At 55.3% G+C, this 68,257-nt stretch overlaps 3 protein-coding genes and 1 long non-coding RNA gene across 12 annotated transcripts in view; 3 read left to right on the top strand and 1 right to left on the bottom strand.

Moving 5' to 3' along the window:
* Positions 1 to 13,529, top strand: part of UBE3B (ubiquitin protein ligase E3B) — a 53,153-nt gene extending 39,624 nt beyond the window's left edge. For all 8 annotated transcript variants that reach the window (XM_040619802.1, XM_040619805.1, XM_040619804.1 and 5 more), the window contains 7 exons: positions 1,790 to 1,927; positions 2,248 to 2,313; positions 4,048 to 4,106; positions 6,498 to 6,680; positions 7,153 to 7,264; positions 10,256 to 10,348; positions 11,306 to 13,529. In XM_040619802.1, the coding sequence (XP_040475736.1) occupies positions 1,790 to 1,927; positions 2,248 to 2,313; positions 4,048 to 4,106; positions 6,498 to 6,680; positions 7,153 to 7,264; positions 10,256 to 10,348; positions 11,306 to 11,497 (843 nt within the window). In that variant the 3' untranslated portion in view covers positions 11,498 to 13,529. The remainder of the gene's footprint in view (positions 1 to 1,789; positions 1,928 to 2,247; positions 2,314 to 4,047; positions 4,107 to 6,497; positions 6,681 to 7,152; positions 7,265 to 10,255; positions 10,349 to 11,305) is intronic.
* Positions 13,530 to 16,986: 3,457 nt separating this feature from the next.
* LOC103678294 lies at positions 16,987 to 21,964 on the top strand. 2 transcript variants are annotated; one of them, XR_572646.2, is made up of 3 exons: positions 16,987 to 17,762; positions 19,335 to 19,495; positions 19,830 to 21,964. It is a non-coding gene; the product is annotated as an uncharacterized LOC103678294 (long non-coding RNA). The 2 variants fall into 2 exon arrangements; XR_005831695.1 differs by lacking the exon at positions 16,987 to 17,762 and having other exon boundaries at positions 17,903 to 19,495.
* A 4,840-nt stretch (positions 21,965 to 26,804) lies between these two features.
* On the bottom strand, positions 26,805 to 39,356 carry MMAB (metabolism of cobalamin associated B). The gene is made up of 9 exons (XM_008707626.2): positions 39,174 to 39,356; positions 37,969 to 38,030; positions 35,137 to 35,230; positions 33,214 to 33,271; positions 31,096 to 31,168; positions 30,756 to 30,853; positions 30,331 to 30,395; positions 28,573 to 28,632; positions 26,805 to 27,151 (listed from the first exon to the last, which is right to left on the bottom strand). The coding sequence occupies exons 1-9, from the start codon at positions 39,287 to 39,289 to the stop codon at positions 27,058 to 27,060; spliced, it is 720 nt and encodes a 239-aa protein (XP_008705848.1). The 5' UTR covers positions 39,290 to 39,356; the 3' UTR covers positions 26,805 to 27,057.
* A 176-nt stretch (positions 39,357 to 39,532) lies between these two features.
* MVK (mevalonate kinase) lies at positions 39,533 to 59,810 on the top strand. Its single transcript, XM_008707623.2, has 11 exons — positions 39,533 to 39,654; positions 40,558 to 40,649; positions 41,512 to 41,659; positions 44,571 to 44,715; positions 46,144 to 46,299; positions 50,058 to 50,161; positions 50,763 to 50,808; positions 54,316 to 54,406; positions 54,801 to 54,917; positions 58,234 to 58,387; positions 59,509 to 59,810. The coding sequence occupies exons 2-11, from the start codon at positions 40,572 to 40,574 to the stop codon at positions 59,658 to 59,660; spliced, it is 1,191 nt and encodes a 396-aa protein (XP_008705845.2). The 5' UTR covers positions 39,533 to 39,654; positions 40,558 to 40,571; the 3' UTR covers positions 59,661 to 59,810.
* Positions 59,811 to 68,257: the final 8,447 nt, after the last annotated feature.

The following is a 68,257-nucleotide window of genomic DNA, read 5'->3' as shown; positions in this document are numbered from 1 at the left end:
AGCAAGCCACCGGCGTCCCGGTGTTGCCTGCAAACCAGAACAGGACAGCAGGACAGAGCCCACAGCTCCTGGTCGAGACTGGTCTTCCCCAGCTAGCCGTATGACCATGCAAGCACTTTTCCTTCTGTAGGCCCTCATTCTTGTCAGAGAAGGGGGGGATAATAAAAGCCACGTTACTGGGTCACTGTAGATAGTAATTGAGCTAATACGGGTAAGACCCTTCGTGGTGCCTGGCTCGTCGGTCCCGTGGAGTCAGGGCGGCTAGACTTGTGCAGGTTCCCGGTGAGGCCCACACGGCTCCCAAACCTTGTCCGCTGCGAGCCGGGCTGGGAGAATTCCCTCCCGGTGGCACTTGGTCCCCACCCTAAGGGTCCTGCTCCACAGGCAGGAAGTAAAGCTGCAGCAGGAGCTTGTGGCCATCACAGTGGGCCCCAAAACTGCCTGAGCAGCCCTCACCTCTCACCCGGCACAAGCCCTAGGGAAGACAGGGTGCCCTCCGAAGGCAGAGCCGGTGGCTGGGGCAGATGGAGGGAGGGCGGGAGAGAGACCATGTGGGCGCGACCATAATTCTCTCTGTGTCTGTGGCCTCCGTCCCCGACCAGGGTGCGGTCAGATGCCCCATCTGCGTCCCTGCCCAGGCTCCCTCAGGCTGGCCTCTGCCCTAGACTGGTTGGGGGTCCTGGGCTCCTTTTCTGTTTTCCATATCTGCAAAATGGAGACTGTTTCTCAGTTGATTCCCATTTAGAAAAGAGATCCCATGAGGACGTACCTGGCCATATGCTACATTTCTCTTTTTAGCATGTAGCTGTGATAGGCCCAAAAGAGTTGGGCCAGCCAAGAAGCATGACTTTGTGGCTTCTGTGAATATGCTCCCCCGTTCCCTGGGCCCAGTGTCTGTCTCCTCCCTCTCCAGCAGTAACGACGCGGAGAGAAAGTAGGACATGCTGGGCCCCGTGTGAGGAGCTGAGTGCATTAACTCATGTAACCCTTGCAATCCTCCGACACAGGCCATCATCCAGTCTGAGCCCCTGTCCCTTCCAAATCTCTCTGACTTGCGTACTTCTCTCCACCTAGAACAATCTGTTCTCCCCAGTGTTCTGCAGTGGTTTCCTTGCTGTATCCCTGCCTCCTGTCTTCCTTCTCTGGTCCGTTCCCCATGTCAAGTACAAACCTGGCACTTCTCTGCCTAGAGCCCTCCTGGGGCTCCCTGCAGCCCTCCAGTAGAGTTCAGACTCCAGGAGACTCCTCCTGACCTGGCCCCGATCCCTCGCCTCCGCTCCTTTGCACACTGTGCTATGGCCAGAGAGCTCTGTGATCCGTCCCCGGGGCACGCCTGTGGGGCTCGTACGAGAGACCTTGTGCTCCTTTGGTCTAGCTTAGATGGGTCTTTCCCCGGGAGGCTTCCCCTGCCTTGTCTCCAAGTGAGAGCCAATGCTTTGCATTCCTCTCTGCCCTGCTCGTTTAAACCGTAGAACTGGGAGGCTGTGCTGGTCCCCATTTACAGATGAGAGAGCCGACGTCCTGCAGCCAGGCAGCAGAGCAGCTGGGGTTGGATCCCTGAGCTGTGCAGCTCCGAAGCCTGTGCCCTTAACTGCTGTGCTGTGACGTCCCCAGGAGGCTCTGGATGGTGTTGAAGGGTCGGGGGGTACTGGTCTCCACGTGGAAAGTTTAGGAAGCACCTAGCAATGTCCTCGGCGACCTGGGAGCACCTCTGCAATGCCACCCCAACAAGGTCACTGAGATGGGATCCTGAATGGCAGACGGCAAGCTTCTGTCTCTCCTTTCGCAGGGCATTGTGGTGGATGTGCCCTTCGCGTCCTTCTTCCTGAGCCAGCTGCTCGGGCACCACCACAGTATCTTCTACAGCTCTGTGGACGAGCTTCCTTCGCTGGACTCAGAGTTCTATAAAAACCTCACTTCCATTAAGGTCAGTGTGGCATGGCAGAGGGCGTAGCTGCAGCCTGGTGTAAACTCAGTGAAGTGAAGGCCTCAGGGTTTTCGTGTGGTGGGAGGCAATTGCCTGCTCTGGTACAGGGGCCAGTCTGTAGCCACAACGGGCCCCCATATCCCCTTGTGGGCACTTCTACCTCCTTCCTCACTGTGATGAGTAGCCTTTCCCTTTGCTTCAGGCTGGGTGGCAGCCATAGTGGTCCTTCCCACGTAGCACCGTGCAGGAGGGGAAGTGTTAAAGCTTTTAAGGATATGGCCTTCCTGGTCCCAACTCTTGCCCCTTCTCTGTTACATTAGCGTTACGATGGGGACATCGCTGACCTGGGCCTGACTCTGTCGTATGATGAGGACGTCATGGGTCAGGTAGGTTGGCCGAGCAATTCTTTGCCGCCCTCTGCTGGCTTCCTGGGACCTGCCCCACTCTTGGTGTTTTCCCCAGGAGAAGGTCTACAAACCGAGGCTGGCTGTCCTCTGGTGTCTGGCTCCCTCGCCCATCCCCCTACTCCAGCCTCGCCAGCAAGGGGGGCGTTCCCCCTTCCATTCCCAGGTGACCTGGCCTTTGCCTGCTTGGCCCTCGGAGAGCTCCCCACAGAGACCCTGCTTTGCTTAGACCGCACTGTGGGTCATTCCTGATGGAGGCTCTAATTCCCCATTTGTAACATTGCTTTTCGTTGCCATGGTGATGATTAGTTGTCACACACGGAGGCTTCTGACTTGCGAGGGGAAGAAGCCACCCGAGAAGTGCCTTGAACAGAATGCAGTCCTTGCTCTTGCTTGTCATAAAGAGCAGAGCAGGAAGAAAAGACCCTTGACACTGTGGCAGCAGAGGAGTCTCCTCCCGGAGTTTTCTTTTTGGCTTTTCCCCGAAGTGCCCTCCGCGCCGTCCAGTGATGTCCCAGCAGACACCTGCGTGAGTGAGCCTCGGTGCACCTGTGTTCTGAGGGCTGCGGGAGAAACCGGACCTAGGGCTTCGTAGTGCAGAGCTGGCTCTTGGAGCCAAGACTGCATCGCCTCCGAGAGGTCACTCCGTCTCCCCGAGCCCCGCTTCTCTTATCTCACAAAAGTACCTTTCGTGAATGTGAGTCCCGGCTGGGGCCAGCGGGACGCCGTGAACACCTGAGGAGCCTGTGAGGGAGGGTCCTCCTCCTTCTCACAGAGCTGTTCTCCGAGGTTCTCCAAGTAGTAGCGCATGGACGAGGCGCTCCCTGGAGCCCTTTCTGGGAAACACCAGGCTGGGGGCTTGCCAAAGGCCCTTCCAGCTCAAGTCCTCCCAGTTGCCTTCAAGGTGTGGTCAGCGGTGGGACTAGAGGCCACAGTCGCTCCTTTCTTCATCATCAGAGACCCAGGATATTCTGTTAGTAGAATTTCTGCTAAAATTAGCTTTAAAATTATGCATTCTTTGATTTTTAGGTGACCCCCCCCCAAAATGCCTGAAGTTGAGGAAAATACTTGATTCTATGGTTTTCAAATCCAAAGTCAGATTTTGGAGCCTTCCTCCTGAGAATTTTCTCTTCTCATGATAAAAATAATGCAAACCGCTCACCACAGATTCTGCTGTAAGATGAGCACAGGACATGAAAAACCTGGTTACAGTGCCACTGCCAGGAGAGCGCCACTATTAATGTGTCGTCCGTGTTTTCAGACTTTTCTCCCTGGGCGCCTATATAACTGATTTTTTTCCAGAAATGGTACCATACCATGCGTGTTATTATGTAATCTTGTTTTCTCATCTTCTCAACAAATACACATTTTCATCTTATATTTTTAATAGCCACACGATATTCCAGGGTAGGGTTGTACCAACATTTATTTAACTGTGCTCATAGTGCAAACACGGTCCTCTCTATGACGTCTTGACACCTTAGTACAAATGTCTGCATGAGGATCGGGTGAGAAGAAACCTTCCATATTGATTGTGCGGGGTCTGCTTGTTGATCTTTAAGCCCCCTGGCTTCTTGTGAAAATGATTATTCCCAAACACGTCCCATCTTACTGTGTCATTATTATGGATGTCAGTGTCGGGCCCTTTCATCTTCAGGAAGCCTTATTTCCCCATTAGAATTCTCTCGAGTAATTGCACCCCATCTTCTCCCCCAGCTCGTTTGCCATGAACTGATTCCTGGAGGGAAGACCATTCCTGTTACAAATGAAAATAAGTGAGTATAGCAATTAGATTTTTAAGGTCAGCACTTGAAAAGACTTCATTCTGGCTCTCCAGTCTTACTTTGAGAATTTATTAAGATAGATTGAAGTAGAAAGAGGCCATAAATATCATAATGGAATTTACTGGTTACAGTTCATAGGCCAAAATTGTATTAAATTCGATTTGCAAAATAAGAATTGACAATTTATTTTTTGCAGTAGCACATCTAAGGTCAGAGGCACCCAGGCCACGGTGTTCCTAGGAATTTAATGACGGCTTGAGATGCAGACAAATGGATCCTGAGCCGCTCCGGCACGTAGTCCTGAACCCAGAGGGCACGGAGGCGGAAAGACACCTTGGAGGGGCAGATCATTTTGGAATGATAGCATGTGGCAGTTGTATAAACGCTGTTCTTGAGAACACACAGTGATGAATTCAAATGCCACAGACAGGCCCTTAGACGTGGGGGGCTCGGAGGCCCGGCAGCTATTGTCACAGATAACAGGCTTTTAGAAATCTATCATAAATGTCACCCTCTTTGGTCCCTAGAAGCAAAACTCCTCAGTGCACTGTCTCCACCCGCACTGTTCTCACCTAATTAAAACAGTAGAACTTGGCATGAGGAGTAGATACTGGCCCCTCTGTCAATCTATCAATCTTCTCCTGCCGCCAGGCTCAGCTGAGCAGCTGAACTGTTAATCTGAGCCTCACTCTCCCAGTGACAAGGGAGAGCTCAGTCCCACCTGGTGAGTCATTTGGATCAGAGGCGCGTTGCGGCCCGAGCAGCCTGGCCCTCTCGGGTCAGGTGGTGGGGTCAGTCTGCATGCTTGTGGAGCTTTTGTTTAGACTGTCAGTGTGGGCAGAAGAACAGGCCTGATTCTCCTCATGATTGAAAGACCCCAGTTTTGACTCCTGGCCACGGGGCATTAGTTGGACAACTGACAAAAGAGCCGGGAGCTCAGGTTGGGAGGCGCTGCCCGGGGGTGTGAGAGAGCAGGGGCGCATCCTGTTGCTTCCTGCCGTGGGCCTCTAACCATCCCTTCAGGGGGCTTCTGTGAGCTCACGCGTGTAAGATACCTTTCAGGACGTCTGGCTCAAAGGGGGGGCCTCCAAAAATGAGAGCAGTGAACATGACCAGTGTCAGCGATGTGACATGCCCCGTAGAGCCCACCACCCCCAGATCGGCCGTGTTTCGCCGGGCCTGGCACGGGGGTGATGGTGGGAGCGGCATGGATCACAGCCAGAGGCAGTGGGCCGACGCAGCCTGTGCTGGAGTGAGACTCCTGTGCTGCCTGGACCTATGTGGAAAGCCGCTTCACAAACTCTTACACGTTCTCAGCAAAAAAGCTCAGCATAAGGGCAAGGGGATTCGGTTCGGCAGACAATCTTAAAAGGCCTGGAAACGCCAGTTCTGCCCTCCTTAGGGGTGATATTTGGTTTTGCACTTTCTGGTGGGCGTTAAATGGAGAAGTCCTCCAAAGTGCCCCTCTCTCTTTTGGTAAAATAGAACAATATCAGCAACCTGCTTCAAAGCGTGCACGAAAGGGTTATCGATAATGGAAAAAGTCGTACTTAAGTGTCTCGATGTGCAAGTCTGCTGCTGGATAATTTTTTTAAATAGGCATATTTTCAAAGTCAGAAATTCAGGTCTGAGCACTGTGGGGTAAAATTTTTATTTGGACTGTGCTTATTTGGGATTTGGGGAGTTGTACCTGGGCTGGGCTCAGGTTCTTTGCTAAGAAATCAGTCATGCTAGCAAGCCTGGATTTAACCTGTTCGGAAGGTTTGCATTGTATTACACAGTCGTATATGAGGTCATTGTGCTCAGAAAAGCAGGCCCAGAAGACCATCTGCTTGGAGCTGTTGTTAGTGCTCTGACCTCCCCGATGAACCTAAGCGCAAGCCAGCTGCATTTGGTCACAACGTTCTGCAGGCTTACTTTTCATGGCTTAGAGTCTTGGTCCAGATTAGCAAGGCTTTGATGGAGGTTTCATCATGAATCCATTTTTTCTCCATTTTAAAGCTAACTGGAGGACGGAATTCTCTCTTAATCAGATGAAATTAAATAAAAGTCCAAAAAGCACCCTCTGTACTGAGCAGGGCCCTCTCCTTACCTGGAAAATGTCTCACTTGGGTTCTTGGTAGGGTGGGAGTTCCCCGATGTCTGACCCACTGGTTTTGGGGGAGGAGTGAATGAGGTAGCGCCCTTGAACGCATACACAGTGGCACGTAGCACGCCGTTCAAGAGGGCCAGCATCACCGTCGTCATCATTCTGGTGAAACGCCCTGGTACCATCGGTGTGTTTGTGAAGTGGTCCAGAAACGACTGGACTCCTCTTTCAGCGCACTGGTAGCAGCCCAGCCTGGCCCGTTAATTCCCGTTGTTTTCTCCCGTCGGCAACAGGATTAGCTACATCCATCTGATGGCGCACTTTCGGATGCACACGCAGATCAAAAACCAGACGGCCGCCCTCATTAGCGGATTCCGCTCCATTATCAAGCCCGAGTGGACCCGGATGTTCTCCACCCCTGAGCTACAGCGTCTCATCTCCGGTGACAATGCTGAGATTGATCTGGAAGATTTAAAGTAAGGAGCGAGTGGGGGAGGTGAAATCTTCCGGCCTCCTGAAGAGCGAGCTGCCCCCTTGCTGGGCTCCTTCTGTTTCAGGAGCCCACCTGCAAGTGTGCTCCTCCCTGATCACTGGGTGATTCGCTCTGGAACAAAAGCTCCCCCACTTGTCTGCCTAGAGACTAGGAAGTGGAAGTAGAGACTAGGCAGGTGTCAGGACTGCTGGGCTCCCCAGAGTTCTGGGAAATGGCAGTGCAGGATCTCCCGTTAGCTCCTGCTCGGGAGTCACAGGGCCAGCTCTTAAGCTCCCCACCTGTTCAGCTTCCAGGGACATGGGTTATGAAGGCATGAACTTCTGCCTTTAAGAGAAGTCAGGGGCACCCAGGCCTGCCAGAGTTTGCTGTGCCACTTGGCTAAATCCCGTCCCTGCCTGGGTCTGTAAGCACCCATTGGAATGTGTGGCTGAGCCCATTTTCTGCATTGTTTTCAGGAAGCACACGGTGTACTACGGTGGCTTTCATGGAAGTCACAGGGTCATCATCTGGCTCTGGGATATTCTGGCCTCCGACTTCACACCCGACGAGAGAGCCATGTTTCTGAAGGTATTTTATATGTTACGTAGATGCGTGTTCATAGATATTCTCATAAACCTAGAGGCCACTTGATGTAATAATTTATACTGAGAAAAAATGATCAAGAGGACCTCCTATCATCAGCATATCCTTCCCGTAGGCCCCCTACATGGTAGGTCATGCAGTAACCAAACAGACTCGAGGCAGGGCCGAGTCACGTGGGCCCAGGAGCTGCTGTGTACCCCTCTGCAGAGACAGGCCTGTGTGGGCTTGAGCTCATTGGGCTCAGCATTCTGTCTTCCCCTTCGCTGGTGCTGGCCTTGCTCACATCTCATTTCTTCCTTCCTTGTAGAAGTAAATGGTGTTTATTACCTTAAAATACAGACAAGCAATTTTTTTTTTTAGTTTTTTTTATTTTTAAGTAATTTCTACACCCAAAGTAGGGCTCCAACTTATAGCCCCAAGATCAGGAGTCACATGCTCCGCCACTGAGCCAGCCAGGTGGCCCAGATAAGCAAACATTTGATCAGTCTCATTCCTACTCTCCAGGGACTGCCTCTGTGTACCCTTTTTCTCAGTAGTGTGAAACAGGCAGTACCACACATACAGTGTCCCAATAAAACACACGTGCTTGAGTAGGCTGCTAACAATGTGTATTTTTGCAAACAGAGTGGCTGACATTAACCGGTTCCCTTATATTGATGTCTTTAAAGTTGTAAATGTTCAAAACATTCCCCCCGATGCCACCATGTTGTTTCCTGTTACTGACACTGGCAAAGCGTTTTATAGGACACTGGATGACATACGCACTTGTCTGTGTGTTTGTTACGTACTTATATATTTTTATAAAGATAGAATCATCACTTTGCCACTCATTCTTCTATTTGATATTTTATCATGAACACTTTGCCGTATTCTGAGGGTAAATTTAAGTGCCTTGAAATATTTTCCTTTAGACATTTGGGCTTCTAGAATGGTCTCCAGTGACCTCAGTTGTTGAGGTAACATGAACAGTATCACCACCAGTTGAAATGACAACGGGTTTTCTTTCTCCTTGGTTTGTCATTCTAAGGAGAGTTCATTCCCATCAAGGAGGCCCCCACTCCTAGATGCAGAAATGCCCAGGTCATCCCTACAGGTTTTGAAGGACTTGGCGTAGGCAGGTAGACATGATCCCAGAAATTATTATTTTTTTTTTTAAGATTTTATTTATTTATTTGACAAAAAAGCCAACGAGAGAGGGAACACAAGCAGGGGGAGTGGGAGAGGAAGAAGCAGGCTCCCAGCAGAGCAGGGAGCCCGACGTGGGGCTCGATCCCAGGACTCTGGGATCAGGCCCTGAGCCGAAGGCAGACGCTTAACGACTGAGCCACCCAGGCGCCCCAATTACAGAAATTCTTAAGAGAACCAATTCCATTTTTCCAGCAGCGCCTCTTACAGGCAAAACCCTCCCTGGCGACCCGTAAAACCACTCCCCCTGCCTCTCCTAGAAAGACACTGGAGAGAGCCAGTATCTCCTGTGTGCAGTCTGTCCTACACAGCGGGCATGTTTATGTCTCTGGATAGCCGCTCTCCAGACCTGCAGTTCCTGCAGACAGGCCCCAGGGTCGGTGGGAGACACAACTGTTGTACAGGAGTGGGCCTGACTGCGCTTTCTTTAGCTGTGACGCTAGCAGATGGCAGCTTCCTGTGCCCTCTCTTCCTCCTCCTCCCATCCCAGGGGGATCAAAGCAGCACTCCATCCATTGACCAGCCCCGTCTTGCAGCGCACAGCAGGTCTGAGCTGCCTGAATTGGGATAGGCACGGGCCCTTCTGGGTCTGTCTCATCATCCTTAAAACGGAGCGAATCACACAGCTTCCTAGAGGAGCGATTAGGCGAGGCCAGGCCCCAAAGTGCTCAGCACAGTGCTCAGCCCTGCTTTCTTAATAGGCACTGCTGCTATGTTTTGGTTGGTGGAAAATAAACTACTGGGTAGTAACATTGATACTTGGTGTAAAAACGGCTTTTTGAAATGTGCCACACAAAAACTCTTTGGATGCCCTCAGGAATCTCACAGCCATTTAGAACACTGTTTCAGTGGTAATATTTATATTAAGACACACACACTCAGCTTGCCGTGGACTTTTGAAGCACAGCTTGGTGTTGTAAGTAGCAGGCCCGTACATCCCCTGGAGAAGGGAGAGCGTTTTTAGCTGATGTTCAGTACTGAAAGCGAATGGTTTCTTAGGACTTGCCTCTGCAGGTTTATCACTTGGATTTCTGAGTCGGTCCGATTCCTCTGTGCAGGCACGAGCTGGCACGTATGGGGAAATAACACAGGTGCTACCATCTGGATGATGCAAGGAGTCCCAGGAGCGTAACAAGGGAGCACAGCTGGCTGCCCAGAGGCCCCATTCCCAGTGTCTGGGCGTTGGTGTGCCCCTCAGCCTTGCTGGCACTGGACGCCTGATTGTTGTCTGCATGCCGCGGGCAGACTTGTCTGTCAGAGAGGGGCCTCCGGGAGCCAAGCTCCCAGAGACTGCTCTGTGACCCAGTGCCCGTGCACACCTTCCCCTGGCTGGCTAGGAAGCCGAGCAGAAAGCCAGGTGCGAGGGGAGGGGGGCCCTCTTCCGTGCCATGCTTAGGGGGCATCACCCTCTCTCTCTGCCCAGTGTTCCCATGCGCGGTGTCTCTCTACGCAAGGGCCCGCGTGCCAGTCCCACTGAGATCAGTCCTGTGGTGGGGGGTTTGTGGTGTTCCCGAGCTCTTCAGCTGCACATTCTCCACCAGCTCCTGGGTTGATGCGTACAAGCGACTGGTCCCATCCACTGGTGTGCCTTTCATGTGTTTGAACCTTCGAGAGCAGCACCCTTTAGAGAGATGTGAGACGTGTACCAGTTCTTGGGCCAAATGCACGGTCTGTCACTGTCCTGCCATACTGTGACTGGAGAAAGCAAACAAGAGCAGCTCGCCTGCCCGGGGCCTGTTGCTGAGGGAACGAGAGCCCCACTCTGTCCCCTCAACCTGCTTTGTGTTGCAGTTCGTGACCAGCTGCTCCAGGCCCCCGCTCCTGGGATTCGCCTACCTCAAGCCTCCCTTCTCCATCCGCTGTGTCGAAGTGTCAGATGACCAGGTACCGCAGTGGGGGGAGAGGCGGCCGCTCTTGTGGGGTTTGCTGTGCCCGTTGGGTGGAGCCTTCACGCGCTCTGTGTCCGCGGGGCAGGCAGCACAGCTCCTGGGAGCCAGGTGAGAAGGTTCCACAGCCCTCCAGCCCGGAGAGCAGCCTCAGACTCGGGCTGCTGTGGGGCCTCAGCTCTCTCGGAGCTCCCTGTCTCTTTACTCCCTCAGGAAGGGTATCTGCGGTGGTTTTAGTAGCTGTGGCCTGGCCGGGACTCCGGGTCTGAGAGGCGGTGTGGGGGGTGGGTGAGGACACCGGCTTAGGAATGGGGCAGGCACTTGTGTGCTGGCCCTCCATGTCTGGCAAGCCGCTTCTTTTCCTCATCTGTAAGGGAGAACAAACGCCTCGGGTTATCACACTGTGTGGAAGGGGTGCTCGAATAGTAGCCATTGTTCAGTGTCTCAGCCCCTCTCCCCCGCCTGCACAAACCCAGCGGCCTCTGAGCGTAGATGCCTCTGCAGTCTGGCCTCCACATCCCCATGACACTAGTCGACCCTCAGTCCCCTTACTTAAGGAAGGCTGCCCCATGTTACCACGTGCTGGTGGGAGGAGATGGGAGGCTGCATTTAGACATGTTTTTGTACCTAAAGTATGTTTACAGTAATCTGGCTCTTTGAAAATTGCTTAACCAATAACTGGCAGTTAACCAGAAGGCCCCCTTTCTGAGCGCTTACCTAACACAGGAGTCCCCATGCAGGACCTGGCCGCCGGGGCTGCTCCTGTGCTCTCAGCACTCGGGGCCGGGTGTCACCCATTCGGGGGCTGGCCTCGGGCAGCAGTGCAGTCTCACCGGCGTGGCCGTGCTGCTCAGTCCTGAGGGCTAGCCAGGTCCTCTCCTGGGTCGCCCGCTCTGGCACCCACCAGGCTTCCTCGCTGGGTGCCTCTCAACCAAGGCTTGGTGTGTGCTTTCAGGACACGGGGGACACCCTGGGCAGTGTCCTCCGGGGCTTCTTCACCATCCGCAAGCGGGAGCCGGGTGGCCGTCTGCCCACCTCCTCCACCTGCTTCAACCTGCTCAAGCTGCCCAACTACAGCAAGAAGAGCGTCCTCCGGGAGAAGCTGCGCTACGCCATCAGCATGAACACGGGCTTCGAGCTCTCCTAGCTCCCGCTCCCGCCACCTGCCCTGGCCCACTCCTGGGGTCCCAGGGACCTCCAGCTCCAGGGGGCAGGCTCGCCTTAGGAGCGGGTGACCGACAAGCCGGGTGACCTCTCACTCTCTATAGCCATGAGACTCCCCTGTGGCCTCAACTACTTGGGACACACATGACAACTCCATAGCATTCTCCAGGTGACACTGATGGGAAGGGTGTTGAGAATAAACCTCCAGGTTCTGCCAGCGCTGGTCCTTTTCTCCTACTTTCCAGGGCTTGAAGCCCAGGCCTGTGATCACAGAGGGCCTTCTCCTTTTGATAGTTTGGGATTTTGGTGAGTCTTTTCTTTCCTTAACTTTCTGAGTGAGCTGTGCATGAATAAGTCCCAGGAACTCCAAGAGGCCAGAGCGGTTTTCACAATACGGTCCTGACTGCACAAAGCCCACTACAGGTGAGATGCTCTCCTTCCGTTTCTGAAAACTCTTTACTCAGGTAAGGCCTTGCCAAGCCTCTATGCACTCAACAAAGTCTCTGCCTCCACCCCGTCCACAGCGGCCTCTCTGCAGTCAGCCAGGTCCACTTGCTCCCCAGGGAAGCAGAGGTGCCTGCCCAGCAAGTTCGGGGTGCTGCCCCCACCTTGAAACCATGCATTCCACATGGCAGCAGTGCCCCTCCCCCAGTCTCGCCTCGGATGCTCTGAGGCCCCAGCCGGCCGAGCAACCAGGACACCCCCACTGGCTTGATCCCGTCTCATGCGTTCACATTGTCATCCTGGCTTTGGGAGAAAAATCCTGTTGGCCCTTAAGAGCAGCTCCGTTTCCAGAGGGTGCTGGCTGTTCCCCAAAGCCTGCTGATCCCTAAGGGGGCAGCTGCCTTCCCACTGCTTGTTTGCCTCCTTGTTGTCTAGTAAGGAGCAAACACTAGCCGAGTTACCCAGCCTGTTGGGGCCGTGGCTTCCACCCGTTGATGGTAAAATCCCAAGAAACTTGCCTCAGCACGGGGAACTGGGAGCCCTTCGCACTGATGGAAGCTCCCAAGGCTGAGGAAACTCTGGGTTGGGTTTTTTTGGTTTTTATTTTTTTTACTTCGTTTTCTCTTCCAACCCAGTGTGCTCCTCTGCCCTCATTCTTCCTGCTTATCATGAGAACTTTATTCTAGATCCAGGGAATTGAGACAAAGGCGTGTCCATGGTCTGTTGACAGCCATCCACCCTCGCCCCCCTCGTCAAGCTCCATATGCATCCCCACCACCAAGATCGAAGCCAGGAGTGCCTGGTCCTTCCTCTACCCTGTGCAGCCGGCTGGGGGCTTGCAGCTTTCTACCGAGTCAGCAGAGCACCTTCTGGCAAAAACCTTCGTGTTGGCGGCTAAGTGGGCAAGACTTGTCTCCGTGGCCTGCCTCAGAGGGTTGCAGCTAGGTGCCGTGTCCTGCCCGGGCCCAAGCCTCGCTCCGTTAGAGCCCCTGGGCTTCTCTGGAAAAGAGTTTGTGCTTTACTTTGATGGAAAGATAGCAAGGAATTTAAAGACAGACAGGAATTTATTATTGTTTAAGATGTGTTAGTAAACTCTGATTCTATGGATTTGTCACTTTAAATACCCGACTCCTTTGAAGACTTCCTCTGAACGTGTGTGTGCGTGTGTGCGCGCGTGTGCGTGTGTGTACGCGGAGCAGGTTTGTGCATTGATGCCGGGGCCCAAATGACTGTCCGCCCGCACAGAGACGTTCGATCCCATCTTGACTCTGATTATCTGAGAATCCGCCGGTGCGGGGTTGGGGAGAGAGTGGTTTCTAAGCACCGACACCAACTTTATTTGTTCTTTTGACGAGGAGGGGTGGTTTGTAATTTCATTTAAATTGTTCTCTTTAATAGTTGGAAATGTTGCACTATTGAAAACACTGAGTCTGTACTTACATGGCTGGTGTTCCTTGACACCTCAGTGGCTCTTGATGGCTCTAAAAAGTTGTGGGGGCTTTTTTGGTTTCATAGATAACCTAGGGATTAAAACGTGATCAAAGGCTTTATTAAATTTGTACTTCACGTGATGGCTGTGTTCTGCTTTTTATCGGAGGAAGGAGCGCTTTAGGACCACGTGCCTGGGTAGCTCCCGAGGGGGCGCCTGGAGCTTAAAGGGCACGCACGCTCCTGCAGTGGAAAGACGACTGAGAGGAAAACACGACACCCGAGTCTCACCGGTGACGCAGCGTTAGTAGCGGTTGCCAGTGTTCCGTCTGCTGCCGGTTCCGTTTTGAGAGGCAGCACATTTCGGATAAAGCTCAGCTCACCTTCAGCACCACCCAGGCCCTGGTCCCTCTCCCCCACGTTCCCGAGGCAGCCATCACGCCGGATTACGTGTTTTACACAGAAACATACAAGCGCAGGTGTGTGTTCATTGAAAACCATCCACGTAACTCACAGCATCTGAAGGCAAATTTTACAGCTACGTGTGCGCGGCTTTACTCCCTGAGGACTGTACCTGCAGGACACACAGCCCTGTGTCATTCTGTTCCGCCCACGTTCACGCTCAGCAGAAAACCCATCTCAAACCGGCCTGGTTTTCCAGCTCCTCAGCTGGCTTTTCCCCTCGTCTGCGGCGGCTGCGGCCTCCTCTGGCCTGGAGCCCCGGGAGGGTCAGAGCAGGAGGCTGCCCCGTTGAAATCCAGGGACTCAGGACAGAAGCCTTGAAAGCCTGATGGCCCTTTTATGGTAGAATGCCTGGGCACCCAAGAGGAACTGGTGTGTGCCGGGTTTTCTCACGTGGAGCATTTATACCGCCGAAGGAGAAGAACCCACCTCCCCAGATAACGTCGGTAGCATCCAGTGAGACACTCCTACCTAAAAATCCAAAGCCTCGTTCTGTGACATTTTGGCCTCTACATGTTATCACGGCAAAGAGAAAGTTCTTAAAACTAGGAAAAACAAGTGGGTTTTTTAAAAATTTATTTAAATGAAGACAATTTTAGTACACTGACAGAACTTACAAGTGCCTAAGGATACTGAGGCGGAACTGCTCTCCCCCGTGTTTCTGACTGCGGCAAAGCCATCAGCCTGTCTTTGTCCTGTTGACTTAGCAGAGGTCATTGCTGCTAACGGTGTGTGGCGGGGTTGTGGACAGACCTGTTATCTCTAAGGTTGGTTCATCTGTGGATCCAGGCCTCACTTAGACCTCAGACTTACTTCCTGGAAAGTAAGGTCGATAGGAGCAGCTGAAGAACCGTGGTTCGTGTGGTGCACTTTTTCAGGAAGCCGAGCGAGGGCTCAGGACCACAGAGACGCATGTGAACCTTCCCTGGCTCGGTGCCGGGATCAGCCTGTGCCTCCTGAGAATCTCGGTGCCCACTTCAGGGGGCGGGGGATTGTGTGAAGCAACATGTGGCCTGCACCACACTCAGTTCCTGGCACCAAGTCAGCATCAGACGTTAGACCTCCGCCTCCATTTGCTCAGCCTGCACTAGAAGAAAACAGAGCTGCCTGTGGCCTGTCCATCAGGCCCTGGCCCAACTTCTAGTAGCTTCTGCTGCTGACAGTCACGGCAGGGCAGTGAGAAATCCTATGGCCAAGTCTCGTCCGCGGTCTCCCAGTGGAACTTCTGCAGAATGGCGGGGAGCCACATTCCTCCTCCACGCTGCCTGTGGGGAATCGGCCGAGGCGTTTCCAGGCTTGCATGGCCTCCAGCCACCTCACACTCCCACACTCCCACTCACGGAGGCCCAGTCGGGATCCGCGGGTCTCTCCGGTCTTCAGAGTCAGGATGAAGTCATTTGCTCATTATAAGCATCATGAGAAGTAATAGTTTTTACAAGCTCGTGCTTGCGTCACGACTGACTCTGGAGCCTGAGCTCTCAGGGCTCACTGGCCACGAGGCTGGGGACGGCCCCTGGCATCTCTGGGCTGTACCTCCCTCTTCCATACAACAGGGGTGGCAGCAGCCAGCATGCAGTGTGGCCTGAAGAGCCCCATCCTGTGCCAGGCCCTCTGTGGATGGTGATTCGTGGCTGGTCTGTCGCCATTATTTTATTCCGGAGACCTAACTCACGTTCTCTCTGGAATTATCTTTGTCCTTCAGACTCCTTGCAAGGAGGCATCCACAGGTATTAGGACATCCCAAGGAGCGTCTGCTGGGCTTCACCTTTGCCTCGGGTTTTTGCCTCCTCTGCCTGAGCCCTCGCCATGTCCTGAGCTCCCAGCACACACTTCGGCCCAGCCTCTCCCCACAATCTGGAACCAGCAGCCACCTTCCCTTCTTAGTTTTCCCAGCCCATGGCAGTCGGGTGGTCTCTGAGCCATAGGGAGACTCAGAAACTTGGGAAGACCGGGATGAGATCTGTGTCATTTTCCAGACCCTCCACCAAGACAGCCAGACAGAAAACCCAGTGACACCAGGAGACACCCCGCGGAAGATGTGACCCGCTGCTCTGACCCCAAAGATGCCTGCAGAGGAAATCAAAATCCGAGCTTCCCAAAAGTCCACATGCCCACAAGTCACCGGGGTGATCCCGATGCAGCAGGTCTGGGGGCGCCCAGGTCCTGGATTCTTGACGGCTTGGCGTGGTCCCGCACACCACACTCAGGAGTCCACCAGGGCCCAGCGTTCAGGCAGGTAGGGTAAGACCCTGAACTGTGCATCAAAATCTGGTTCAGGTCAGGTGAGTGACTCTGGACAAGTTTCCAACTCCCCAAATCTTCTTTTCTCATCAGTAAAATCACCTCTCATACTAAGAACCCTCCTGGTTACCTCACAGGCAGCTTGGGGCGGTGGGGTCACACAGACCTGGGCGCCAAGCTCAGCCCCGCCTCTCACTGGCTGCAGGAGCTTTGACCACCTCTCCCAGCCTCGCTGTTTCATCTGAAAAACGGGTGTGAGTCACAGCCTAAACTGTGTCTCCATCGTATTGGGACAAGTAGTGATTCCGAGTCAAAAGAGGGGTCATCTGTGTTTAGGGAGAAGGGGGCCATAAAGGATGCGTTCCTTTGTTTTCACCTAGAAAGAGGGTTTGCACTTTGGAGGCAAGAAGGGAGGGATTTGGGACGGAGGAAGCCGCCAGACCAAAGGTGAGGTGGTGAGTAGCGGGAGACACATCCCATCTCTCACTGACGGTAGGAACAAGGGCATCCTACAACTAGTGGTCGTCCCCCGGTCCTTCGCAAGTTGTCCACCCTGGGACCCTGGGTAGTCCATTCTGCGGATGAGGCTGTGGAAGTTCAGAGAGGTGGATTCACTGGCATGAGACCACACAGCTAGAAAGCACCCGAGGTAGGATTCAGCCCTGGGTCCCTGTGATGACAGAGGGCCCCCTTCTACCTCCACTAGCTTGGCCTCCGCAGAGAACAATCTGCTGGACATCCCGTGCGCTGGGAGCGATAGTGTGGGAGAGCTGGGGAGGGTTAGAAGTCATTGGGTGCAAGCAGAGACTGAGGGGGCTGTGGGAGAGGGGCCCCCAAGCAGGGGGAGGGGAGCCTGAAGTTGAAGGCAAAGAGACGGGTGGGGGGCGGCATGTGACAGTGACGCTTTGTCTAGGGACTCTGTGCCAGCAAGGGAGCATCACCCCGTGTGGGGCAGTGAGGGTGTGCCGTGCAACCCAGATGGCCTCGTCCCCATCACAGATGATGCTCAATGGACCCAGCAGTTGGGTGTCCCAGCCAGGAGCCAGCCCAGGTAGCCAGACTGCCAGGGAGCTCAGGCTTGCCTCTTTTCATCCAAAAATAGACACAAGGCTGCGCCAGGTGCTGGAGGCACAGCCAGGAAGAATGCGGACACCCCTGTCCTACAGAGCTTGCTATCAGGTTGGCGGAAGAGGCAAAGCTAACCCAAGAAAGAGATGCCTGAGCACATAGTATGATCACTGCCCCCAGTGCCACACTGTTAGGATGCCCACTTCACAGCTAGGCAAGCTGAGATTCAGAGACGACAAGACCCTCGACCAAGGCCCTAGAGTCTGTCAGTGGCAGAGCCAAGATTCGAACCCTGCTTTGCCGCGCACTCCAAAGCCCTGACCAAATTTTGAGCAGGCAAAGAGGAGTGGGAGAGCCTTCTGGACAATGGGATCAAGATTGAGCAAAGCCCTGAGCTGTTCTGTCCCTTTCTGCATCTGGTGTTCATTCCCGTCCCATCTTGCCTTGAGGGGACTGCTGGAAACAGAATTGCACCTGCTTTGCAGATAAGGCCCTATAACATTTTTAAGGACTTGCTGAGGAGCCCAGAGCTCTCGTCTCCCCAAGTCCTGGCAAAACCGGGAGAGGTGACAATCTCCGGAGCAGCGCCGTCCCCAGCAACAGAGGTAAGAGGCCAGGTTGGATTGGAAGTGTACCTGAGAGAAAGGGGACCTGCTCTGCCGCTACGCTGCCTCTCCCTCCCCCACCCAAGTTCCCCAACCAGAGGCAGCTGCAGGAGTTTCAGGACCCACCCGCACCACTTCCTTAGCTCATCGCTCTGATCCCAACAAGCTGAGCCCCTCTCCTCACCAGGTGAGCCGGAGACCCAGAGGGGACAAGGTCAATGCCCAGAGCAACTCCTTCGTGCATCTGGGAGCATGATCCATTTGGGACAGTGGTGTCTTTTCTAGGAAGGCCTTGCCCCTCAGCCCTCGAACCATCTTAATAATGACGGTGAACTTGCCACGGCTTCCACAGCAATGGCCAGAGTTCCTTGGTCTTCCTTCTGGGTTGGCTGAAACGGGCCCCTGGTGAATAAGCTGGGTGGCTTATCCCGGCAGGTTCACACTGTGAAACTGGCAAGTGGGAAACTACCCACCTCCAGCCACCACGGGAGTGGTTTCCATCAGCTAGGGTTCTGCCTTATGGAGACCAAGAAGGGATTTATTGGCAGGTTTTGAGGATGGGAGAACCAGAGGTGAGCCAGAGCGGGAGGCAGGGCGGCTCAGAGTCTTAGAGAACAGACCGCAGCAGAGCCTCCTCGGGACTTGGCAGGAATGGCTCGGCCGAACAGGAACCCACCCTTGTTCAGATCATGCCAATCTTCAGGGAAAGAGAAAAGATGGAAGAAGGCACTGATGTCATTCTTTCGTTTATCCATTCAGTAAATGTTGTCAGGCACTTGCTGTGTGCCAAACACTAACTAAGCACTAGGATGCAGTCGACTTTGGGAGAGACAGACACCAGTAGGAAACCCATAAGATCATTTCTGCTGTGTCGAAAACAAGACAGAGACACCCCCCCCAATGGAAATTGTATTCCATTGGGAAAAGTAAATCCCCAAAAGGAAATCGAGGCATGGCTATGAAGAGAAGAGGGACTGGATGAGGGGTCCCCAAACATAGCAAATACCCACAAGAGGGCTCCTGCCATTTTCAGGACTTCAAAAGCCTGCTCTGGTGCCCAGGGCGGTGGCAAGGATTCGGGTTCTGGAAGTAGATTTGACTTCATATCTGGTGCCGGCCACATCCTTACCGTGACCTGGGCAAGTCACCAAACCTTCGCAAGCCTGCAAAATGAGGATAATAATTCTTCCCACGTAGGGTTGAGGTCACATGAGGTCAGGCATGCCCCACACCTGGCATATAATGAGCACTCAGTTTACTTCCCAGACCAAATACTTGCTCACGCCCTGGGTGTGGGGGGTGGGGACACGCATGTGCAAGGCGGGTCACCAAGCCAGGTCCTTGAGGTTGGGGGCTATGCCTGCTGACCCTCCAGCATTTCCTGTTATAGCTTTGTTCTTTTAAGTTGAGTTCAGATTTTTCTTCTTTTTTAGATTTTTTTTTCAGTAGTCTCTACACCCAGTGTGGGTTGTGAACTCCCAACCCTGAGATCAAGAGTTGTGTGCTCTACCCACTGAGCCAGCTGGGCACCCCTACAGCTTTAACAGCATTCCTTCTTTCCTTCTATATAAGATTTATTAAGGTACCTAACTACAGAACTGCCCCTCCTTCCTTGAACGACCCCCGAAGTGTCCAACACGTGCTGAAGAAGTCCTCCTGAAACACCCCACGTTTCCCCAGGGCGCGTGTGCTCTCTCACTGCAACAAGACACTCCGACGTTGTTCAGCTACAGGTACACTCTTCGGGGTCTTCAGCGGGAGGGCGTTGTAAACTGTGACCTCAAAATCGTCCCCCTAAAGAAACAGTTTGCCTCCACTAAATGCAGCACTGCAGGGAGGGGAGCTGGACCTGGTGCCTAGCACAGCGGGAAGCAGCCCCACAGGGAACTGAGAGAAGAAACAGCCAAAGGGATATGGCTTCCCGGACACCTGCCTGCTGACAGGAGGGGGCGGGGAGGGACGATTGTGGCAGAGCTTGGGGGTCGGCTGGCGGATGGGAGGTGTCACACTCTTTCTCACTGGTTGTAATCTTCACTTTGCATGCTTTAATGTGAAATGTAATTACAGATTCTGAATTATGGTGGCGAGCTCATCAGGGCTGACTCATCAATTAGTCAGATTTATAAGCATGTGGTTCTCGAAGATCTATGACTCTGATGTGTCACCTCAAAGCTCTGAGAAATCTGTCCTGCCAGTTCACTCTCTTGGGGAATGGCAGGGTCGAGAGAGCCACTTTTAGGGCCGGCTTGGAGGGACAGTCTGACCACTCTGAGACCATGCGTGCCTCTGAAGTCCGCACTCTGAAATCTGTGAGGGCGTTGGCCTAGGAACCAGAAGTGTCAAATGCACACCTTTTGTTCCACTACCTCCATTGGAAACCATGTGAGGCATCACTAATGGATTACCAACACCTTCTGCTGAATCTGGACCCAGCCTCAGGCTCCTCAACACAGCCTTCCAGGTAGCCCCTACCAATCACCTGGCATTGGCACTTCCTTCCCACCCCCGGGATCAGCTCTTCCACTGTCTCCGAAGAACATAATCAGGAAAGGAAGCTGGATTTGACGCAGAAGGCCTGGGGTGAGTGGTTTTGCCCGTTGCTGACTGTGGCACATTGGACTCCTCACGCTACCCGCCGGGGTGCCAGTTTGTCCAGGTGAAGGTAGGGCGATAATCCACGGTGAAAATCCATATAAGGTAATCACTGGGAACGTCCTTTGTCTACTCTCAAAGCCCATACAAGCTAAAGATGCAGCAACGAACAGAGGAGAAAGAAGGATGCCAACATCCCCAGCATCCTGTGACAAGTGGGCGTGATTACCCTCCGGGGGCAGTCCTCCGTGGGGCCGTGATCAGCTTTCTTCCCTCCTCTGTTGCCTTAGACTGGAAGCCAAGCATCCACATTCAGACCACACGGGAGCTGCGCTCCACGCAGCCAGCTGGCTCCGACAGAACGACCAGGCGCATATTCTCCAGCCTTCTAGACTTTGGAGGGGCCCTGTGGCTTTGGCTACCAGAGGGCAGCCTCCCCTGACTCCAAACATCCCAGGAGAGGCAGATGATTTACGACAGGCATGGCAAACAATTACTAGTTTCTTCTGTCTTTTGCACTCATGTTTATTATACAAGTAAGCCTCTGTCAAATCCAACCCAAGTACATTGTTTAAAAAAGAAGAAAAAAAGTTGGAAAATCCAGACAAACAGAAGTGAAATTTAAAACCACCCATAATCCCATGACTTAGAGGCATTATTAACACCTGGAACAGAGCCTTGCATATTTTTTTCCTGGTGTGTATCCACACACCTATTTCTTTTTCAGGAATTAGGCCGTTCAGTACTATACTGTTGTATAACTTGGGTTTGGTTGGGTTTTTTTTTTTTTTTTTCCACTTAAAAGATGGTGAACATTTTTCTATAGTAATAAATATATAGACACCGTCCATTTCAGGAGTTTTGTGTTTCTTAGAGCCCCTTATTGTTCAGTATTTTCCTTATTTGACAATTAGCTCCCTATTTTTGGGCACGGCTTCCAGTTTTTCACTGTAATGAGCAGCTCTGCTGTGAAAAAAAATCCTGCTGGCTCCAGCAACATATCTGTTTCCTTTGGAGAAATTCTCAGACACGGAATCGCCGGCCCTACGGACGCACATTTCTAGGACTTCCGTATACACTGCCAAATTGCCCTCCTGCAAGGTCGTACCTAGCTCTGATTCCCCCCCACCAGCAGTGGAGAGTCCCCGCTTCTCTGTCCCCACTGATGCCTGCGGGTGGAGAGCCACAGGCTCAGAACTCTCTCCAGCTGCTGGGTCCTGCGGCCGGACTCCTGAGGGTCCTCAGAATCAAGTTCTTGCTCTCCCACCCGGCAACCTGAAGCCGGCCCGAGAGAGTCTGTGGCCAGGAGGGGGCAGGGTCCTGGTGCCACCTGGCGTGGCCACCCGCAGACCCTGACCCCCCTCTTTTCCGTGTATGCACCCCGATGCCTTTTCTCGAGGCGGGCTGCCCACACCTTGTGACGGGACGGCGAGCTTTTGAGCTATCATCAACCTTATTTTCCTCTACAGCTCCTACGGAGTTAACAGATGTACACACGTCTGAGGCAGTCATGCGGCAAGAGACTTTGGGGCCAATCCTTCCCGATTTGACAGTGTGTAATCGAGGTGAAGCCATAAATTTTATAAACAAGAATAAACGACCCTTAGCAACATATGTCTGCTCGACCCTTCCAAGGTGATGGTGAATAAAGGCCCTGCTTGCTGGGGGAACGGTGTGGGCACTACAGATGGCCGGCAGTGGGGGCCGAAGGGTCTGTGCCTTGGGAGCATCTGGTGGGGGACAGGTCACCCTGCCACCCCAGGTCCTGAGTCAGCTGGATGCCTTTCTGCCATTTATTCAATCATTTCTCCAGGCTGCCTTTGCCCTAAGCCCCCCGCCCCCCAAACTGCTGCCTGCTTCTCACCCTTCCCCAGAGATGTCGCCTGTAGCTGGGGCAGTAGGGTCCCCTCCCCCAGGGTTTACGATACCCTCTTCTCCTCCCCTCCCCTTCCTCACTGTCAATCGCGGCCTCATCACCACTGTCCCAAGATGGCCTCCCCACGGGAATCTGAATACTGGGGTTCTTGTCCCAGCTCCACTGCTGCCCACAGGGAGACCTCAGGCAGCGTGAGTCACTGTGGAGAGGTAAGAGCATGCTAGAGGTAGACAGATCCAAGTTCAAATCCAAGTTTGGCCTCTTACTTGCTGCATCCTACCGGAAAGTGCTCTCTCCCTGTGCCTCAGTTTCTGTGTCTGTATCTGGAACAAAGCTGGTATCTACCTGAGGGGCCGTGGGGGGGGGGGAGTGCGTGCTAAATGCACACGCAAGTTGCTCTCCTATTGCTCAATAGAGTATTCCTCATATTGCTCAAGAAAAGCTCAATAAATGTCAGCCATTTATTAGGATATCGGCATAACCATCACATCACCCCAGCAGATCCTGTGTGATTCTGGGCAAGCGACCTCACCTCTCCGGGCCTCATTGTCCTTACCCGTGAAATGGGGAGAATACATGCACAGACGTCAGTGGGTTCTGAGAAAGAAGACACATCAGCGTACACCTGAGCAAGTAGCTGAGTGTTGAGTAAATGTTAGTTGTGGCGTTGAAGGGCGTAGGGCCCTGATATCAAGCTTAGCTCCACCTCCTAGAGCCGTGTGACCTTGAGAAAGCCATTTGTCCGAGCCGGGCTGGTTTTTCACCTGTACTTTGGAGATGACAGTGATGTTAACAGTACCACCTTCGTGGGCTCTTGGAAGAATTAAGTGAACTATTGCATGTAAGGTGCTTAGCAAGATGCCTAGACACAATCACTACTCGATTTGTGGTCATTATTAATATTTACTTCTAAATTCTCTCTTGGCCTTAGTTTTCCCATCTGTAAAATGGGAGCAGTGATCTCTGATATCCCTTCCAGCTCTCATTGCTCTGTCACTGAGTATTTGGGCATGGTGTCCCTGGAGCCAGGGCCCCTGGTCTAACTGGGACCAGTCCGCCCCCCCTGAGGCCACCTGTGTCCCCCAGCCTCGGCAAGTCCAGACCAACGGGGGGCACTGCTTAGTGGTCTCCTGAGCTTCACCCAGGCCTGAGCTACTTGAAAGTGCTTTGAAAAGGAGAAGACATAACTCAACAATAGCTACATTTTTTTTTCTTGAGCTGCTCCCATGTGCCAAACCTGTGGGCTTATTCCCCGAACCCTTGGAAGCTGAATCATCAGCCCCAGTCATAAAAGATAAAGATAGAGGCTCAGCAAGGTCAAACAATTTACTGGAGGTGGCTCAGCCAGGAAGCGGCAGGGCTGGAACTTGAATTCAAGTTGTCCTAACGACTGTAAAAACAGTTAACTTGGGGCGCCTGGGTGGCTCAGTCACTTGAGCGTCCGACTCCTGATTTAGGCTCAGATGGAGATTTCAGGGTCGTGAGATCAAACCCCACATTGGGCTCCGCACTCAGCTTGGAGTCTGGTTGAGGATTCTCTTTCCTCTCTCTCCACCCCTCCCACTCGTGCTCGCGGGCTCTCTCTCTCTCTCTCTCAGATAAATAAATCAATCTTCAAAACAAAACAATGGCTTGCTGGGGGCCGTGCTAAGTCCTTAAAAAAAAAGAGATTATTTTAGAAAAAGAGAGAGCTTGGGGGTGGGGCGGGTAGGGGCAGAGGGAAAGAGAATCTCAAGCAGTCTCCACACTGAGCACGGAGCCCAGCATAGGGCTCAGTCTCACGACCCTGAGATCATGACCTGAGCCAAAACCAAGAGTCAGACGCATAACCGCCTGAGCCACCCAGGTGCCCCTAAGCCCTTATAATACTGCCTTATTGAACTCTCTTAGTGGCCTCTATCTACAGGGTAGATATTATTGTCCTTCCTATTTCACAGATGAAGAAGTAAGCCTGAGAAAGATGGAGTGACCCGCCCAGAATCATGAATCCAGCTAGGAAGTTTCAGAGCTGGTTTTGAACCTGAGTCTGCCTAGGCCGATGCCCAGCTGTGTGTCTGACTGCTGTTCACTGCCCTCCACGGTCTCGAGCATCAGAGGCCATCCAGTGGCCTCCCCGGCCAGCCCCCAGTGCTGCTGCTTACGCTGCGAGGCTGGGGTTCTGTGAACTCCAGAAGCGGCTGCTGGAGCAGGCAGCCTGAGAGTCGGGTTGGCTCAAGAGCGGGCTGCAGTGGTTAAAGTGGGGATTCTTACTTGGAGCTTCCGTGGACTTCCTGAAATCGTATGCGTCCTGTGAACACGCGTGTGTACATCTGTCTCGGGAGAGTGTGCACGTAGCCTCCGTCAGCAGTGTCTCAAGTGTCTGATTCTGTGGAGTGGGAGAGAACACAAGGGACATCCCCAAGGCCTCAGGTGTCCCCAACCTGGCTGTCCTCTGCCTCTGCTCGGGCTCAAGCATGGCCTTCCACGAGGGGCTCCCAGAGAAGGAGATTGCACACCTAGTCGGGCTACAAAGGTGAGTCCTCTCAGTAAGCAAGACTGGGCCAGCCTGGGTCCAGTATTGCCCGGGGGACTGCCGCGCCCGGGCGAAGGGAGGGAGGGATGAGCCACAAATCCTTCCAGGTACTGATTTATGTAGCATTCATGCGGAATTTATTATACAAGGAATTTTATTCAATTAAACTTGAAGTGCGTCTGGATTCTTAAAGGTTCAGTAGTGATAACTGGGAGAGAGCGATCATAAAACTGGATGGGCTGTCGGAGGAAGGTGTCGGGGAGGAGGCAAGGGTGACATTGCAGCTGATGGGGGATTCGGAACCGGGACGTTTGTCATTGGGATGTGTTACAAGTTCGGGCTGAGAAAATTACCCGGTGAGAAATGCACATTAACAATAGCAGGAGATATCAGTTAAGGGAAACCAGGTTGAGAAATGAGACAGCAGAATCTATTAGTGTCTGACATTGTTCTCGGCGGCCCAGGTCGTGATTAAAACGGCTGTCAAGGGGTAGCGGAGGGGGGAGTCTGCAAGGCCCCGTCCTGGGCCCACACCTTGGTGCTGACTCCCTGAGACAAGGAAGGGCCTTCCCCGAGCCTCGGTTTTCTCCCCTGCACGGAGTGGCTGTTTCGGGGTTGCTGTGAGCTTTGAATGAGAATGATGTCTGTGGTGCCCCAGGATCGGGGCCTGGCACATGGTTTAAACTCCTCCCTGGTGCTGGCTGGCGTGATGATTCTGTGCGGTTGTCTCCGATGTACTATCCACCCACCAGCTGCTCTCTGCAGGGATACTAAATGTGTCCCCAAGAGCCCGGCGGGGCTACGGGGAGGCAGGGGAGCCAGTGTAGGGGAGTGCCCAAACCCCCAGGAATCAAGATAAATACAATTTTCATGTAATATTTTTAAAAATCAAAATTATGCAAAAGACCTATGATCCACAAAGAATTCCAAGTTTTTAATTTTTATTTTTAAGTACTCTCTGCCCAACGTGGGGCTCGAACTTATGACCCCGCGATCAAGAATCACACACTCCTCCGACTGAGCCAGCCAGGCTCCCCGAGGCGTCACAATTTTAAGTAAAAGCAGCCCGCTCTCTCTCTTTCCCAACCCTGCACTAGCGTGCAAGGGGGCTGGCACTTGTGAGCGTTGACAGCAGCGTGCAGGCAGCGCAGGCAGCGCGGGCTTCGTACCCGTCGTGTTTCGCCGCGCCTCCCAGGCTGACCGGGGTCAGGGCCGCCTGCTGGGAGCCAAGGGTCCCAGCAGGACGCGATGTACCTGTCCCTTCGGCAGAACTAGCAGGCACAGGGGGTAGGATGAGAGCCGAAGTCGGCGCGCGACTGGCCGTTGTAGCGTTCGCGGAGCCGCTGGGAGGGAGGACAGCCAGGGTGACCAGGCTCCCCCAGCCGAGCTGGTGCCTGGCGCTGAGCAGGGGCTCGGGGAGTGAGTGACTGCCGAACTGAGTTCACCAGGCATCTCGGCCCTGACAGTTGCAAGAGCCTGCCCTTCCGGACTCATTTCCTGCAATTAGCAGCGTGCAGCCTTCACACTCTCAGGGCCGCCTCCTTGCCCTGCATACATAGCCCCTTCCCAAGGACACAGCTGGCACTGGCAGCGTTGTTTCGTGGGGGGGTTGGGGGGGGCCAGGGGTGACGAGAGAAATAAAATACAGCCGTGGCATGGATCTCAGAGGCCAAAAGCAGCAGAGAAAGAAGTTCTGCTCTGAGCAGTGCTGTTCCTCTCACCAGGGTCTCTGCCCCTCGTCCCTCAGCTCCCCGAGGGAGGAAGGCTCCCCTCCAGGAGGGGGTGGCCCTCTGGGCTGCACTCCTGCCACACACACCGGCATACCTCGAGTGTCTGCGGCTGTCCTTCCCCAACATAGGCGGGGATGGTGGCTCAGAGGTGACCAAACTTCCAAATCCTGTCTGCCTTTATAAACGGGACACTTGCAGCCCCTGTGCACAGCTAAATCCAGGTTCCATCTCCGAGGGCCTCTGGTACCGTTCCAAATGCTTATGCCACCTGAGCTGGCAGTGGAAGGGCTCTCTCAACGCACACACGCACGTGTGCACACACACGCACCAGCTCAGGCTTTGCCCACTTTTATTTTTTTTCTATGTGGCTCTTCCTTGCAGTAATCACTTTACCTTATTTTCTGCAATACTGAATTCATTCATTCCCGCTTCCTCTACGACCCGGGAGAGCCTAGAGGAGCGGGCAGGAGTGTCGTCCAGCCCCCCTGGCTGAGATCTTCAGGAATCAGGACAGGAAGGACAAACTCTTCATCTCCGAGGGGTCTACAGATCTCCGCCTTTGCGTTATTTCCACAGGCCTCGGGCTCAGTCCGACGGGTCATTTTTCTTGTATATTTTTTCCTGATTCCCCTCTTTCATGGCCACGTATCTGGCTAACGTGAAGAGATAGTCGCTGAGTCTGGAGGGGCAGAGAGAAGTAAACGGGATGATTTGAAATGAGAGATCAATGCTAACTGGGTCCTTCCCATATTAGCCTTCAAGGAGGAAATATAAATCACACGCCCTAGGAGCACTGGGCAGGACAGCGGGTGCTCAGCCAACTTGGGCGTGATGGATGGCCCTCCAGGCCAGCTTCCGAACTCCGGCGCCAGGGCTGGGGCGGCTCCTGCTGGACGAGGCCGCTACCCCCACCCTACCTCACAGGGCTGATGGCTTTGGGCCCCACCCTGGACTGGTTTCGGTACCTTCCAGTGAGTGGGATTGAGACACCCCAAACTGAGACACCCAGCCTGCCCTTAGGGTGCCTGCAGTGAGTTCAGGAAGCCGCCCACCGCTCAACCGTCCCCCACTTTTCCTTGTCTTCATGCCAAGCACTAACCGCCACCCTCCTCCACCTCTCCCGGGCCCAATCCTACTGTCTGGGGCCCGCTCCATGCCAGGTCCTGCTGGAACCTTTTCTGACCCACGCCCCCACTGGGATCAAGTCCCCCTCCTCCTAATACTTGCCTGTCTCTCTGGGAGTAGGGGTTGGGGGCAGTGGAAGAGATTCTGCTCTGGGCACCCCCCATTCCTGGGGGGTGGTGACATACTTGTTTCTCATCTGCGCAGTGCCGCCTTCCTTGCTGAGGGGATGAACTGGCTCGGCCCACACACTATAGAACTATGATGTTCCTCAAAGGTCGCTGCTGCGATGATGAATGGAACCTCCCTCATTCTCTTCGGGCCTACCCACCTCCCAGGAAGAATGGAGCTAGTCAGGTCACATCCCAGTGGGAAGAGTGACCACAGCGAGGGGCCAGACCCTGCCTGTGAAGTCACTTTCTGGACACCCAGGACAGCTCCCAGAGGCCCCTGGGTTCTCAGCCTGCCCCCGGGCCCTGACCTTGCCCACACTGGGACTACCTGAGCCCAGGCTGAAACAGAATCCAGCGGAGCCTTCCCTGGGCCAGCCCAGCTCACTGGGTCCTGTGCGGGGGCCCTGGGCTCAGATGGCCCTGAGCTGGCTTGGTCAGGCTGTCTCTTCTCAGTTCACATGGTCTTGGGGCCTTGCGGGGAGGGGCTGAGAGATCCCTGCCTGAGCTCCCCGGTCCCTCAAACCTGAAAGTGGGCCCCTTGCTTCACACCGTCCCTTTGTTTTTATGTTTTGTGTCGCTGTTTTTATCATAGGCTCTCCCCAACGAGACCTTCACCTCCCCAGGGACGGTGTCTGCCTTGTTCTCAGCGGCATCCCTGTGGCCGGCTCAGCACCGGGCATGCCGCAGACCCTGTGTGGGTATGAAAGGAATGAAGGATTGCGTGGGGCCCCTTGCCTTATTGTTACTTCCCACAGTGGGCCTAGTTTTTCAGAGGCCTGAGACTCTCCCAATTCCCTCTGAGTACCTGTTTAAGAACTTGGCCACGTTAGCGTCCGTCTCACCCATCTGGACGAGAGGAACCACGCTGGAAGGAGAGGAAACACTATCACGTACATCCCGGGACCATGGCTCCAGGGGCCCCAGGGCTGCGTCCCACACCAGCACCTCCAGAGCCCGCAGCAGCTCCTTGCCCGTCTGGGTGCAGACGTCCCAGACAGTGGACTGCTGTCTGCTGAGCAGCTTTGATGTGGCAGGCCCTTGCTCGGCCCCTCCTGCAAGTCCCCCCTGCCGCAGAACCCTTGCTGGGAGGTGCTCCCCCCCAAACCGCGGCTCTGGATTTGTGGCCCCTGCCCAAGGGGCTTTTTCATCCCACAGACACGTATCCACCTCCCTGTCTCGTGCCCTGAGGACCCATCCTCCACTGGACTAAGCCCCACTGCTGGGCCTTTGGCTTTCTCCAATTTTTGGCTATTATGAGCTGTCGAGGTGGACGGTTTTGTACAAATGGCGACTTTTTTCTTTTGAGGCTGGAGCTCTGTTACCCAGGATCTCTTTGGCAAACCACTTGGACCCAAGAGCCTTTCATGAGAGATGAAACCTTTACGATGTGGGGCTGTGGACAGAGCTCAGGTTTGGACTCTGCTCGGGACCAGGTGGCTGACCGCCCTGGCCAGGATGTCCCCTCTCTGAGCTCCAATTTCCTGACTCCTGTATACTGGGGGCCGCCACCCCCTCTCTGCCAAGGCGATCGTAAGGCAGCAACGAAATAAGGAATAGGAAGTGCCCAGCACAGCCCTGCCGATTGTATCAAAGTGCTGCTTTACTTCCATTTCTCTGGAAAGCTGGGTGGCAGCTGGTCTCTGAGTGGTGCAAATGCAGGCTTTGCAGTGAGCTCTTTTGAAGTTTCTCCGGAAAGGCTGTCAGGAGCTTTTGGGGCCCCTCCTCTCCCTGACTGCATTAGAGGTGTCGGTGAAGTGGCTGGCTTCCCCCCTGGACCCCCCACAGCCACGGGGGCTCCTCTGGGCCCTTCTCTACCCAGCAGCCAGCAGGGTCCCTTCATGCCACCCCACGGCCTAAAACCCATCCATGGCTTCCTGTGGCTCTGAGGACAGAGGCAGACCCCTCTGCGCCTACAAGGCTCTGCCCGGCCCCTGGCCTCATTGTGCTCCACACCCTCTCGCCCTGGATCCAGACACTCGGCCTCCTTTGTGTCCGTTCAGTGCAGGGGCACCTGTGCCCTTGCTGTCCCCTCGCCCTGCACACTGTCCCACCCCGCCCCCCAAGCCTTCAACTCCTGGCTCACACAGCGTGCCTGGGAGAGACCCTCCTGAGGTGTGGGCTCCTCCCCTCCCCTCAGCCCAGCTCCGACCGCCCCGCTTACACTGACCCCCAGGGATGCAGAGCCAGGGTACGGGGAGGGGGAGTGTCACCGAATATCCTTTTGACTTTCATGCCACGTGAGTGGTGGAATTATCAATAACCAGCTAAACCCACCAGGGCTGCCTCCTGGCCTCCTGCCCTGTTCACCCGTAACCTCGTTTCTCTATAAGCTCTGTTCCTGATATGGTGACATCATCTGTCATTCGTCTGCTCCCAGGTCACTGTCTCCCCTCCGTAACGTACGGCTCTGAGGACAGAGACCTGGTCTGGCTGGTGTCCACCTGGTACGGTGAAGGGGCAGGTGAAGATCTGTCGATAGCTGGCTGGACAGCACGGAGCCGACCCCCCTGGGCCTGCCTGCTGCTCTGACCGGGCCCCCCACCCTCTCCCTCAGCCCCCTCACCGTCTCTCTGCTCGGCGGCACACAGCCCGACAGAAGTGCAGCACGGAGCTGCTCTTGCCTCCGGACTGAAAGGAGAAAGTGGGTGTTGGCTGGAGCAGGGGAAGCGGGGGAGATCTGGGAGGGGGTGGGACAGGTGTGCCCATGGCAGACAGATGGGCCAACAGATACAGAGGGCCCTGCACCCCAACGGGCAGTGTTCTGCTTCCAGAGGCCCTGCAGGGGCGCACCCGCTGGGCAACCCCCGTCAAAGGCAAAGTGGGCAGGGGTGGGGAGAGACTGGTGAGGGTCTGGAGGGGACTTGGGAGGCTGGGGGACAGCTTCTGTCACCGGCAAAAATTAAAGAGAGAACTCAGTCAATGCCTGTGTGTTTCCGTGAATACACTTGGCCTGCAGCCACCCCCTGGTTGAGACCACTTGGCACCTACTGGCAGAATAAAAGCCGTGAGCGGGGGGAGCTGGCTGGAATACTTGTCGATCCACTGCTCCAGCTCCAGAATGGGCCCTGCCTCGAATGTGGCATGCCCTGAGGGGTGGAGAAGCAAAAGGACACAGCCATGAGACCCATGGTCCACCAGACCAAGGAAACCTCCCGTGTCCCTTCTGCCCGGGTGCTCTGCAAACCCCTCCTACTGGCTCGGGAGGTCCTTCCTTCTCGGGGTCTAGGGACCAACCAGGCTGCCAGGGGACCCAGGTGACACCCAGGACAGAGCCCCAACCCCTTGGGCCCAAGCCCTTCCCGGGGCCCTCCAAGCACAGAGAGATTACTTAAGTGAGCCTCCCTGGCCGAGGAGCGCGGTGTGGCCAGGGCAGAGCCGACGTCCTGCAGCGAGCACTGGATCTGGGGAAGCACAGAAGGCGAGAATGAAGATCCATTCCCGGCGAGCCGAGCAGAGATGATGGGACTCCACGTGCAGAGATGCCACCGGACGCCAGCAAGGCGCGCAGGGGCTGGCCTGACGGGGCCTATCCGAAGGTTTAATTAGCCGGCATTTGGAGGCTAATGGATTAACAAAGTCTGCTGAACCTTCAGCACATCTGCCTCGGACGCCAGCTCTGTTGAGAGGGGGCCTGGGTCCGTCAGGGATATCTGGGTTACACTGACGATGAGCAACCAGTGACGGCCCAGTGATGAGTATCTTCTCACCCCGTCCTCATCTCCCTCGTGCCTGGGCCCCGTGAGGTTTTTCTCCTTTTCCCTAAACTGATAGCTTTGGTTTTCTGACCTAAAACAGCTGGGCCAAGACACCAAACGTGACGGTGCTTTCTAAACCATAAAGGACAAGTACCTGGGAGAACGTGGTCAGCCCCTGCATGACAAAGGCCGACAGGCGCCTGTGCCAATGACACCCACAACCACCACCGCTGACCCTGCGCCTAGCCAGGGTCCACTCGAGCTTGCATGGGGGGCCGTGGGGTGGGTGGGGGTCTATGACCACCGTGACAGCATGCCAGGAGCAGCACACAGTGGAGGACAGCAGAGGCTGCCCACCCAGCAGTGGACCGGAACCCTCCTTGGGCTGCCACTTGGGTGAGTTACTCGAGCTGGGGCTTCGGAGGGAGGCAGAGTAACAATACCACCCCGGCGGCTGGCCCCTGCAGCGTCGGTCCCCAGGACCGGAGGGAGCTGGCACCACTTAGGGAATCGGACCTCAGCTCTGCTGGTTCCCGGCTGGGGAGCCTTGGGCAAGTGGCCCTTTCAGAGTCTCAGCTTGGCCCCATGCCACATGGACGTTGACCACCAGCTCACGGGCTTCTGTGAGGAGAGCAGTGCACGGGTGGCCCGGTGCTCTTCCAGAGGCCCAGCCAGCAGGGCCCTGGTGGGGCTCCTGGGTGAAAAAGTCACGGTCTGCACCCTCGGGGGGTCCAGGCCAGTAGGGAGACTGACGGATCAGACCATTTGACACTGTGGTGCCCGCTGGAGGCCAGGTGGCCAGCCCGGGCCCCAGAGGAGGTGATGTCGAAGCTGTGACCCAGAGGACAGGGACGTAAAGCACAGGTAGGCTCATCACATCACTGGCCCCTCTCCGCAGCCTTTTCCCTCTGTAAACTCTGCTCAGAGATGAGCACATCATCTAGAAATGACCGTGGTGGATATGAACAGTTCTCCATCATGAGGCTGCAAACCATCCCCCAGCACACAGAAGGTGCCTCATTTCACAGAATGTTCCGGCAGTTGAAGCCTCCCATCCTTCTACAGCCCCCTCACTGCCCTGTCTGCTCCCAGGAGCCTAAGTGGGCTCCGGCCTGGCCTGGAGGACCGAAGCGGGCCAAGGGTCGATCCGGCAGGGAGCAGCTTCCAGTCTCAGGTCAACCTGTAGACTGTAACCTTGTCCTGTGCGTTCTAGGGGGCATGCCTGTCTCCACTGTTGAAGTCCTGTCTGTGGGTCAGAGCCTCCTAATGACCATAAAGTCCCCTGGCTGAAGGCTTACTGAAGCTGGCCTCCCCAGCTTTCTCCACCCTGGGGCTGTTGACGTTCAGGCCCAAGGCATTCTCTGTTGCGGGGGCCTGTCCTGTGCACCCCAGGATGTTAGCTGTATTCCTGGCCTCTGCCACCTAGATGCCAGTAGCACCCCGCCTCCACCTGTAACAACGAAAAATAACACCAGACATTGCCAAGCGTCCCCTGGGGGAGCAGAATCGCCCTGGGTCAAGTCCACTGCACTTTACACTTCCCCCTCCTGGTGCTGTCCTCACCACTCGCCTGGGAGGGAGGAGGATGTGTGTCCCCATCTGGCAGGTGGAGAAACTGAAGCTCCCAGAGAAAGAGGCTTACTAGCCCCAGGTGGCACAGAGAGGAAGAGATGGTCAGATGGCAAACGCAGTGACGGCCACCTGGCCACACAGATAAGTATCCCAGCGTGGGGCGAGACACTGCTACTCACTTTCCGAAGCTCTTCAGCAAATGGGTGGCCTTTTTCTGCGATGAATTCCATAGCAAACCTATGAGGAAAAAGAAAAGAATAGAACGTCCTGGGCCCTGCCTCCCATAAGGCAGCAAGCTGGCCGGTGGCAGGTCAGTTAGCTAGTACAGCTCTGACACACGCGGTGTTGTTTCTCTCGCTGACGAGAAGAACGTCAGGACCTTTCGTTTGGTTAGGGGGTGTCTGTTGCTCAAAATGCCTTTTCTTATACTCGTTACTAATCCAGTCAATACTTCCTTTTTCAGGGGCTCCTCTGGCCTGGTCCAGGCAGCTCAGCACGAGCACAAGGGACATGGGCTCTGTTCAGCAGGAGAGGGAGATGTGGATCAGGTCTCATGTGACTGAATGTGAAGTTGTACCCTGAGGTCAGTGTTTTGGAGGAAAGGGCGGGAGTCCTGGAAACCTTGGCCATGGCTGCGGTTCAGGGAGGGCTTCCTGGAGCAAGCGGTGCTGGACGCGGGACTTTGAAGGCTGAGGAGGAGTTCCCTGGTAAGGCAGGTGAGACGGGGAAAGCCAAGCACCTCAGGCGCAGGTCAGGACCCCGGCCCCTGCCTCCCTCCAAACTCTGCTCCCTCTCTCTGCACCAGGCAGGGTGCTGGCAGGAAAGAGTCAGCAGTACATTCACAGGGTTCCTAGACGAAAGGCTGGCAGAGGGACTACGAACAGAGCGTAAGAGTTCTGGAAACTGACAATGGATGGCAAAGATTAGCGAAAGCAGGGGCCTGAAGGGGCAAGGGAGGGTCAAAGGCGCTACCACCCCAGGAGAACCGGAACCTCAGGGGGGCCACCGCCAGGAGCCACGCAGCCAGCTGGATAAGAGTCACTGGGGAACAGGGTCAGAAATGCTCCCACACCTGTCCCCACCAATGTCCCATCCCCTGCTGGGGCTTCCATTGGCTGGACCCGCCCGGAAGCCAGAGGACGAGGGGGCGGGGGGCGAAATCGTCACCACGTGCGGCAGGCCACCTCCTGGGCATACCAGTGAAGACGAGGGTGGAGAACAGCTTCAAAAGGGCCAATGAAGGACCAGCAGCCCACCTTCGTAACCCACCTCACAGTCAGAACTAAATAATCTGTCATTTGCCATCTAGTGTGGGACAGCTCTGTGGGCCGGACACCGTCTGCTCTGAGCACAGCACTATCCTCCCTCCCGGCACAAAGTAGGTGCCCAGGAATGTCGTCACTGAGGACGTCCCCGAGACGCAGGCGAGGTGTCGGCCCCTCCTCGGTGCTGCTCCATCAGGCCCCACCGCCTGCAGATGCCCCTCTAGCTAGTGTGTCTGCTCCCCGGCCCCCTCGGACCGTGGGCTCCACGGAGCGTGTGGGCTGAGGCGCTCTGCTGAGCCGTGCCCGGCACGTGGAGGTGTCCCCGGTCTCCTGCCCGCACGGACTGGGGACGATGGCTGGCTGATGTGCTCATCCTAACAGCGGATACGCACCTCACCTCCCTTCCCCGCTGCCCACTTCATCTTGTGTCTGTCTCTCCCTCCCGCCTTCACACACAGGCCAAAGCGTCTGTCTTCTGTCCTCTGCTGGCAGACCCCCTGCACCTCCGTTACCCGTCCTGAGTATCTCACCCGGTCAGACCTATCACTGAGAAGCGTAGGCGCCTGAAGGGCGGGGGAGCCGGGGATGGAGGGCAAGGCAGCTTCACGTGGCGTGGGACGAATGCCAGGCAGGAGCAGGCAGGGCAGGGAGGGAAAGGAGCCTGCAGCCCGGGAGCCTTGTGGAACTGACCACATGCCCCTGCGCTGCCAGGCCGAGGCGGGGTCCTCGAGGGTTGGCAGCCCGAGGGACCAGCCAGCACTCTCGAACGCTTCACGTGAATTCCACTGACTGATGCCAATTCAAACTCAACCTCAAGGCCTATCCCGTCTGCCTTACCCAATGGCTGAACTCAATTCATCTGTAGTTCCCACGGCTTCAAACACTTGGTCATCTTTAGGTCTCCTTTCTCCAGTGAAGGTGCTAGAAAACCCTGTGAAAAAATGTTTAGCCACTCAAATACAGATTTTTTCCTTTTCCTGTTATGCTCTTTTTAAAAAACTTCCCACCTGGAGTATAACATATACACAGAAAAGCGTTTAAATCGTAAGTGGACAAGGTGGGGGGCCTGGGTGACTCAGTCGGTTAAGCGTTGGACTTTGGCTCAGGTCATGATCTCAGGGTCCTGGGCTCAAGCCCCGCATCAGGCTTCCCGCTCAGCATGGAGTCTGCTTGAAATTCTCTCTCTCCCTCTGCCCTTCCCCCCCGCTCGGGCTCTTTCTCCCAAATACGTAAAATCTTTAAAAAAAAATTAAGTGCACATGTTGATGAACCGCCACTACCTGAATACACCTGTGATCAGCACCCAGATTAACAACTAGAATATGATCAGCAACCCTGATGCCCCCACGTACCCCCTTTCGGTTGCTACTGCTAAGTAGCAACTACCCTCACTTCTTTCCTGATACGCTTTTATTTCAAGCCTCAAAATCATGGACTAACCATCCTGCTGAAGAAATAAGACGCAGAGGTACATATTATGTGTACGTGATCATTGTATTTCACATAAAATCGAAGTCCTCTGTATCTATGCCACAGTTTGCCGCCGTTCTCCCCTCACCACGGAGAAAGAGCAAACGTGCTCCCCACGGCCAGGAGCGGGCCTGGCGCTCACAGGTGGGCTGTGGAGTTCTCCTGCTGGAACTCGAACGAGTTCACAGGACACCATCTGATGGCCCATTCTGACTGTGACACATCAAGACCAAAACAAGAGCCTCCAGAATCATGTCTGAGCCCAGAACACTGTCCAAACTGTGGCAATGACCGAACACCCCCATTTTCTGGCTAAGGCGAGGGACTGCTGCTCCTTTTTCAATTATAGCTTTAGCCTCTCTTTGTCTCTCCCACCTTGTAGCTAAAAGTGATTTAAGAAACCCAACTATAGCATTAGCCCTGCTTCCTTTTTTTTTTTTTTTAAGATTTTATTTATTTATTTGACACAGAGAGAGAGATAGTGAGAGAGGGTACACAAGCAGGGGGAGAGGGAGAAGCAGGCTTTCTGCTGAGCAGGGAGCCCGATGTGGAGCTCGATCCCAGAACGCTGGGATCATGACCTGAGCCAAAGGCAGATGCTTAATGACTGAGCCACCCAGGCGCACCAGAATTAGTCCTGCTTCCTGATAGCATCCAATCCAGAGCGAAAGCCCCACTTCCTGGAACTCTCCCCCAATGACCTAACAGAAGCCCAGTCCTATAATGAGTCCTTTCCAGCATCTTCTCATTGAGCCCACAGCGTGCCACGTAAGGAGTTAACTGACCTAACTTGACTATATTGTCCTTAGGGGTCTCCAACGGAGGGCATCAACACTACCTTCTGTTTGTTGTCCCAATGCACATTTTCCTTCCTTTTTATTTTTTTATTGTGGTAACATACGTCACGTAAAACTTGCCGTTTTAACCATTTCTAAGAGTACAGTTCGGTGGCATTAAGTATTTCCTATACATTGTATGCATGTCATTTGTCCTTTTACTACATAAGTAGAGACCCCCCCCCCAAAATACACATACACTAGTGATCTGCACAGTTTCAAACTTCAGAAAATGTGTCACACTAACATATTCTTCCACATCTCACTTTTTTTCTGTACGTTATGTTCTGGTACTCTTTATTTTTTTTTTAAAAGATTTTATTTATTTGTCAGAGAGAGAGAGAGCACGCACAAGCAGGGGGAGCAGCAGGCAGAAGGAGAAGCAGGCTCCCCACTGAGCAAGGGGCCCGACACAGGACTCAATCCCAGGACCCTGAGATCACGACCTGAGCCAAAGGCAGACGCTTAACCTGACCCACCCAGGCGTGCTGTTCTGGTATTGTTTAAATAATCAAAGTAATATATGCTCATTACAAAAATAATAGGATAGAATAAAAGTATGTACCATAAACAATGAAAACCCTTCTGTTCATTCCCCTCTCTCAAAACTCAATCGCTCTCCCAGGTAATACTCCAAGATGTAAGCTTTCAGAGTATTCTATGCCTATCTGAACACATATATACATACACATATAATACACACGCTTTTATCCAAGGGGATTTCGATTACTTGGATTGCTCTGCAACTGACTTTTATCACTTAATATATCTTAGGCATCTGGGGCGCCTGGATGGCTCAGGCGGTTAAGTGTCCAGCTCAGGTCATGATCCCAGGGTTGTACGACTGAGCTCAGCACTGGGCTCTGCGCTCAGTGAGGAGTCTGCTTGAGATTCTCTCTCCCTCTGCCTGCCCCTCCTCCCACTCATGCATGTGTTCTCTCTCTCAAATAAATAAATCTTTAAAATATATATGTATTTTTAAAACATATGTATATATGTATGTATGTATCTTAGGCATCTTTCATTCCACATCACATTTGATGATATTTATTGAGATCCATTACATAATTTTTTTTTAAAAGATTTTATTTATTTATTCGACAGGATAGAGACAGCCAGCGAGAGAGGGAACACAAGCAGGGGGAGTGGGAGAGGAAGAAGCAGGCTCATAGCAGAGGAGCCTGATGTGGGGCTCGATCCCACAACGCCGGGATCACGCCCTGAGCCGAAGGCAGACGCTCAACCGCTGTGCCACCCAGGCGCCCCTCATTACATAATTTTTAATGACTTCGAACGATCTGGCAGAACTTTCAGATGGAGCTATCTTTTTTTTTTTTTTTGGCATGTTTTACTCGCCCCCTACCTTTGTCTCCTGTTTTGGTGTATATCTTGGGGATCTTGGGTGTCTTCAAGGAAGACTGTGGCCTGAAGAGAAACAGACATCAAGATGTGGTGAGTGGGGATGGCTTACCCAGTATGACACCTCCCTCAGTGGGTCACAACTTGCTGCTTGTAGCCTCACAGGCAGCACTCACCCCTCCTCTGCTGGCATCTCTGCTGACAATTCCCCTCCTTTCTTCCTAGTTCAGCCCTTTGTGGGCAAGCTCTGTGTCTTGCTCACATCCGTATCTGCAGAGTAGCTCGTGCTCAATAAATACTCACGGAAAGAGTTTACTGTTGACTTTCCATAGTCTCTGCACTGTGCTGACTGGATTGCTGGCATTATCTCCTGGAATCACCCCTGTAATCTTTCCACCTATGGCCTTCATTTTACTGTTGAGAAAACTGCAGCTCACAGGATGAGCCTTGCCTTCCCAGGTCACCCAGGAAGGAAGACATAGGGCTGGGATTCATGCCCAAGACTACCTTACTCCCCCCCAAACTCTTAACCTCCACCCTTACTTCTACCTGCCCAAACTCTTATCCTCTATTCCACCCAGTCCTGGCTTCTCGGGAGAGAAAGCAATCTGGGCCACTTCCAATTCTGTGAAGCTTCGGGTATACTCGGGAATGAGGAACTGCTACAATAGAGTCGGATTCTGGCAGTTTCAAATTGCAACATAACACCTTTAATACAGGCTTTGACACTAAAACATGGCATTAGGAGGTTGTTCAAAACGTTCGATTACTGGATCTATGAAATATATCGATCCATTATTAATTCATGGTTCTGAGGTCCAGGAATGGGGTGCAAGTTAAGAGTCTACGACGACAGCCATCTTCAGATCGTGTGGGTTTATCTCTGCGTCTTAAGGTATAAATCGCATTGGAGATAGGTCAAAATCTGAACTGAGGCCCCACCTGTGAGGCCAGGCAAGATGGCCCTCCTGGCCCCCGTGGGATCTGCCCTGCCCTGACGCCTGACAGCTGGGCTTCCTTCGGACTTGTGCAAAGAAGTCTTGGTCTCTGGCTTCCACGGTGCCCACGTGGCCACGTGACCGCTCAGGCCTAAGAGAGGACGTCACCCGGCGGTTGCTGCGGTGACCTCACAGCGGTGTGACGTCACCATGGCGACGACACCACAGTTCACGGCAGGTATCCGAGTCACCCTCCCAGCCAGGCACTTACCCGTCCCCGTCTTTCACGCCCGGGGGGCGGTGGCTCTGGAAACGGAGACACAGTAGCCAACCGGCGCCGACACTCCGGCGCAGGCCAAGGCGGCCTCCCACGCCCCACACAGCCATGCGCCGGGCAACTCGATCGAAGCTGACCCCGTCAGGATACCGTCCAGGTCCCGGGGTGACTCCACCTACCTCCGGCCGCGCCACCGCTCAGCCACCATTTTCCATTGGTCCGTGGCTCTCGCCCCAGGGCGGGACACTCCCAGGGACTTGCTTCCCATTGGTTCACTGAAGGGACGGGGAAACCCGTGACAACTTGGTTGCAACAGCTATTGGCCAAGGTTCAAGCCAACTGGTAAAGGGACGCCCAGCTCGCGCCTTCTGATTGGCGGAGAGGTAGGACGAGTCCCCTCCCCCCCGGGAGGTGGGCCCTCGGGGACTCGGTCCGGTACCGCTCCGGCTTCTGCTCTCCGGGCGGGCGGAGGCAGGTGAGAACCTAGGGTCTTCCGGCCGGGTGGCGCGAGGTTTGAGGCTGAGACCCAGGACGACCTCGGGCTGGGCTCCCGGCTTCTTGGCTCAGTGTCTCCGACTCTGGGAATCCGTCTTGAGCGGTCGGTGAGCTCGAATCTGAAGTGATTTGGAGCTTTGGACCAGCAGTAGGTTTCCCGGTTCTGAGCCTCAGTTCCCCTGCTAAGAAACGGGATCACGATAGTACTTGGCTTGTTGTGGGGCTCGTGTCTTATATTAAGGTAATGCACGTGAGGCCTTAAATGGTCGGTAATTCTGCAGAGTTTATAAAAAATCTAAACCGCACACACCTGTAGACCCAGCAAGTCACTTTCTAGGACTCTGTATTTAGAGATCGTGGCTTAGGTTTTCTACAGCCTATGATTTATCGTCGTGAGGCATTGGAAACAGCCTAAAAGTCCAGGGAAGCGTTCCTTCTGGCCCATGATTTATAATTTAAATTTCTGCCTTCACCAGTAGCGATAATAAAAGCTGCAGCCAAGAACGGAGCTGGTAAGAAATCAGTTATTGAATGATTATGGTGCCAGACACTGCCAAGTGTTCCTCTTGCATTATGTAAGGTAACTCTTCCAAAGCCCATTGAAGTACAGTTCTTGTCTCCATATAACATGAGGAAAGCGAGATTTCTAGTCATTTGAGCGGTTTAGCGAAGATGACCTCACTGGAGAGTGGAAGAGCTGGGATTTGAACCCAGCTCTTTCTGATGAGTCTGGTGCACTGCCTCACTGCACAGTCTTTGGGGCGCATAGCAGGTGCTGACTGGTAGCTGCCTTTTTTGTTAGAATGATGAGTTTGAACTAGGCATTCTCTAATATCACTAAGATCTGGGGACCTTTCATCCTCTCTTTGGCTTTTTCTTTCAGGATTCTCAGGAGCCATGCTGTCAGAAGTCCTGCTGGTGTCCGCTCCAGGGAAAGTCATCCTTCACGGAGAACATGCTGTGGTCCACGGCAAGGTAGAGTCCCCCAGAGCCTTTCAGAATTGGGCACCTCTTCTCCCTGACCCTACTCTTAAGCCAAAAGGAAGCCTAGAGGCATAGCCTGGGAGTACATAGGAGAGGAGATCAGTTTCTCTTCAGCAAGGCAAGGAAGAGATGGGTTTTATGCCTACTGAAGGGCTTCCCTGGCTTCACCCAGTAAGACAGCACAAAGCTGAAATGTAAAGTTGTGCAGGTGGGATGAGACAACCCTGGAAGGTGAGCTTCGGTGGAGAAGAAAAGACGTGGGAGCGCTGAGCCCTGGGGCACCCCAATGTTCAGAAGTGGGAAAGATGAGTAGGATCGAGCAAAGATATCTGAGACATGCATTATCTCATTTAACTCTCAGGACGACCCTCTGTGGTTAAACTTTGATTATCCCATTTTGCAGATGTGAAAGCTGAGGCTTAGGAGAGGGTTGGTAGCTTGGCCAAGGTCCCATGCAACCTTAGCAGAACTGGGAATGAACCTAAGCCTGTCTGAACCCACAGCTCATGCTTTTTCCACTCCTGCATTCTGTCATTCTTTATGTTTCCAACTTACATTCATCTTTGCTGACATGGTGATTTTGGGGAAGCCATTCCTTGGTGTGGAGGACCTCTGAAGTTTGGTACGGGGAGAGCAAACATAAGTAGGTATTAGCTCCTAATTGATGGGTAGAGGCTGTGCCACTTAGTGGGAGGGCATGCCAAGGTTGATCAGTGGCATGTGCCCTGTATGCTGGTATGTGCTGTCTCTCCTCAGTACATTGACATTGACCCCTGAGTTTGGAGCCAAACTCTTTGCACCCCCCTCCCCCCAGCCATGTACAGCCTCATTGCTTTTGCCCTTTATTCTACAGGTCGCACTGGCTGTGGCCTTGAACTTGAGAACATTTCTCCGGCTTCAGCCCCACAGCAATGGGAAAGTGTGCCTCAACTTACCAAACATTGGCGTCAGGCGGGCCTGGGATGTGGCCAGGCTTCAGCTGCAGGATACGAGCTTTCTGGGTAAGTGCAGCAAGAAGGAACCAAGTGTGGGAAGAGCCTGGGCCCTGACCAGACGGGAAACTGGACAGCTGGGTAGTTATTCTAGGCTGTCTCTGAGAGGGCCAGAGACTAGCCACTCTGGGGGTGTTTTCTCTCGACCCCATAAAATGAGCTTTACTTGCTTATTTTTTTTAATTTAAGGGCATCACATGATGCACTGGATCTGTGTGGGCTGTGGTGGTCTGATCCTCAAGGCCCGTTGTTGGTTAAAAAAACCACAAGATACGCATCGCATGTATCTAAGGAAAGATCCAGATTAAGTGTCAGTACATATGTACACGCAGTGGTGATTAGTGACGTCTGGGAGGGTCCTAGGGTCTGAGAGTGGACAAAGGGAGCCTTCCTTCTGTAAGATGGTTTTGACAAGGAAAAGGTATTGATTGGTGTTGGGTGTCATTAAAAATCGTTAAATATAAAAGTAACATGCTTCTTAATTGGAAAACAGAGTCAATAGTGAAACACCATCAGTAAAGAAAAAAAAAAGGCACCTGTTACCACTGCCCCCTGACGACCCCCCATGACAACTCTCAGCATTTTGCTGTTAATCCTTCTGGATTATTTTCTGCAGATGGATAGTTAGATTGAGGGAGATGGGGAGGTTTCCTTAACCAAAATCTGATCAGGCCACACAAATTTGTCAGAAATGTGTGATTTGTTTGTTTTTTTCTTCAGTGTATCAAGACTCTCTTTCCATGCCAATAAATAAAGACCCCCGCGCTGATTTTCGATAATATTGTGAATGTAGCGTCCCCTCATAAGCAGGCAGGGTTTTTCATTAGTGGGGTCACTCTCCACCTGCACCAAAGCTGAAGGGTGTTTTCTAACCTCTGTTCGTTTTCTGTCTCCTCGTCGGCCTGACGCCTCCTTGTTTGGAACAGTGTTTCTTAGCCATAGTGAGACAAGTGGGAGTCCTCCAGGGGTCTTTTCTCAACTGCTGCCTGTTCCCTGGGACAATCAGTCCACAGCAAGCCATTCCCAATATCGCGGGGCAATGGAGGAACAGGCAAAAACCCCCATTTCCCAAACAGTCACGCCTTGGATCCCCTGGGGAGGTTTTCATTGTTGTTGTTGTTCTTAACAATACAGACAGATTCCGGGCCCTGCCCCTCTCCTATTAAGAATGGGGGTCATGGTGGCAGGGGACCAGGCAGGTGTATTTCGAAAGAAGCTCCCTGGGTGATTCCAGGAACAGCTTCAATGAGGAGCTTTGGAGCAGGCCTCAGAAAACAGCCATCCAGAGCAACCCAGACTTTGCTTTCCATGGCGCATTGGGCCTCCCCTCCCTGAGGCTGGAGATGTTCCCATGCCTGTGTGAGCCTGGATAAGTCACTTAACCCTCGGAGCCTCCGAGAGCAGAGTCGTGTGGCCTGGGAGGGTTGCTGTAAGGATCCAGCAGGATCGGAGGTGGGCCAGGGCCGGAACAGAGTGTAGTACGTGTGGGAGGGCTTGAGAGTGATTTCTCCAAGGAGAAAAAGGGAGTATGGAACATGAGCCTTTCAGAGACGTGTTTTCTACTAGATTGCCAGGCTCTTCCGTCTTTTTCTTCCCCCAGCATTCTCTGGTTGCTTCCTAACAGTCACAAACACCGGGAACATTTCACTGGGTATCTTTATGTGTGTCAGGCACTGGGCTAATGTGTCATGGACGTTGGCAGTCTTAGAATCCTCCAGCTTGCCCTGGACACAGGTGGTGGTAACCATCCCCATTTTATGGATGAGAAAATTGAGCTTCAGGGGCCGAGTGGCTCAGGTCACACAGCATTGTCAATGAGGCAGAAAGAATTCAGACCCAGATCTTTCTAAACTCTCCAAAGTCTTGTTTTTTTTTTAAGATTATTTATTTATTTATTTGAGAGAGAGAGCATAAGAGAGAGCACGAGCAGGGGGAGGGGCAGAGGTAGAAGCAGGCTCCCCGCTGAGCAGGAAGCCCAGTGCGGGGCTTGATCCTGGGATCCGGACCTAAACTGAAGGCAGATCCGGACCTAAACCGACCGAGGCACCCAGGCACCCCTAAGCTCTCCAGCGTCTTAATGAGTCATTCCATTTCCCTCGCAGCGCTCTGAAATGTCTGTGCTCTCAGTAACACTGTTACACTGGCTCGGCTGCCTTTTAGTGTGTCATTATCTCGGGGAATACATAGCGCTTCGCGCGTACTCCACCCTCACGGTTCCCAGCACCGGTGCACCAACCGCGATGTTCCGTTCCCTTTACACTTGCACCCGTGACTCAGGGGGCAAGTTGTAAAGCTGGTCGGGCTTGCTCGGCCTCCTCAGGCTCTCCGAGAAAAGCGCCCCAGCCTCCTACCGGGCCTCTCCCTTCTCCCCAAGCAGATCTCAGCACTTGACGTTCTCTGGTTTGGAGTGTCCCGTTCTGGAGAGTTGTTTCAGGAGAGGGTCACGTTTGGGGGATAGTCGAATACTGCCTTTGGTTTTGTACCGTGGGGGTCAAACCCAGACCTCTGAGTGCTTGAGCTGGCACGCGCTTTGTGTGCGTACGTGCGTTTCAAGACGACCGCTCCTTAAGCACGCACTACACTCCAGGAGCTGCGCCGCGGGTCTGACGTACCTTACTCCAGGTTATCTTGGAGGAGGTACTGTGCCCGTCCCTGTCTACCAAGGAGGGAAACCGAGGTTCAGAGAGCGTAAGTCACGTGCTCAAGGCCCCAGAGCCAGTGAGTGGTACCGTCGGACGCACACCCAAGTCTGTGTGCCAGCAAAACTCGAAGGCCCCCGGCAGACGCAGCCCTGGGGCTCAGGCTGTGAATCCCGGTCCCTCAGATGCTGATTCTCATGCCCGCTCGGGTGCCTGTGTTCTGTTGTCTATAAACGTGCCTGCGGGCCTCTCACCCCGCCACGTGTGCTTGTCTGCCACAGAGCAAGGGGACGCCGCAGCGCCCACCCCAGAGCAAGTGGAGAAGCTGAAGGAGGTGGCGGGCTTCCCCGAGGACGGCGCCAGCCCCGAGCTCCTGGCTGTGCTGGCCTTCCTCTACTTGTACCTGTCCATCGGCCGGAAGCAGAGGTGCGCGCGCAGCCCGGGGGCGGGGGGTGCGCGCGTGGCCTCGGGCAGGGTGCGCGCATGGTCCGGGCCCAGAGCCAGATTCCCGCATCTGCCACGTGAATTCTCCCGGGCCACGTCCACAGAGGCAGCCCTGCTCCCCATCCCGCAGCCTCCAGGGAAACTCTGTGACGAGCAAAGTGGAGCCTGTGTCCGCTCCACCCCTTAAGAGAGGATCTGGGCTATCTGTCGTCAGGAAGGCCACCTCCCAGAGGACAGCGGTGCCGTTGAGGCCATGTCGTATGGTGATGGAGAGTCGGACCGTGTTGGTCAGACCCCATGGCAGCCGCTTACCAGCTTCCTTGAGGTTCTTACCCTTCCTGGGCCTCAGTGTCCTCCTCTGTAAAATGGGGGTAGTCATAGTACCTACCTCGTAGGTTTCTTGTGAGGGTGAGTGAGTTTATCTATCTAACGTGCGTGACACAGAGCCTGGCACACAGCTTGAGAAATAGGAGCCATTAATATTCTCCTAAGAAAACTATTGGAGGGTTAGAAATATTATATATGAAATGAGCCTGTCTCTGGAACTAGCCCACAGTGATTTTTTTGGGGGGGGGGGATCCCAGCCCCACAGGGAAAGCCTCAAGGGGTAGCCCTTTACTGAGACAGCAGATGCTGGCTGAGTGGGCCCTGGGGGCCAGGCACGGTGCGGAGGGCACATTCATAAATGTCTCAATTCTTACTCTCCACCGTGGGATTTTCAACTTGAGTAAAGGGCACATCCCTTTCTGGGAAGGGGTGCACATTTCCGGAACCTCCTGATGTGAGTGGGGTGGGCGTGTGTAGTTTGAAAAGCGATATAATTTTATATGTGGCAAACAGCAGAATTATTTAATTGAAAATACAGAACATGAAGTTTAACAGTCCTTGCTTGGGGGAAATACAACAGGGGAAGCATTCTGTGAACACACAGTGCGCCTAGAGGGGGCAGCAGTGGAGAAAGGCGGTCATCAAGGGGAGCGAGGAACGGCTTCCGTGGGTGGCCCGGGGAAGCTTCCCAGTGGAAAGGACGTTTGAGAAGGGTTTTTAGGATGGGTAGGAATTTGCCTGGGGGAGGAAGAGGCACAAAGCTATCCCGGGCAGGGATACAGAGAAGGGCCATGGGAGAGCCTCGCCTGTGCAGGGAACGGGAAGGAATTTAGAGAAACGGTTGGTGGGTCATAAGGGTATGTTATGCTTTAAATTATTCTGGTACCTGTTTCCAAGCTATGTGATTCACCACAACTTCCTGCCCATCCCGCAGGGCCACTTTTGGGGTTGGCAAATGTCCCCAAGTTCAGAAACCTAGGCCAGGCCCTGCCAATGTCCAGTCCTGGGCCTCGGCCGCTAGCTCGACGTTGGCACCTCACCGCCCTTCCAGAGACTCACGCTCCGCACCCCACTGTGTTTCAGCGCCCTGCCCAGCCTGGACATCACGGTGTGGTCACAGCTGCCCACGGGGGCCGGCCTGGGCTCCAGCGCCGCCTACTCTGTGTGTATGGCCACCGCTCTCCTGACTGCGTGCGAGGAGATCCCAAACCCACGGAAGGACGGGGAGTCCGCCAGCAGGTAATCACGGACCTCGCCCCCGTCACTGTCCTTCCTGGGCGCCACGACCCGAGCATGGGTTCTCTGTCAGAGGACTCCCCGCCAGAGGTGTCACGTGGCCCTTGTACAGATGAGGAAGCTGAGGCACGGAGGCCAGAGGGCAGGCCCAGCCTACGCAGCTAGGGACAGTAGACTGAGACTTGCACCGGGGCGGTCTGAAGCCAGAGCCTGACCTCTTTGCCCCTTTGCTAAGCCACTTCAGTTCCCCCACCCCTCACCTCCACCTTGCCTCTTTGGGGTTCAAGAACCCACGGTGTGGCAGAAAGAACCTGAGCCCAGGGGCGCCTGGGTGGCACAGCGGTTAAGCGTCTGCCTTCGGCTCAGGGCGTGATCCCAGCGTTATGGGATCGAGCCCCACATCAGGCTCCTCTGCTGTGAGCCTGCTTCTTCCTCTCCCACTCCCCCTGCTTGTGTTCCCTCTCTCGCTGGCTGTCTCTGTCAAATAAATAAACTAAATCTTTAAAAAAAAAAAAAAAAAAAAAAAGAACCTGAGCCCAGACTTAGGGAGTCGTTGGGCCCACTTCTGCCATCGACTCACTGTGGGACCTTGGCCATAGCCTTTGTACCCCTCTGGACCCCTGCGTCTCTTCGTAGGAGTCCTTGACCTCGTTCTACTGAGAGGGTGTTGCCTCTGCTGTTCCCACTGTGAGTCAGTGAGGCTTGTCGGGACTGTGTCGCCGGCCGCCATGTCTGTTGGGGGAACACACCTTGAGAAGCCACCCCAAGCACCGAGGTGATGCGGTGTGTCCTGGGCCCTGCCCCGGGAGTGGTGCCAGTCCCAAATCCAGCCTGGCAGCTTCTTGGTGAGGCCTGTCCCTGGGCCCCCGGGGCTCAGGGGGGCCCTCCCACTGGGCGGCCTTGGGTACCCAACACGTACTGTGTCGGGGGACTGCTGGCCACTTCTATCCCCCAGGGCAGCTGGTGGGAGAGAAAGCTGCTGTGGCCGTGCCGGGTGCCAGGATGGACGTGGCCGTGTGTGTCCTCCCAGAGCGGTGCTCCCGTGCCCTCCACACCCGCTGCAGGGGCCTGCGGCTGAGGACCTTTTTCCTCCTCCAGAACTTGGCTTTGAATTGAGGTTTCCTTCCTCTGCCCTGAAAATGCCATGCTTTTCTGATAGGCCGGTTCCCGCCAGGTGCCCTGTCAGGGCCAATGATTGCTCTTCTGACACACGGAGGTTAAAATACTGTTGAATTCAGACTAAGCCCCAAGGTCCCTTTGATTTTCGTGGTCACAGCAGATCGGGGGGCTCTCAGTGGGATGTGTCTATCAGCATTCCTCAGACTCGTTTTGGATGGTTCCTGTGCGTGGAGAGAAGTTGGGGCGGGGGGCAGGTAGAGGCTGCTTTTTTGTCAGGGGAAGAATCCAGAAGGTAATGAGAGACGCACTGGTAGGTAACACAAGGTGATGGTTTTCAGGAATTTCGGTAAGGTTTGACTGTTAACTCGCTGCAGGCCGTTGAGACACCCCTTCTACTCTCGGGGCTCTGTTTCCTCATCTGGAAGTGACGGGCCACACCTGATGGGCCTTTGGGGTCCCTCCAGCCTTGACGTTTGGTGATCCTGTGATACGATGGTGCTCGTTAGCGTGCGTTAATCACTAGTTGAAACCTAGATCAGTGAAGGCCTGCTGGCCCTGGGTTCCCCGAATACACTTGTACGTATGGGCCAGCAGACCAGCTCTGCCGTTTGCAAGGCGTGGGTGACTCATGAGCGTGTGAGGGGGTGGGGGGGGACACTCTTTCCCACGTGGCTTCCTGACAACCAGCTCTGCCGTCTCCCCTGAAGACCCAGTCTTTCCTTCCCAGGACCTTTGGTGAGAGCAGGCCCCAACTCCTGCCCTGGCCCCAGCATTTCCAAATCCTACAGAACTAGAATCCAGTCTCCTATGAAGAGGGGGTTAGAAATCTGAGCCCCCGTAGGATGAACGGTACACAGAATGGGAGGGAGACTCGCTTTTGTGGAGAGGGCCAGGTCCTGGGCTGGGTCCAGCGGCCCCTTTGCCCCATCGCTTATTCACTTTGCAGTTCCTGGAAAGGGCCAGTTCTTGTCCAGTTCCAGGTGCTACGTAGCCTCGGTCTGGAATGCTCTCCTCACATGTCTTACCTTGCTGACCCTCCCCTTGTCCCTCAGGCCCTCCCCTTTCCCGATGAGGTGCGCCCCTTCCACCCCGCATCGCATCTCCTGGGGGTTGTAGTTGAATGCTGATTGCTTCTGGGCATCCCCTCCCCGTGAGACGCCAAGCCTCGAGCAGTCAGGGGCCGTGTCTGGTTCCCCTACCGTGAGCTTAGTCACAGGCACATCGTAGAGGCTCAGCAAATATTGGAAGGTGAGGGCATCTTGTTGGCACCTTAAAGCTCGGTCGTTGGCTGCTTGGGCCCCAGGCAACGGATGTGGAGCTGATGTAGCAGTGAATAGCCCCGGAAGCTGCTTTACCCACCTGAGCCTCAGCTTCCTCTTCTGTACGAGAGGGATAGTAACTGTACTTTCCCTGTAGGGTTTCTGTGGGGATGACAGGAGGCGGCCATTTGAGAAAGGCTACAGCAGAGTGCTCGGCACTTGGTGATAGCGTTGAGCCTCTCAGCCACCCTGTGAGTGGTGGGGCCATCACGTCCTCATTTGGCCAGTGAGAAAAGAGGCTCAGAGGGGGCGATGGCCTTGCCCAAGGCCCCACAGCAAATGAGTGCTGGACCAGGCTTGGAGCAAATCCAGGAGCCGTGATCCCAGGCAACCTTTTTCCAGAGCCCAAACTGTTTCCCGGGCATTTTACAAAGCGTTTGTGTGTTCGTATCTCACACGTCCTCAGTGAGGGAGACACGATTACCCGTGTTTTACAGCTGAGAAAACAGGGTCGGAGGCGAAGCCATGGCTCGGGGATGCCCAGAGAGCGGCAGGGCAGCTCGCTGCTTGCTCCACAGCTCTGCCCTGGAGTCCCAGCATTCTTGGGGCTGTGGCACCCCCTGTTTCATGGGGGCAGGGCGTCCGCAGAAAGGAAACAAAAGCTGAGAGAAAGGGGCGGGGGGTGGGCTGACTGGATTCCTTGTTCACTACTCATGGGCTTGGGGTCTGCTCACTCAAACTGTGAGTGAGCCCACACCTCTCCCGAGCAAGGCAGCGTGGCTGCGTGCTTAGGAAAGATCCAGAGACGGCCCGCGCACACTTGACCCACTGAGGGTGTTTGGGGCACCTGGAATCCACGTTCCTGACAGCTGGGCTTTGGGAAGAGTCACACGTCTAGTCCCACGTCTGCTCACTCGTCCTCACGGCAGGCTGGATTCCAGAGCAGGTGCGGACGCAGGGGTCTGTGACAGTGGTAACTACTGCCCGCCGCTTGCCGACGCCGTGCCAGGCACTTCGCCAGCGCTCGATGTACCTGCAGCTAGCCTTGGACGGGCGTGACCATTGTACAGATGAGGACAGTGGGGCTCAGACAGGTTAGGGAACAGGCCCGGAGCCCCTCAGCTGCTAGGACCGTGTGCATCTAAAGCTAGTCTCCTTCCTCTGTGCCGGGTGGGAGGGCTGCAGAGGAAGGGAAGGTCAGCACGCTCTGTAGTGGAGAGGTTCCAGGCTGTTCTTCTGTTTCTGCATTCGAGAGCCCAAGCCCCTTTGACTTTTTTTGGTCTCCACCAAGCTTAACCTGCGGATCCTTCCCCCTGCTGCCTTTGGTGACCCTGGTCCCCCACTCTTCTCCGAGGTACAGACGAACTCCTGTGTCTTCTCCAGGTGGACCGGGGAGGATTTGGAGTTAATTAACAAGTGGGCCTTCCAGGGAGAGAGAATGATTCATGGGAACCCCTCCGGAGTGGACAACGCTGTCAGCACCTGGGGTAGGGGCTGCCTCAGGCTTGTTTTCTCTATTTTTATTATTTTATAAATTCTTAGGACCATAGTAAATGCCCACGCTCTGTTGGTTTGAATGAACGAAACCAGCGGATTCTGAGGAAAATAGTCTTTTCCTGTTCGGTGGGGGTGGGATGGGAGAGATTTCAGGGTCCTGCCGCACACCTCCTGAATCTAATCTCGGGGGGTGTCTGGGGGGTCGGAGTGGGGCCTGGGAAGCCAAGGTTTCAGGGAGCTCCCCAGGAGGGTCCCTGGGGTAAAGGTGCAGAGCCAGAGCTCTAGAGTTTGGTGGCCACACCAGCTGGGCTCCCCTCGGGTCAGGACCCTGGCTTCTGGGACCTGGCCACGGTCCTGGGCTCACCTTCACTACATGGCCTGTGGCATGAGGCTGGGCAGCCTGGAGGGCGGGCGAGCCCTTGTGCCCTCCTGGGCCTTGTGTAACTACAACTGGGATGACTAGTGATGGGGTTCCGTCTGCTCCCTGGATGGGGCAGCGCTCTCACCCCCACCTCAAGCCCAGCTTCCCTGCCAAGAGGCCAAGGTACGTAGCTTTTCCTCCAGCTCTGACCCACTGCCTTTTCTCTTTAGGAGGAGTGGTCCGATTCCAGCAAGGCAAGATCTCCTCCCTGAAGAGGTAATTCTGGGGCAGAGCAGCGGCTCCTGGCACGGTTATGGCAACGCGTCCGGTGTGGGGGGCTCTACCTCGTGGTCGGACGCATGTGGGCCGTGTGTCCCCGGGCTTTCTCCCCCCTCCCTCGTGAGGCCCTCACAGGCCTGTTCTTACCTTCTGTGCTGCGGCTCTTAGATCGCCCAGAGCTTAGAGGGAGAAGTCATGCATGGCTGTGCTGCTCACCTTCCAGAGAGCAGCTGCTCCCCCAGGCCCTGGCTTCTCAGTCATTTAATTCTTCCGCTCGTGTATTCATTTAACAAACAAGAATCGATGTCTTCCTGTGTTCCTGATGACACTGTACTAGGGTCTAGGGCTATAAAAATGAGTCTCGGAGGCAGTTTTGGCAGGGTCGGGGGCGGGAATGGGGGTGGGGTAGGGGAAGGGCCGGCAGACATGGGCAGGAGGCCGCCGCAGGCAAACGTGAGAGGTGCCACACTGAGGCCCTCGGGGCAGAGGCAGGGCTGATGCTGGTGGGAGGCTTCGAGCAGGGGTGACATGTGACAACTTTTCACCCCGTTTCACATGTTCCTTGACCGCCTCCCCCTGGAGGAATTGGGATTACAAACGCACGTGTTAAAATAGAACATTCTCTGTTCCCTTTGGACTTAGAGTGGACATGCACGGGGCAGATGGGAGCAGGTGCTTCTTGGCAGTTTCTTGAGCTCTCAGTCAAGTCGGGTGCTTCGACCTGCACCTCTGGCATCTTCCTGCCTCAGCTCTCTTGTCTTCCAAGAGCCAAGCCTGCCTTTCCGAGCCTTGACATGAGGGTTTCTTTACCTTGGGGCCATAGACATCATGGACTGGATAATTCTTTCTGGCGGGGGGCTGCCCTCCGCAGCGTGTTTTGGATATTTAGAAGCATCCCTGAGCTCCACCCACAAGATGCCAGTAGCACCTCCCCCATCTCCCAGCTGTGACAACCGGAAATGTCTCTAGACATTGCCGCCTGTCCCCCGGAGGGCAAACCACCCAGGATGACAGCCTCCACCGTGCACAGACGAGGAAGCAGAGCCATTGAGGAGCGTGGGACCAGCCCGCTGGGGGCCTGGATGGGGCCGGCTCTGCCAGGTAGACTGACGCCCGGTGCAGCGACAGCAGGAGTCCGCGCGGGACTCAAGCTGCCAGGGCTGGGCCTGCCCACAGGGCTCCCCGTCCTCACGACTGTCATCCTCAGAACAAAGGCTCCAGAGAGTACAGAAGCTTCTGTGCCTGACCGTGAGGGGTGTCATACGTCGGGCTACGGATCTGGGGGTGCTTCATGGGGGCTGTGGCATCTCGTTCAGGGTTTCCTGAGAGCTAGTTGTATCCTAAGCACCAGGGATAGAAAACCCGCTAACGTGGCGTGGGCACATGCACGTTCTACTGGAGCGAAGTCAAGAGATGAGTGATAAAGGGCTTTCCAGGTGGGGGGAGGCAGGGGGCGAGGCCCTGAGGCGTGTTCGGTGGCCAGCTGGTGGTAGCGTGGTGGACGGAGGCAAAGCCCAGCTCTGCCACTCGCAAGCCGGCTGCTCTTGACGGAGTCGCTTTTCCTGGTTTATATAATGACGATCTTGACCTGAAACCAGAAACGGTCTCTGTAGAGTGCCTTGCCTTCCGCCCGCTAAATTTAATTCCACAGATGTTAGTGAGCAGCTGCTGTGTGCTGGGTGCTGGGGCCTCGGCAGTGAAGAGAAGTCCCACCTTCACAGAACTCACATTTTGTGGGAGGAGACAGCCAACACACAGCTCCGTAAGAGCGTGTCAGGCAGTTGGGTGGATAACCAGGGGAGCCTCCAATGAAATGACATTTGAGCAGGGACCTGAAGGAAAACACGAGAGTGAGTCCTAGAGCTGTCGAGGACAGAGGACAGGGATGGGTCCCTGGCAGAGGAAATGCAAGTGCAAAGGCCCTGGGGCCGGGGTGTGCCTGGCATGTTGAGCAGCAAGTAGGAGGCCAGGATGGCCGGGTGGAGCCACCGGGGGAGGGCAGAGAGGAGATAAGATTGAGGAGTTAGCCAGGCCTAGCAGCACAAGCACTTACAGGGCAGAGCCTGGGTGGCGGTGTCTAGTTGCCCCAGGACCCTGGGGTTTTGTGGGGCCGGTGGAGCTGGCAGCAAACCTGTTCGCAGAGGACTTGCCTAAGGAAGATGAAAACAAGGTATTCAAACTCCTCCCGCCCCAGTGGCCAGGAGCACAGAGCAGACCGACCTTCACTGCGGGCTGCGGGGCGCCACAGAGAGCAGATGGCGGATTCTCCAAGAAGCCGGGAGGCCAGACTCTGCATTAATCCCTCCGATGGCTTCAAGAGGAACCCTTTCTCCCCAGACCACGCATGGCGCTTCTCCATTAAAAACATGCATTGTTTGCGAAGTGGATCAAGATGCGGCCTCCCAGAACGCTGCCCTTTTGAGGAACGGCTTGTCTTTAAGGGGAAGAGAAAAGCCAAATAGAATGTTCATCTTTTGTAAAGTTAAAAAAAAAAAAAAGCCGGCCTCCAAGGCTGAGAATCGATATTAATTTCATGGGCTTCTGGGCGGTGAGATCAAGCAGGTTTCTGGCAGCCTTTCCCAGCCCGATTGGATTTTACAGTCTTGGGTTGTGAAAAGAAAAACGGATAAAGGTATCAAGGGGTCTGCCTGTCTCCAGCTGTCTTGCGCCAGAGCTCATCCAGACGCTCCATCCTCAGTGCCTGGCCCGCAGCACTCTGAAAGGCAGCTCAGGGATGACAAGAAAGGGCGCCCTGAGTCCCCAAAGATCACCACAGCACAATTGGGACTGTGACTCTAGGAGGCATTCTAAAGCTCAGGGGTTGGAGAGGGCAGCTTACTGTGACTGCCCTGGGCCCTCTGTTCTCTTCCCTGGGGCAGCCGAGCAGGGACGGATGACTCCCTCTAACCATCTCTGGCTGTGCCAGGGCAGCGGGTCTGGGAGCCATCAAGGCAGGGCAAGGGTGGGCCCCACCTGCACAAGCCTGCCCTCCCCTGCACCCCTGGGCTCACTGTGCCAGCCAACCTGGGCATCTTCCCTCCCTGCGTGCACCCCCTCTGCGTGACCCACCCCAGGTCCCTTTGCATTTCTTCCGAAATCTCTAGACCGTCCCACTCCAGCAAGCTCAGGTGGCCTACAGGACAGAACCTCCACCCCTTCTTGCACCCTTGGCTCTAGTGCCTTTGAACTCCTCTAACCCCGTGAACTTGGCGTGCTCTGCCAGCTCCAGGCTAAGCCAGGCCCGCTCGCATGTGCCTAGCCCGTAGTCGGTGCCCCACTGAAGTCAAGTGGGTACGTGACAAGCCAAAGGAAAGTGTCTGTCTGCCTGGGGGCTGGAGCGGAGTTGCAGCTGCGACTGGCAGCAGGAGCCCCCTGCTCCCCTCGCTTCCCCTCCAGCCCCTTGCTGTCCCCTTCCTGGGCCTCCACTTTCTCCTCTGTGTCAGGGTGGAGTGACGTTTGGGATTGCCCCCAGCCCTGACACCGTGGCCCTTCTTCACCCCACAGGCCACCGGCTCTGAGGATCCTGCTGACCAACACTAAAGTCCCTCGCAGCACCGGGGCTCTCGTGGCCAGCGTCCGGAGCAGGCTGCTTAAGGTGCCTCCCGTTCCACTCCTGGGTGGGGTTCCGGCAGGGCCGCGGCAGCCCGGTCTGGGGGCTCGAGCTCGCTGTCTGCCCCATGGGTTAGTGGAGGGGCGGGATGGATGATGGGGACCGGGGGATGTGGTTTGGGCAGACGAGGTGCTGTGTGCCCCCCACCCCAGCTGGGGGGCAGGACAGGAAGCGTCAGACATGCTGGCTTGGCGATGAGAATCCCCCACTCATGTCAGGGGGCACCGGGCAAGGCAGATACCCGGTGGGAAGGAGAGGGGGTTTCCTCAGAGGTGGGGAGTGAGCCGTGGGGACACCTCTCTCTCCTCCTGTTGCCCGGCGGCTGTCCGGTATCTGCCCGGCCCTAGGCCTCACGGGCCCTTGCTTCCTCTCCTTCCAGTTCCCTGAGATCGTGTCACCCCTGCTGACCTCCATCAACGCGATTTCGCTGGAGTGCGAGCGGATGCTGGGGGAGATGGCGGCGGCCCCGGCCCTGGAGCACTACCTCGTGCTGGAAGTAAGAGCCGGTCTGCAGGGTGCACGGCCTCGCGCACACTGCTGTCTGAGGCAGGGCTCCCCATCTACACTCAGAAGCCCCAGAGCCAAAGCAGCGAGGCTGGGCCCAGGCCTGGGGTCCCGTGTGTGCAAAGGCCAGCAAGCATGCCTTCTTCTTAAGCCTTTTCCCGGATGGTTCAGAGCCGTGCAGAGAGCACATGCGAAGTGCAGAGGGCAGGGCCCAGCGCGTGCTAGGCATGGGCTAAGCACCAGGGGCCAGGTTTGGGTTCCTGCCCGTAAGGAGCAGTGGGATATTGCTGACACTGTCTTCCGTCGGTCCAGAAGCGATTTCTTGCTTGGCCACCTCTTTCCTGCTCTTCTTGCTAACTGCATTTGTTCCTTTGGTAACTGTTTATCACCGGCATGCTTTGGTTCAGAAATTTTTATCTATTTATGAGAGAGAGAGAGAGAGAGAGAAGGGGGAGGGGCAGACAGAGAGAGAGAGAGAGGGACAAGCAGACTCCACACTGAGTGCAGAGCCTGACAATGGGGCTTAATCCCACAACCCTGAGATCATGACCTGATCTCATGACCCTGAGCTGAAATCAAGAGTCTGACGTTTAACCGGCTGAGCCACCCAGGTGCCCCGGTTCGGATATATTCTAACACCATTCTTTCTTCATTGTTCCCCGAGCTGCTACCCTTTGCATAATTCCTGTGTAGAGGCTGAGACCTCACACCTTGCATTTGATCAGGTCCCGATCTGAACCCCAGCTTCACCCCTGCTGGTCTCACCGGAGCATCTTAAGAACGCAGCGAGGCCCAGTAGGTCACCATGCAGTCACCATGCCTGATGAGCCACCAGCTCAGTAAGCCAGAGGACGCAGGCTCATCCGCAGACACGGTCCGGGTGGCCTGGCAAACATGGATCGACATCAAAGAGCCATTTGGCTCCCCTTGAAGAATCAGGGAATCAGGCAGGCCGCGCTGGCGAGGCTGTGTGACAACACTCGGCAGGAGGGGCAGAACGGGGAGGTTTTGTGGTCTCCCATTTCTCCACAGTCCCCACCACTCCCTAACTGCTACCCCCAGCTGCCACGGGCTGCCTGGTGCCTCCCTGTCCCGCTGTACGCATTTGAGTCGGCAGCCCCTGTAGTGAACAGAAGCAGCTCTTAGGCCAAGGCTTTTCACAGATGATTTCTCCCTTGATCTCTGCAATCACCTGCCTGGGAAGTAGATATGCTGTGCCCATTTTACAGATATAAAAACCAAGGCTTATAGAGCAACTTTCTCCAAGGCTCACCAAGCAGTGAGTGGCCATGCCAGGCGTCAAACTGGCTGACTTGCTTGTTTCTTTAGCCAACAGCTCTTGAACGAGCACCTACCTGGGCCAGGGGCAGCGACCCTCCTTTGTTTCTGTGCTTTTGCTCCCATTTCCATAGCTGTCTGCCTCCAGTGCCCCAGCGTTTGCCTTGCTGGCTTCAATTCCTTTCACGTAGAAAGGAGGGAACACAGTCCTCCTGAGTAGGAAATTAATAATGATAGAGTACTGCCTAAAATATATCCTGTTGAGCCCCTGGAGAATGCCACAGAACAGCACGTTGATTATACATTGTGTATATTTTTGGCTGTGGCAGCCGCTGAAATGTGCAGCTCAGCTCCTGGACAGCTTTGTGCTCAAACCAGCGAGCTGTTCTCCTGTGTCACAACCTGTCATCCGATCCTTGACAGATTTTGGATCAGAATGTGACAGGTGTCTGAAACCTGCCTCGGCAACGTGACACCTGGCGCTGAGGCGCAGAGAGCAGCCCCCAGAAGTTTTCCCTCACATCCAGCCCTTGGGGCTGGGGAAAGGCACCCCGGGGCTGCCACCGGGCCATCACGCCTGTCTGCTCATTTGTCAGAAGTGCTGGGGGGTGGGAGGCGGGCTGCAGGGGAGGGCTGACCCGAGCCCGCCTGACAGCCCAGGGCAGGAGAACCAGGTGGGTCTCAGCAGACGACTCGGTGATTGGCAACCCTCCCGGCGCACAGGCGCTCCCTGTTCCCTGGAGCAGAGCCGCGCGCTGTCAAGCCACACGCCACAAGAAGTAGGTGGCAGCCGGAACACCAGGGGCGCTCTTGGAGGCAAGGTAGACGTGAGCTTTGCATCGGGCAGACCCGGCTTCCAGGGCTGGCTCAGTACCTTGCCAGCTCAGCGACCTTAGGCAAGTCATTTCCTCCCTGAGCCTTAGCATCCCCTTGAAATGAAGAGGATGGTGATGTGACCATGAAGTACTAATAGCTGACTGTCCCGAATCCCTCATCTCAGGCCAGGCACGACGCGGAAAACTCACCTCGTTCCATCCCCACGGCAATGAGGCAGAACCTCTTACGATGCCGGTTTTACAAGTGGGGGAACTGAGGCACAGGGTGAAAGCCCTTGCCCCAGAACCAGGAGGTCACGGAGCTGGGACTCAAACCCAGGCCCCCCTGACTCCAGATCCCACATTCTTAGCTTGCTCATCCTTAGAGCCCCAGCTCCTAGCACACTGCCCGGCCCAGTGAAGGTGTTTGGCAAACACCGGTGGAGTAAATGAAATGTTATAGGGGGCGCCTGGGCTGTGCTAGCTGTCAGTTCTGTTATTTCATCCACTTGTGTGCTGTTTGAACCTCAGAAGAGCAGGAATTTTGCTCAGAATCAAAGAAACCTGAAACACATTTAGCTCTTTCTTCCATTTGTGACCTTGTTAGGACAATAAACCAGTTCTTATTCTGAAAATATGGGCACCTGAGGCAGCTGTAGGATGGCATAGTACTTCAGACTTCTGCAGATGATAGGAACCCATCTCAACCAGGCTTTAACATAAAGGGAATTTTTTGGCTCATAACTGTGAAGACCCTCAAGAACAGCTTCAGGCATAGCTGGATCCAGGGGCCAAAACAACTCAGTCTGAAATCTCTCTCCATCTTCCATATAATCCCTGTCCACGTGCAGGGCAGCTAACTCTGGCAGCTTACCTTTGAAGTCAGCCAGTTAGCAGCTCCAGGGCAGAGGCAAGAGAAAACCCCGGGAGGGCTGTGGTTGGCCCAACCTGGGTCACAGGCCTATCCTTGACCAGTCACCATGGCCAGAGGCTTCTTTGGCCAGGCGTGGGACATGTGTTTGCCACCAGCTCCATCCCAGCCCCATGGGAAGTCCTGCAGGAAGGAGAGGTTCTTTGACCCGTGAAGAGGGACACGGTGTTAGCTTGTCTAAGCCATGTGCTGTCACAAACCGGTGGCTGTCACATGAATGGGGTGGGCACAGGACCTTGGCTTCAGGCACACCAGGTGGGAACAGATGGAACCTTCTCCTCCAGGAGCTCATCGACATGAACCAGCACCATCTGAATGCCCTCGGCGTGGGCCATGCCTCGCTGGACCAGCTCTGCCAGGTGACCATGGCTCATGGACTGCACAGCAAGCTCACTGGTGCAGGCGGCGGTGGCTGTGGCATCACACTCCTCAGGCCAGGTACCTGGGGGGTGGGCAGGGTTGCCAGCCGGGGCTCATACAAATGTTATACCTGGGCAATTCGCGTGGGAGGAGGAAGAAACCAGAGAACAGCCTCACCTCTGCTGTGTGGCCTTGGTCAAGTTAATTAACCTCTCTGGGTCTTTGTTGCTGTGTTGGTAAAATAAGGATGCTAACATCTATTTTATAAGATCGTTGTCTAGATTCAAGGAGAAAAGTGCATTTGGAACGCCTGGCATGGGGCTGGGCTGTGATAGGGGCTCATACTGTGGCGGCTGTCCCTCCCGCCTCCTTCCCTGCCAAGTCTCTCACAAGCTTGAGAAATAACCAGGACATTGTCATCACCTATGGTCAGCCTCACCCCCTCTCCCCCACTGTCATCTCTTGATGTGGCCAAGATGGGGACTGACCTTGCTACAGAACAAAGAGCTTTCTCTCCCCTTAGTGTCTGGGGGAAAGAGCAAGGCTGGGTAATGGTGCCCAGGGCTGGCGAGGGGCTCCTGGGGGTGCTCAGTCACCACACCTGTCCTCAGGACCGGGCCCTCAGGGCTCCCACCTCCACTGCCTTCCCTTTGCCCCTCCTTCTGGTCTTTCTCTCCCCTTCTTTACCTTCTCCTCCTTCCTCTTTTTGTCCCACCTTTCCCTGTTGCTTTGCAGTCAGCCCACAGTGGCCCCAGCCGCTCCCCTCACCCTCAGTGCGCTCCCAGGCGTCAGAAAGTCAGCACGGCCTACGGCAGACTTTGACCGTTGGCTTCTAGTTCAGGGTCAGTGACGATGATGAGAGAGAAGGCTTCTGGGGCGTGTCTGCTGTGCCAGGAGCCTTACCTGCATTCTCCCGTGAAAGCCTCACAGTGACCCTCGAGGGGTAGGTATTATTAGCCCCATTCCCAGATGAGGAGACTGAGACTCAGAGAAGGCAAGTCACTGGTCTGAGGCCCCATGGCTGATCCGTGACAAGACCTGGTCCATGTGACTCGGGAGCCCATGATTTTAACTGTTGCTCCATAACCCCCCCCCCCACTCCTGAGGGTGCAAGGTTTGGTCCCGGGCCTTTTCCAGGATGAACGATCCCTAAGGGAGCGGACGATTGTGGGGTGACCTGCTGCTTTCCCTCCCCCCAGATCTGGAGCAGCCGGAGGTAGAGGCCATGAAGCAGGCTCTGACTGACTGCGGGTTTGACTGCTGGGAAACCAGCATCGGGGCCCCCGGCGTCTCCGTCCACTCGGCCGCCTCCCTGGATGCCCCCGTGCGGCAAGCCCTGGATGGTCTCTGAGAGGAGCCCGCGCCACTGCAGCCCCAAGAAGCCCCTTCCTGGAGTATTCTGGGTTCCGGAGTCGGCTTCCGTGCTGGCCAGTGGGCCGCCAGCCTCTGTGCACCAGCCTTCCCAGTGGCCACACCCCTCCGTCCCAGCGGTGCCACCTGGAACCTGCAGTGGGCTGGGGTCCCCGGAAGACCCGGTCTGTGCTCTGCCTTCTCTTGAGCCGCCCGGGGAAGTGGAGCCATGTGGGGTCCTCTGAGATGTGAGGGGCTTCCTTCCTGTCCTCCCTGAAGCTCCCACATACCCATCTGCTTTGGGCCTCTGCGCCTTCTCAAACCCTCTGCCCACTTGGTTGGATGCTCGGGTGCAGTGTGCCTTCTCCCTCCCTCTGCCTCTGCCCTTCCACCTGTCTCTCAGGGCTCGGCCCCTCCCACCTCCTCCAGGAAGCCTTCCCTGACTCCTGGCAGGATGACCCTCATTCTACCTTTCACCTTGCACGCCCCGTGTGTTTGAACCAGTTAGCACTTGGCGTGCTCTGCTCTTCTCTCCAGCTAGACTGTGGGCTCCCCAGGGGTTGTCTGGGTAGTAGTCTTTGCCTTCTGCCCTCCCATCCGAGGGTTGGCTGAAGGCATGGTCCATGTACCCAGTTTCTTCCAGTCTGTACCCACAGGACTTGCAGAAAAGATGGCAGAGGGGAAATAAAAAGTAAACCAGGGCTTCCCTCGGAGCCCAGAAAGAAGGATGGTAGTCTGATACAGTCTGCAGCCCGCCGGTGCCTGCCTCCTCTGTCCCTTCTCCGGCCACTTTCCCCGTGGAGCTCTTAGGGAGTTGAAGGAAAGAAGGGCTTTGGTTCACTCGGTTTTGTGTCTCAGGGACACAGTGGGGTTTTCCCAGATGGCCCTCAGTCCTCCCGCACAATTCCTACCTGCTTTTCCAGAAAGCGGAGTTTTAAGCTTCCTGGCTCCTGGAGTTGTGAGCACTCATGACTTCACAGACTTTTGTGAGCCTTGGAAACAAAAACCTATAGGTTCTGGAATCTTCCTTTCTGAAATTCACTGGGTGGGGGGAAAAAAGATTCAAGTGCTTGTAGCCCGGTGCCTGGCACCTACCTGGCCCTATTTGAACCTTATATTACCAGTCAAAGCTGTACATCAAAAAGCCCCCGTAGCTAGCACATTGCCGCGGGGAGCTCCAGCAGTCGGGGACCTGCGGGGTGGGCTCACAAGAAGGTGGGGGCTGGCTCACAAGAAGGTGGGGGCTGGGCAGGGAGTTCAGGATGGGGTTTAAATGGCCCTGCGCTTCTGCCCTTGGCCACTAGGGGGCAGCGGGTGCCTTTCCAGGGTCTTCACAGGGAGGGTGAGTTGGGAGCTGGCCCGAAGAGCAGAATCTGAGCTCTACACCGCCCACCCCTGCCGGCCGTGCCAGGCATCCCGGGCTGTGCCTGGGCTCACTGCCAGAGACTCCCAGCATCGCTGATGGGGGTTGCTTGCTTCTCTTCAAAACACAAATAACGCATAAAACAATGATGTTAATACTGAGCTCTTAACCATGCACTGGGCACTCTTGTAAGCACTGTAGACCCATCATCTCTTTTCATCTGCCCCGGGCTTGGAGAACAGTTGCTAGTCTCAGCCCCATTTTATAGATCGGGAAACTGAAGCTCAGAGAGGTTGAGTAATTCAGCCAAGGCCACACAGCTAAGCCACATCAGAGGCAGCACTACAGCACCTGGCCTCAGCCCCCCGCCCCCCCCCCCCTGCGTACTTCTACCTGGACACAGGTTCGTGCGATTCTTGCTGCTTTCCATGCTTGGGCTCGTTATTTCCTCTGGATTCCGATGTACTTGGTTAGAGTGGGGCCGGGGCCTGGGTATTTTCCAAAGTTGCCCACACAGTTTGAATAAGCAGCTGGGACCTAAGGTGCTTTCTCGGGGATGCTGGTTGACAGCGTTTCCACACTGCAGGAGGCCAGCCTGGGAGCTCCCCAGGGGCTCCCAGAGATGCCCATAGCAGGTGTCCAGGGTCCTTGAGACCCTCCCTCTTTCTCACTCCCGGGCGGCTGTGTGTGTCTCTCCGTGAAGCAGCCACCTGCAAGCCTCGGCCAGGACAGCCTCACCCCAGCCACCATATGGGCCTGGCAGCGCCCACCCCTGGCCAACGATCTCTTGCATGGCGTTAGCAGACAGTTTGCATTTGCAGGGAGTGTTCCCCCCTTCTTGCCTGGGGTTCTCACTCCCAGCTGCACATCAAAACCACCCTGGAATGCCTGCCTCACCCCCCACGTGTTATGATTGAACTCATCTCAGCGGGACGCAGTCCTGGGTAGTTTTCAAAAGCTCCCAGGTGCTTCTTCTAATGCGGGGCCAGGGCTGAGGACCCTGAACTAGATGACCCCAAAGGTCAGTTAAGCTCCGCCCCGGCTTCCGGTCCCCTCTACCACCCATTAGCCACGTGACCTCAGCCTGGCCAGTCCACCTCGGGCGGCCACAGACTCCTCCCTGGAAGGTGGAAAAACTAGTAATCCCCACCCGAGAGAGGTGGGTGAGTGAGAAAGTGCACGTGAAGCCCGCGGCTCGGTGCGGGGCACCCAGCAGGTGCTCGTAAATGAGCTGCGTGATACCCGGCCCAGTGGGCCGCAAGCCCGCGGGCCTCCCAGAGCTCAGAAGTTTCGGAGCGGTGCGCAGAGCCGGTTAGAAGCACCCAGCCCAGTTTGTGCAGACCCCCTAGATTGAGACCCCGGGGGTCGCTGCTGGAGAAACAGCCACCTTTCCAGCCTCGCTCCTGGCTCCCTCCCTGAGGAGGGGGTCACAGAAGCCCCGGCGCCTGCTCTGCCAGCCAGAGGTGGGCAACTTCTCAAGTCAGCATTTGGACCGCTCCCAGCGTCTGCAGCCCACTGTGGATTTAACACCCGCCCTCACAGCCTCAAGTTCGCCATTTCCCCGGGCTGGCAGAGGTCTCACGTGGCGAGACAGGCAGCAAATATTGTGACTCACGGCAGATAGAGTAGCTGCTGTGGTTTGCACCCGTGTGCTCTCTGTCGGGGAGGATTTGCTCCCCGCGGACGGATGGACGGACAGATTGACAGACGGCTGGCAGCCTGTGGAGGTAGGGAGCTGGCGGCAGGTCAGCGCGCCCAGGCGGGCCCCATCCTGCCATCCCAGTGTGCTTGGGCCAGTCCCTTTGCCCAGGGGTTAAGCCTACGATATGTCTACACCCTAATTCCCAGGCCATAGTTACATTTCCCCCTAATTGTCGCCCAAACTCCCAGAATCCTCTTTAGGACCATACATGTGGCTGTTACCGCCCTAAATTCTCTCTCTCGCTCTCTCTTTTTTAAAAGATATTGTCAGAGAGAGAGAGTGCACAAGCAGGAGGAGCAGCAGGCAGAGGGAGAAGCAGGCTCCTGATGCAGGGCTCGATCCCAGGACTCTGGGATCATGACCTGAGTGGAAGGCAGACACCTAACCGACTGAGCCACTCAGGCATGCCCCTAAATTCTCTTTTAGTCTACACAGCAGCCCTTTTTTCTCCGTTACACAGCCTACTACTCAAGAGACCCAGCCCGTTATCCCGCAGATATGTCCCATCGACTGGGTTCATCGTTCAGTCAACCCCCTCCTGGTGCTCGGTCAGGTCCGCTAACAGCCGACCTTCCAGAGCACCTGCCCCACGCCCAGCACGGCGCCTCGTGCTTCGTAGGCCTTACCCCTGCGAACCTGCTCAGTTCAGTGAAATAGGTATCATTCTCCCCATTCTGTTGATGAGTGAACTGAGGCCCACAAGGCAAGCAAGCGACAGAGTAGAATTTGAATCCAGGTGTTTGTGACTTCAGAGCCTTGTCCTTAGTGACTCTTCTGCACTGTCCCCAGGAGATGACCAGGGACGTCCCAAAGCCCCTTCTCCAATCCCCGCCTAATCGTCATAGCTGAGTGGTCACTTCCACCCCAGAGGTGCTGGCTCAGCTCACCCCTCCTGCCCCCTTGGCCATCCTTGCTGCCCATACCTTGGACCCCCGTGGCCCTGCCAACACTGCAAACAGGCCAAGTGACTGCACTGCCTCTCTCGGAACTGCCCACAGCCCTGTGAACCCCGACACTGGGTTGAACAGGTGCCGCACCCCTGTGTCTTCTCCACGCAGAAGCAGACAAGGGCCCGTGTCTCCACTGTCACCCAGAGAACGTCTAACTACGATTAGAATCCAAAAGCGTCAGGGTTAGGGGGACCCTTGGAGATCACACAGTCCAGTGTCTCATTTGCTATGATGGGGAACAGAGGCCCGGAGGGGACAAAAGACCTGCCTAAGGTCACCCAGTGGGCCACCTTTTGGTTTTCTCCTCACAGCTGAGGTAGCACGGCACTTGGAATCCAGAGACCTGTCTCAGGGCCTAGCTTCTATCCCTGCTGACTTCGTGGCCTGGGGCAGGGGCTTCCCTCTGGGCCTCAGTTTCCTCGAATGTAAAATGCCAGGCAGTGTGCTCAACCCCTCTGATGATAATCATAGCTCTGGTGCAGGTGGGGTAGGACCCCAGTCCCTTATCTGAACCCGTGGGGCCATGTGACTTTGGAACTCCGACTTTGCGGTTTTAGGGGATAGACTGCCCGGGTTCCATCTCTCAGGGCCCCTGGGGCAACACCACTCCAGAGCCTGCAGCGAAAGGTGTGAAGAGGAAAGATCGTAGGGAATAGGTCAGCCCAGGTTGCTTGCGCGGCCAGGTGACCTTAGGTGCCAAGCTTCTGGGCTTTCAAGCATCTTGGAATTGTGGGCCTGGGTAAATTCTCCCATTTTGCAGAGAAGCAGACCCGCACTCCCTCAGGGAGAAGTTCAGTGACTCGCCCAAGGCCTCGGACCTGAGAGGGGTGAAGCCCGGCCTTGAACCCCATCCGACAGGCTGGATACACCTCCCTCACTGCGGAGTCTGCCCAGACCTGTCTTTGTCTGGTCGGAGTGACAGGGCTGTGCACCTGCCAGCCAGCGGGGGCTCAGATGTGCCCCTGCATGGTGCAGGCTGAGGGCCAGGGCCGCTGGGCCCCGGGTACGCTGGCTCAAGCTAGTAAATCACATCAGAGTCGGTCAGTCCTACTTTTTTCAAGTCTGTAATGTGACAAACCGACTGCAGAAAATGGGCCAGTGGGGCCCTGGGGTGGAGAGGGGGCGGTCTGCTTCTTCCTGCAAACCGAAGAGGGGCGGGGCAGGAATTGGGGAGCCACAGCCTGAGGGAGAGAGAAAGGCCCTTCCCTGTCCTCCTGGGCCACCCCCAACCCCCTCTTAGCAGCGGGGAGAAGGGGGAAGGTCCGAATGCCCCCATTGTCACCACCCTCGTGGGCTAACAGAGTGGGGGAGCTGCCTAATGACACAGACCGGGGAAGAGAGGAGAATTGGACTCTTTTTTACAGGCTGCCCTGCCAAACCCCTCCCCGGCTCGGGAGATGAACTGAGTCTGTTCTCATACAGTGTTTTAAATCTGATAACGAAAACATCCATTTCGAGGCATTTGCATAATGCACTGGCTGAGGCCGAGGTGTCACCTGAATGCTGATGGGGGCACTGGGCTGAACCTGGCCTCTCTGGGCCCCTGAGCCTCCTCCCTGCCTGGGGACAAAGGAGCTGCCCTTCTCCCCACCGGGCCTGGCCCTGAGCTCCCGGATGTTCTCATTCAGCAAACGCTAAATGTGCACCTGCTAGCTGCCAGGACCGGGGCGGAGCTCTGGGGAAGCCAGGTGGCTGGTAGGGCTGCCTAGGTGACCCCAGGGCACCCCGGCCTGTGGCTCTGGGTGCCTTCACACCCATTCCCTCCACCTATACCCCCAGCAAGCCTGTGAGGAAAGTGTGGGGAGCCCCGTTTTACAAGAAACTGAGGCTGGGGTTGGGAGTGGTTGGCGGGGGGCGTCCTGCCCCAAGCCACGAAGTCAGCAAGGGCAGAAGCTTGTCCTGATAGGTCTCTGGGTTCCAAATGCACTGCTCATCCTCTGACACCCCGGCTGTGAAGAGAAAACCAAAAGGCAGCTTGCTGTGGGAACTTAGGCAGGTATCTTGCCCTCTCTGGGCCTTGGTCACCCCATCCATGGAGTGCCCTCCTGTGCCAGCAGCTCTGCTGTCGTGCCCTCATTTCCTCTTGCCAGTGATCACTATTTTGTGTCTCTGGGGTCAGGGAGGCCTGGCCTTGTCCTGTGGCCGATCACCTGTAGCTGTGGGACTTGGGCTGGCCACACCCCCTCTCTGAGCCCGGGGTTCCTTGCCTGCGCAGTGGAGATGCCGGGCAGCAATGCACATTACGTGGAGCCTGGAGCCTGGTGCATCCAGTGAGCGGGAGCTGCTGTCATCATCCGAGATGGGGGAAACTGAGGCTTGGAGTAGGGACATGACTGCCTGGAGGCAGCCAAGCTGCGATTGGAACCCAGTAGCTTCTGGCTACAGAGCCCAGGCTTCTTCCACTTTCCTTGCCAGGCGAGGCCAGGTTTTCCAGTCTGTTTCCGGAGACACAGGATTGGCAGAACTCGGGGTGAGGAGGTAGGTTCGGCTGAATGGCCTCACACTCCGTGGTCCCCAAGATCAGTGATCGTCACGGGTCTGGGAGTTTGGGGATGTGGGCTCTGGAGGAAGAGGCTCCCCTTGGACCAAGCACCTGCCTTCTGTTACCAGGACAGGAGCCCCATTTCCTCTGTGCCCCCTTTGACTTTCACAGGGCAGGGGCGGCTCCTCACTGCAGCCGGGCTGGAGGTGGGGAGCACGTGTAAAGGCCCTCTCGTCGGCCCACGTTAGCGCCCCTTGGTGCATGTGGCTGACCTTGTCGTTGGTGGGTGTAGACTGGGAGGGCATTTACCCCAGGTTCCCATGTCCTGACTCTCTGAGGCAGGTCCACCATTTGAGAGGGGGTGTCCTTCCATCGAGAGCATTCTCCAATAGAGCTGAAGGACCTCCGCTCTGTAGATGGGGAACCAGAGGTGCAGAAGAATGGTGAGCCACCCATGGTCATGAAGCGTGTCTGTGGCAGAGCTGGGACCTGAACCCAGGCCTCATGACTGTCTGAGGGCGCTGGTTTGAGATGGAGCATTCCAGTGGCCAGAGCTACAGACATGTCCTTGCTTGCCCTAGGAGAGGCTAGGACCCCAGAGCCGGCTCCCAGGAGGGCTGACAGCACACGCACAGATACAGGAGTCTAAATGGGCTTTGATGGGGAACAGAGAGGGGAGGCATGGCGGGCCAGAGTCAGGACCCCCTCTCTCCCCATCTGCCTCACGTGGTTGAAGAACACACTGTCCACAAGTTGGGAGATTTCTGAAATGCTGTGTGACGTAGACAAGTGGCTTCCCCTCTCTGGGCCTTGGTTTCCTCTCATTCCTGAAGATATTTCCAGCCCCATGAGAAGTGCCCTGGAGTTTTCCACCTACCCCTCAGCACCCCTCCAGGGAACCCTACCCACTGGGCGGCCACACGCCTGCAAACCTCCAGGGCCCAGGCAGGTGACATGGTTGGTGGGATCAGGCTGGGGGGGGCGGCGGAGAATGTGGTGCCCCCACCCCAAGCTCCAGCCGTTCGTTGCTCTGTGGTTGGTGGACCCACTGTGGTCCAACCAGTTTTTAAAGAGCATTCAGAATCTAGATTTTTGGATAAAATACCCTGTTTTTAAAATACTGTCAACCAATAAAGAAAAACCAATTACAAGAAAAACTCAAACGGCCAAACCAGGCTCTTCTTCTGCCGACGGAAGACCGCCCGGGGTTGAGACCTCTTTCAGAGACCGTCTCCCCCTGGCTTTGGAGAGTGAGCTCGGGAGTGGGGGCACCACCTGTGGGAGGGCACCCTGCCTCCAGTGGAATCTGATTACCCCTTGGCGCCCCCATGAAATGGCAGGCGGGCGGGGGGGTGGGGGCGGGCGGGGGCGCCAGAGGTTGGGTTGAGAGCTCTTCCCCGGGAGGCACAGATGGTATTTTTTTTTTTTTTATCAGAGTCAGCACTGGCTTCTTTCTGCTCTGATGAATAGATTCTAAAGAGGCAGTGACATTATTCGAGATAACAGAGGGAACAGAAAAAGGGTCAGCAATGGAGAGAAAATGGCAGAGCCAGCAGATAAAGGGGAGGCCGGAGGGGGCGGAGTGCCCTGGCTGGGGTGCCCCCACCAGCCCCCCTCCCTGCAGCGGGGGGCTGGAGTGCAGACCGGACAGAGCAGGGGAGGCCCAGCCAGCTGCTCCCGCCTGCTCGCCCCGCATCCCGCCTCCGTGGCCCGGCTGCCCATTCCGCCTTTTCAATTCGATTCAATTAGGCCTCCCCGCTCGGAAGCTTGTCTCCTCTGATATCCAGTTTAACTGACAGGGGATTAGAGCTGTTTGTATTACACACACACTCTCAGGCCGCTAAACCTCCGGCAGAGCCCAGGGACCTGGGTTATTTATGGAGCCCGAAGTACCGTTCCTCTTAGACCTGCTTCCTTTGGGGGGGGTGTCACTGGGGGCCCTGGTGTCTGCTGCACAGCCCCCACCCCCACCCCACCCAGACCCCTCCACTCCAGGCCTGGGCAGTGGAGAGAAAGAGCCCAGACAGAACTGGATCGGCATCCCAGCTCTGTCGCTTGCTGGCTGTGTGGCCTTGGACAAGCACCTTCACCTCTCTGAGCC

This window comes from Ursus maritimus, unplaced genomic scaffold (assembly GCF_017311325.1).
Source record: "Ursus maritimus isolate PB19 unplaced genomic scaffold, ASM1731132v1 scaffold_33, whole genome shotgun sequence".
Lineage (NCBI taxonomy): Eukaryota > Metazoa > Chordata > Mammalia > Carnivora > Ursidae > Ursus > Ursus maritimus.
The sequence above is the reverse complement of the archived record's forward strand: the minus strand, read 5'-3'. Positions and strand labels throughout refer to the sequence as shown.

Excerpts from the sequence above, each read along its gene's own strand:
- MMAB (XM_008707626.2), bottom strand. The coding sequence starts at position 39,289 with ATGGCTGTGTGGGGCGTGGGAGGCCGCCTTGGCCTGCGCCGGAGTGTC. Across the intron at positions 31,169-33,213 it reads TTGCTGAAGAGCTTCGGAAA|ATCCAGTGCTCGCTGCAGGA; the intron begins GTGAGTAGCAGT and ends GTGCTTCCCCAG. Across the intron at positions 27,152-28,572 it reads GTGGCCAAGTTCTTAAACAG|ACTCAGCGACTATCTCTTCA; the intron begins GTACTCAGAGGG and ends CTGCCCCTCCAG.
- MVK (XM_008707623.2), top strand. The coding sequence starts at position 40,572 with ATGCTGTCAGAAGTCCTGCTGGTGTCCGCTCCAGGGAAAGTCATCCTT. Across the intron at positions 50,162-50,762 it reads CAACGCTGTCAGCACCTGGG|GAGGAGTGGTCCGATTCCAG; the intron begins GTAGGGGCTGCC and ends TTTTCTCTTTAG. Across the intron at positions 50,809-54,315 it reads AAGATCTCCTCCCTGAAGAG|GCCACCGGCTCTGAGGATCC; the intron begins GTAATTCTGGGG and ends TTCACCCCACAG.